The sequence below is a fragment of the Canis aureus genome, chromosome 26 (genome assembly GCF_053574225.1).
Source record: "Canis aureus isolate CA01 chromosome 26, VMU_Caureus_v.1.0, whole genome shotgun sequence".
NCBI lineage: Eukaryota > Metazoa > Chordata > Mammalia > Carnivora > Canidae > Canis > Canis aureus.
The window spans coordinates 160,928-233,016 of record NC_135636.1 but is presented as its reverse complement, the minus strand read 5'-3'; positions in this window follow the sequence as shown (position 1 = coordinate 233,016).

Here is a 72,089-nt window from a genome sequence, read left to right as displayed (position 1 = left end):
GTAAACTTTTGTTTTTTTTCCCGTAACTGAAGTAATGTAAATTTCAGCTCTTATTCACAGGGACCTGGGATGGCTGGACATGTGCTAACGCTGAACATAAAGTGGAATGGCCTTAATTTTCTTACCCTCCACATGTCCCATCCTATCTAGCTCCTTCCCCCTTCCCCAGAGCTCCTAAGAGAGCAATTGCAAATGACCTCTGGTGCTAGCATGTGTTGGGGGACAGGCCCAGGGATTTGGGATCAAGAAGACCTGGAGCTCGGGCCTCCTGGGTGGCTGTGCAGTGGGATTCCATGCTGCAGACTCTTATTCCCTAAGGCTATCTTGACAACTGACTTTGTACATAGAAAACCTCTCCTTTGTCTTTAAAAGATGAAGAGCCAGTCAAAGCATTTTTTCTCTGCCCATCTGATTGCTCAGATTCCAATGTGAGACGTATTTCCTGTTAATAAGGATAATTTACTATCCGTAGTACTATGGTTAAAATATTCTGACACAAGTAGTTCAGAGGGATGAGGGTTTCTCATCTCTTTCTTCACAGTTGAGTCACTCATAAGGAAATGCATCTTTATGGATTTGGAACGAACTGAGAGACATTATTACCACTGGTCCTATTACTATGTGAAGGATTCTTCCCTGAGATTCTTCCCCTGTTTTAACTGACACTGAAACACTGCGAACTCTTTGGAAGACAAATGTCCAGGAAATAAATGTTATGCATTGCTAATTTTAAATGCACTTGCAATATGGTGTCTAATATAAAAGAAGTATTTTTATCTGATATTTGCTATTTATTATCCTTTCCTGCTTTTCAGGTTGAGGAGGCATTATACGTGCTCATAAGTGTTTTTCTTTCCTTCTGATATAAAATTCTTACTTTGTTCCCATTGAAGGAACTCTTTAAGAATAAGGCAAAAATTAATTAAACTATTCTAAAATCTTCACACTTGGAGCCTGATTCATTTATGTCAATTTTCAAAATAAATCTTATTGATTAGAAAAAAAAAAGATTTATAGGGAAATTGAGAAGATAGTACAGAGAATTCTCATGCACTCGCACTCAATTTCTCCAATTATCGATATCTTATATTAGTACGGTACAAATATTAGCGAATGAATCAATATTAAAATATTCGCATTAACCAAAGACCATACAATATTCAGATTTCCTTTTTTTTTTTTTTTTGCTAAGTTACCATCCCTCATATCACATTAAACTTATCATGTTTTCTTAGGCTCCTCTGGATTTTGACAGTTTTTCAGCCTTTTCTTCTTGTTGTTGAACTGGAACACTTTGAGAAGTAGAGTATTTTGTAAAATTTCCCTTAGTTGGGACATGTCTGTTGTTTATCTCATGATTGAACTGTGATTGTGGATCATATACAGAGATATACTGCCATTTTTATTATATCATATAGGGGATAGATACTATCAACATGATTTATCAGTCTTGGGAGGCAGATGTCTGCTACCCACTCCTACATGGGAGTTAGAACCTAGCTGCACTCTAATTGAAGAAGGCCATTGGAAATCGCTGTATTCAACTCAGATACACGGGAGTATAGGCCTGACGCTTCCACATGCTTTTCTCACAACCTCTCCCAGCACCTACCATCAGGATGTTAGCAGCTAAGTCTACAGGCAGGCAGGATGTGGGTGGGTCCTGCCCTGAGCTCAGCTCTCAAAAGGAAGCATGCCTCGAAGCCAGCTTTCTACTAGCTGCGTTTTAATGGCCATGAGAACGTAGCAGCATTGTAAGTCAGGAGGTTCCATGTACACCGCTCTACTGCACCTGGAGACACAAGCATTGAAGCCTGAGCTAGGCCCTTGTGTCCTATGAGCTTCTGACAAACTTGTCTAGAGAGGAGGTTCGAATTTCCATCTGAAGGCTGTGAGGAACTGTGAGGGACTGGGGGTGAGCTCAAGTCTCAGAAGCAAGTACCCATTGGACACTGAGTTCAACTAGCTTCTCATGTAAGGAACTTAGTATGTAGCACCAAACTAAGAGAGCAGTTCCTCAAATATCTCTGGATTGGGATATGAGACACTAGTCGTGTGGGCCGGCACCTTCCACTAACCTCTCACAACCCTTCTGCACGCATCAAGGCTAGGCCTGATAGGAGCGAAGTGTATCTGCAGTCAGCATGTGGGAGGTACAGGGCATGAGTTCAACTCTCAGAAGTGTGTATGCTTTGCAGGCAGATGTCTGCTAGACACTTATTGATGGGAGCTAGAAGCCGAGCTACACTCTAATTGAACAAGGACGTTGGCAATCGCTGTATTGAACTGAGATACACGAGAGTACAAGCCTGTCACTTCCACGTGCTTTTCACACAACCTCTGTCAGCACCTAACATAAGGATGCCTGGACCTATGTCTACAGGCAGTTATGATGCGGGAGGGTCCTGTCCTGACCTCAGCTCTCACAACGAAACATGCCTAGAAGCCAGGTTTCAACTAGCTGCATTCTTATGGCAGTGAGAATGTAGCAGTATTCTCAGTCAGGAGGTTCCAAGATTACCACTCTACTGCACCTGGGGACACCTTCCAGGTCGGCATTGTTCCACTTGCGTCTCAGAATCCTCTGACAAACGTCTCTGGTGAAGACGTTCGAAACTCACTCTGCATGCAGTGTACAACTGTGAGGGACTGAGTGTGAGCTCAACTCTCAGAAGTAAGTTGCTTTTGGACAAGGCGTTCAGCTAGCTTCTCACCTATGGAACTTGGTATGTAGCACCAGTCTAAGACAGGAATTACTAGGAAATCGCTGGATTGAGCTTGGAGGCACTACTCTTCTGTGCCGGGACATTCCACTTACCTCTCACAACACTTCAGTCACGCATCGAGCCTAGGCCTTTTAGAAGCGACGTGTACCTGCAGGCAGGATGTGGGAGGTACAGGCCATAAGCTCAACTCTCAGAAGTGTGTATGCCTGGGAGGCAGATGTCTGCTACCCACTCGTACATGGTAGTTAAAACTTACCTACACTCTGAAGAAGGCCATTGAAAATCACTGTATTCAACTCAGATACACGTGAGTTCAGGTCCGACGCTTCCACATGCTTTTCTCACAACCTCTCCCAGCACCTAACATAAGGATGCTAGGACCTATGTCTACAGGCAGTCAGGATGCGGGAGGGTCCTGTCCTGACCTCAGCTCTCACAAGGAAGCATGCCTCGAAGCCAGCTTTCACTAGCTGCGTTGTTATGGCCGTGAGAACGTAGCAGCAATGTAAGTCAGGACTTTCCGTCAATACCGCTCTACCGCACCTGGAGACGCAACCATTGAAGCCTGCAGCTTGCCCCTTGCGTCCCATGAGCTTCTGACAAACCTGTCTAGTGAGGATGTTCGTAACTCCATGTGCAGGCAGTGTGGAACTGGGAAGGACCGTGTGTCAGCTCACCTCGCAGAAGGAAGTTCCCCAGAGTGACAGCTTTCAACTAGGTACTCAGGTTTGGAAGTTAGTATGTAGCTCCCTTCTGAGGGAGGAATTCCTCCGAAGTCGCTGGATTGAGCTAAGAGACACTTGCCTCTCACAAAACTTGCGTCCCGTATCGAACGAAATCCTTTGGAAGCGAAGCGTACAGGCGTTCAGCATGTGGGAGGTACAAGCCATAAGCTCAATCCAAAGGAGTGTGCATGCCTTGGAGGCAGCTGTCCCCTAGCGCGAAATTGACAAGGCAGACAGTTGGTTCTCACTTCGCTACTGTCCCGCATACAACGAAATGCTGTGGAAGTAGACCGTACAGGCAGTTAGGATGGGGGAGGTCCAGGGCATAAGCTCAACTCTCAGAAATGTGTATGCCTTGCAGGTGATGGCTGCTTGCCACTCGTTCATGGGAGTTAAAACGTAGCATGACTCTAATTGAACAAGGCTGTTGGAAATCCCTGTATTGAACTAAGATACACGTGAGTACAGGCCTGACACTTCCACATGCTTTTCACGCAACCTCTTCCAGCACCTCACTTAAGGATGATAGGAGCTATGTCTACAGGCAGTCAGGATGCGGGAGGGTCCTGCCCTGAGCTCAGCTCTCACAAGAAAGCATCCCTAGAAGCCAGGTTTCAACTAGCTGCATTTTTATGACTGTGGTGTCCTTCTAACCTAATCTATACTTGGTCACTCCAGTCCCCAACTGGGCCTCAGCTGGACCTGGTGCCTCCGGTACTTAGTTTGGTCTCACCTGGACCTGGTGACTGTGTTCCCACCTGGTCCTCAACTGGTCTTATGACTTTTGTCCCCACCTGGGCCTCACCCAGACCAGGTGACTGAGTTCCATCTGGGTCTTACCTGGACCTGGTGAATCTGGTCCCCTCCTGGGTATCACCAGGACCTGGTGACTCTGGTCCTCACGTGCGCCCCACCTGGACCTGGTGACTCTTGTACCCACCTGGGCATCATCGGGATATGTTTAGTCTGTTTCCCAAGTGAGACTCTGGAACATTTAACTTTGGTCCTCACCTGGGCCTCACCTGGACCTGGTGACTCTGTTTCCCACATGAACCTCACCTGTACCTGGTGTCTCTGCTGTTCTTCTAGCCTCACCTGTACCTGGTGACTCCAGTCCCACTCCCCCCGGGCCTCAGCTGGATTTGGTGACTCTGGTCCTCAGCTTGGTTTCATCTGGACCTGGTGACTGTGGTCCCCACCTTGGCCTCACCCAGACCTGCTGACTCTGGTTCCCACCTGCGCCTCACCTGTACCTGGTGATCTGGTTCTCACATGGACCACACCTAGACCTGGTGACCGTGCTGTCCTTCTAGACTCACCTTTAACTGGTAACTCTGGTCTCCACCTGGGCCTCACCTGGACCTGGTGAATCTGGTCCCCACTTGGTCCTCAAGAGGACCTGGTGACTCTGGTCCTGAGGTGGATATCATTGGGACATGGTTATTGTGTTCCCCACCTGGGACTCACCTCGACCTGGTAACTCTGGTCCTTACCTGGGCCTCACCTGGACCTGGTGATTCTGGTCGGCACCTGAGACTACCCTGGATCTGGTGACTGTGGTCCCCACCTGGGCCTCACTTGGACCTGGTGACTCTGATCCCCATCTGGGCCTCACCTGGCTCTGTTGACCATGGTCCTCAACTGGGCATAATTGGGACCCGGTGACTGTGTTCCACAACTGGACCTCACCTGGACCAGGTGACTCTGGTTCCCCTCTGGGTCTCACGCTGACCTGGTGACTGTGAACCCCACTTTGGCCTGACTTGGACCTGCTGACTCTGGTTGCCACCTGCGCCTCACCTCGAACTGTTGACTCTGGTTCTTTCAAGGGCCTCCCCTGTACCTGGTGCTTCTGGTCCCCACCTGGGCCTCACTGGGACCTGCTGAGTGTGGTTGCCACCTGCACCTCACCTGGACCTGGTGATTCTGGTCCCCACCGGAGCCTCACCCATACCTGGTGACTTAGGTCCCCATGTGGACCTCACTTGGACCTGGTGATTCTGGTCCTTGCCTGGTCCTCACCCAGACCTGGTGACTCTGTCCGGGTGTTGGGCTCCATTTCAGTGAGACGTTTCCGAAGCTCACAGGCCTCAGCTGGAGCCCGGAAGGAGGCAGGTGCGGCCCTAGGGACGGGGAGGCCGCCTCCTGCATGGCCTCCTGCAGTGCGTAAGTGTCCCGCAGATGGCGCCCGACTCCAGGCCCCGCCCAAGGAGCGTGCATGCGCAGTAAGCCTCCTCCGCCTGCACTAACAGGAACCCGCCTGTGCTTGCGAGGCCTGAGGAGGACGTGGGGTCGCGTCCACGCTGATGAGCCCCAGCCTCCTCAGGACCCGCGGTGAGGCTTCAGTAGGACATTGGGCCGTGTTCACGCTGTCAGGAGTCCCGGTCTCCTCAGGACCCGCGGTGAGGCTTCAGGAAGCTGTGGGCCGGGATCCCTGGGTGGCGCAGCGGTTTGGCGCCTGCCTTTGGCCCAGGGCGCGATCCTGGAGACCCGGGATCGAATCCCACGTCGGGCTCCCGGTGCATGGAGCCTGCTTCTCCTTCTGCCTGTGTCTCTGCCTCTCTCTCTCTCTCTCTCTCTCTCTCTGTGTGTGACTGTCATAAATAAATAAAAATTAAAAAAAAAAAAAAAGGAAGCTGTGGGCCCGCATCCACGTGACAGGAGCCCCTGGGCCTCCTCAGGACCCGCGGGGAGGCTTCAGGAAGATGTGGCGCCGCGTCCACTCTGGCAGGAGCTCCCGGGCTCCTCAGGACCCAAGTTGAGGCTTCTGGAAGATGGGGGCTACATCCATGTTGACAGGAGCCCCGGCCTCCTCAGAACCCACGGTGAGGCTTCGGGAGGATGTGGGGCCACGTCCACACTGACAGGACGCTGACCTCCTCAGGACCCCCGGTGTAGACTTCGGGAAATATGGGGATGTGTCCATGCCGACAGAAGACCCCAGCCTTGTCAGGGCCCGTGGTGAGGCCTAAGAAAGATGTGGGGACCGCATCCACACTGACAGGTCTCCGGCCTCCTCAGGACCCCCTCTGAAGTTTTGGGAAGCTTTGGGGCCACGTCCATGCTGACAGGAGCCCCCAACCTCCTCAGGTCTTATGGTGAGGCTTGAGGAAAATGTGGGGCCACATCAACACTGACAGGACCCCCGTTCTCCTCAGGACATGCACTTGGCTTCGGGACATATGGGGCTGCGTCTATGCTGCCAGGAGCCCACAGCCTCCTCAGGACCCGCAGTGAGTTTTCGGGGGTACGTGGGGCCATGTCCAGGGTGACAGGAGCCCCCGGCCTCCTGAGGACCTGCTGTGAGGCTTCCAGAGGATGTGAGGCATAGTCCACAGTGACAGGAGTCCCGTCGTCCTCAGGACCTGCTGACTATGACTCAGGAACACATGGGGCCGCGTCCGCACTCACAGGAGCCCGGCTTCCTCAGGACATCCTGGAGGACTCTGGAGGCGCCGTTGGGGGCCACGTCCACATCAGAAGGGACTACTCAGAACCACAGGGTAAGTGAATGGGTAGAATGAATGGTAGGGTCAGGGGAAGGGAGGCAGTTAGTGGTTAGGGTTAAGTTAGATGTTAGGGGTTAGTGATTAGGCTTATGGTTACAGATTAGAGGTTAGGGTGAGGGATAAGGGTAAGGGTCAGTGGTTAGGAGTTAGGATGGGGGTTAGGGATTAGGGAAAGGGGTTAGGGTTAGGACAGGATTTAGAGTTAGGGTTAGGGTTTAGGCTTTAGGGATTAGGGCAGGAGGTTAGGAGTTGGGGTTAGGGTTATGGTTAGAGTTAGGGTTGGGCTTAGGTTTGCAGTTAGGGTTAGGGGTAGAAGCAGGCTCCCCAAAGGGAGGGCAATGTGGGACTCGATCCTGGGATCCCAGGATCACACCCTGAGCCGAAGACAGATGCTCAACCACTGAGCCACCAGGTGTCCCCCAGGGTTTGGTTTCAAATCTAGTTTGTCTGATATAAGTACGGGTCCTCCAGCTTTCTTTTGCTGTCCATTAGCGTGATAGATGATTTTCCATCCCCTGGCTTTCAATCTGCTGGTGTCTATAGGTCTAAGGTGAGCATCTTGTAGGCAGCATACAGATGGATCTTGTTTTTTTAATAAAGATTTTATTTAAGAGAGAGAGAAGCAGAAAATTAGGCAGAGAGAGAAGCAGGCTCCCCACCAGGAGCCCAATATGGGACTCAATCCCAGACTCCAGGATCACACCCTGAGTCAAAGGCAGAGGCTCAACCCCTGAGCCACCCAGGCATCCCGGATCATGTTTTTTAAGCCACTCTGATACCCTATATCTTTTGATTGGAGCATTTAGTCTATCAACATTCAGAGTGATTATTGAAAGATATGAACTTAGTGCCTTTGTGTTACCTGTAGAGTTGGTGTTGCTGGTGATGTTCTCTGGTCCTTTCTAGTTTTTTGCTTTTCGTCTCTTTTTTTCCCCCACTAGAAGAGTCCCTCTTAAAATTCCTTACTGGACTGGTTTAGTGGTCATGAACTGCTTTATTTTTTGCCTGTCTGAGAAACTCTTTATCTCTCCTTCTATGCTGAATGACAGCCTTGCTGGAGAAAGAATTCTTACAAATTGAACTCCAATTTAAAAAAAATTAAAAACATTAAATAAATTTTTGCTATTATGATTGAGGAAAACGGCATTTTATGTTCAGAAATTTTTAATTTCTTCCTAGGGAGATTAAATAAATTTTGATGATTATTCTTAAAAGAAAACAAAAGAAAGGATTCTTGGCTGCATACTTTTCCTATTCAGCATATTGAATATTTCCTTCCACTTCCTTCTGGCTTGCCAAGTTTGTGGACAGATCTGCTGCAAACTGATTCATCTTCCCTTGTAGGTTAAGGACTACCTCCCCCAAGCCCCACCTCCACTGCTTTCAGGATTCTTTTCTTGTCTGTGTATTTTGTGACTTTGACTCTGAGGTGCCTGGGTGATGGTCAGCTTCTGTAGAATTTATTGGGAGTTCTCTGTCTCTCGATTTCAGTGTCTGTGTCCTTCCTCAGGTTATAGAAGTTTACATAATTCATTCAAATAAAACTTCTACCCCCTTTTCTCTCTCTTCATCTTCTGAGTCTCCTATGATATGAATGTTATTGTTTTAATAAGTGGCTGAGTTCCCTCAGTCGGCCTCTGTGGTCCATAACCTTTCTTGTTTTTAAGGCTTCCACTTGGGACTGCATCTCAGTTATAGCATTTTTAACGTTGGCCTGACTAGATTTTAGTTCTTTTAGTTCTACAGTAAGGGATTCTCTAGTTTTCTTCTATGCTCTTTTTCCAGCCCAGCTGCTATCTTTCTTTCTTTTTTTTTTTAAATTTTTATTTATTTATGATAGTCACAGAGAGAGAGGCAGAGACATAGGCAGAGGGAGAAGCAGGCTCCATGCACCGGAAGCCCGATGTGGGATTCGATCCCGGGTCTCCAGGATCCTGCCCTAGGCCAAGGGCAGGCCCCAAACAGCTGCGCCACCCAGGGATCCCTAGCTGCTATCTTTCTAATCATTGTTTTAAACTGTAGTTAGACATCATATATGTGTATTGATGAACTTCCTGGCTGTGAGTACTACCTCATGTTATTTTATGGAGGTGAATTTCTCCATCTCATTATTTTTTCCAGAAAAGAAAGAAGGAAGAAAAAGAAAAAACAAGAAAAAACAATAACAACTGCCCTCCCCCAAAAAACACCAGATTATTTTGGCCTGGTTGTTAAAAGATTCTAAATCCCAAAATAAGAAACACAATTAAAGTACCATGAAAGTAAAAATAAGAAATATATAAGGTACATAAATAAAAATTAAAATAAAGCAATTAATAAAAAAGAATCAAAGTAAATAAATGAAAATAAAGCACAAAGTGCAAAGGAAGCTAAACCCTACTTTCCAGGCAGAGCTGAAGCTCTGCAGCCTCTGTGGTCCGACAACTTGGTGGCAGCGAGTGGTCTGTGCGGGGTCTGGGGATGGGCCTTGGCACTGATTCTCAGGTGCACATCTGTGGGCTCAGAGGCGGGGTGGGCGTCAGCGCCTCTGACCTCCAGCGGGTGGCGCTGTGCTGCTCCCTGAGACTCGGCGCTGATGGGCGGGATGCGAGTGGGGACACTGGGTCCTCTGGCTCTGGGGCTGAGCATCCCGCCCCCCCAGTCTGCAGGGGCCTCCACAGAAGAGCCCCCAAGCCCCCGGGTCTCTGCCGCTTCTCTCAGAACCCTGCGTTCACTCTGCCTGCTTCCGAGCTTCTTTTGGTTTTGTTTTTTTTATCTCAGACTGTTGTGCCCAAGATTGCGAATCCAAGAAACCACTGAGAAGCCGACACCGATGCAAACGCACCAGGGTTTATTTACAAGCTCAAGCTTGCGTCCAAGTACACCCGACACAACGGAGCAGGGACTTGGACCCCGAAGTGGGTTTTAGCTGAGTTTTAAGGGCTGGTCTCAGGGACCTCCAGAAGGGCTGGAGCAATTCCTCAAGTTCTGTTTACATTTTGATATGGGGCCTTCAAGGGCATTGAGCTCTGTTCTCATTCTAATAGGGGCTTCCTGCCCTAGGCCTGGGCTCAGTTCTTATGCTAATGTGGGGCTTTCAAAGACATTAAGCTGTAAACTTTTGTTTTTTTGCTGTAACTGAAGTAATGGAAATTTCAGCTCTTCTTTGCAGGGGCGTGGGATGGCTGGACGTGTGCTAACACTGGACTTAAAGTGGAATGGCCTTAATTTTCTCGGCCTCCACGCATCCCGTCTTCCTATCTAGCTCCTTCCCCCTTCCCTGGAGCTCCTAAGAGAGCAATTGCAAATGACCTCTGGTGGCAGCCTGTGTTGGGGGACAGGCCCAGGGATTTGGGATCAGGAAGACCTGGAGCTCAGGCATCCAGGCTGTGCAGCCAGATTAGATGCTGCAGACTCTTATTCCCTAAGGCTATCTTGACAACTGACTTCGTACATAGAAAAGCTCTCCTTTGTCTTTAAAAGATGAAAAGCAAGTCAAAGCAGTTTTTCTCTGCCCATCTGATTGCTCAGATTCCAAACTGAGACATATTTCCTGTTAATAAGGATAATTTACTATCCATAGTATATGGTTAAAATATTCTGACACGGGTAATTCAGAGGGATGAGGGTTTCTCATCTCTTTCTTCACAGCTCAGTCACTCATCAGGAAATGCATCTTTATGGATTTGGAAAGAACCAAGAGACATTATTACCAATGGTCATATTATTAGATTAAGGATTCTTCCCTGAGATCCCAAGAAGGCAATTTTTCCTCGGGCTTGAGGAGGCCTCTTGGAGTGAGGTTAAAATCAGAAATTGTGAGTTTGGGTTTCAGATAATGAACTGGTTAGCTACATAAACACGGACAGGCACTTAGGTTCTTTTTGAATTTCAATTCTCTTAAAAGCTATAGAATAGGGATCCCTGGGTGGCGCAGTGGTTTAGCGCCTGCCTTTGGCCCAGGGCGCGATCCTGGAGACCCGGGATCCTGGAGACCCGGGATCGAATCCCACATCGGGCTCCCGGGCATGGAGCCTGCTTCTCCCTCTGTCTGTGTCTCTGCCTCTCTCTCTCTCTCTCTCTCTCTGTGACTATCATAAATAAATAAAAATTTTAAAAAAAGGAAAAAAAAAGCTATAGAATAATTTCTAAACACCTCATTAGACTGTTGTAGGATTTCTTTATTGCTAATATAGGTTAACATTCATATGGCACATATTATGTGCCAAGAATTGTGTCATGTTTCACATAAAAGAACTCATGGGATCCTCCAACAACCCTATGGGCAGATACTGTTGTCTTGATGGGCCAACTAAAGGATTCGAACTCAGGAAGCCTGGCTCCAGGCCGTTATGGCCACCAGAAAATATTTATTAAGTACTTACTAACGTCCTAGGTATTGTACAAATAAAGTCCAACTCTTTACTCATTAGAGCTCTATGGCACAGGCATTATTACTGTCACAGTTTTGCAGAGAAAGAAGTAGGTTCAGAGCCTAAGCTCAAGGGACTTGTCCAGAGCCCTACAATTCAGAGGCAGAAACCTTCCTTTTCCTCATAATATTCTCCTTCCACCACTTACCTTCTCCTTTCTCTAAGTCTTAATATAAATGTTGCTTCTTCTAGTCATCTTCTCTGAGGCCCCAGTTAGACTAAGCCTTCTTATATATGTACTTGTAGTAAGCTGTATATTTACCTTTATATTGGCTACTATAATCTTGTTTAGTTGTCTTTCGGTCACTTTTTGGTTAGTATCCGTCTCTCCCACCAGCATGGCCTGGAGGGAGCTAGGGACTGCATCTGTGTCTGGTTAACTTGGTATTCCTAGCACCTTGCACATAGTAGCTATGCACCAAATACTTAATAAATTAATGGATCCCTAACCTTCTTGAGTTGATGTTGATAAACATTAGAACATGAAATGGACAAAGATAAGAATGAAATTGCTGAATGAAATGGTAAAAAGCAATTTTATCCATTCACTCATTCAGTATTTTATCAGGTGCCTACCGTGTGCCATATCTGAGCGAAGGAAAACGATACGTGATTCCATTAGGGTATTATAATAGCAACTTAAAAATTGGCCTTCTAAGGCATTTGCTATAGTTGAAAGCTCTAACTAAAAGGCTCAGTGATTAGGAAGGAACTCAATAAAATCAAAATAAAGTATTATCTGGGCAGTAATTTCCCAGTCAATTTGGTTTAATAAAAATTTCACATGAATCATTTCTTAACTGACACTGAAGCACTATGAACTCTTTGGAAGACAAATGTCAAGAAAATAAATGTTATGCATTGCTAATTTTAAATGCACTTGCAATATGGTGTCTAATATAAAAGAAGTATTTTTATCTGATTTTTGCTATTTATTATCCTTTCCTGCTTTTCAGGTTGAGGAGGCATTATACGTGTTCATAAGTGTTTTTCTTTCCTTCTGATATAAAATTCTTACTTTGTTCTCATCTAAGGAACTCTTTAAGAATAAGGCAAAAATTAATTAAACTATTCTAAAAATGTTTTCACACTTGGAGCCTGATTCATTTAAGTCAATTTTCAAAATAAATCTTATTTATTAGAAAAAAAAACACAAAGATTTATAGGGAAATTGAGAAGATAGTACAGAGAATTCTCATGCACTCGCACTCAGTTTCTCCAATTATCAATATCTTATATTAGTATGGTACAAATATTAGCTAATGAATCAATATTAAAATATTCGCATTAACCAAAGACCATACTTTATTCAGATGTCCTTAGTTTTTGCTAAGTTACCATCCCTCACATCACATTACACTTGTCCTCATGTTTTCTTAGGCTCCTCTGGATTGTGACAGTTTTTCAGTCTTTCCTTATTGTTGTTGAACTGGAACACTTTGAGAAGTAGAGTATTTTGTAAAATTTCCCTCAGTTGGGACATGTCTGTTTATCTCATGATTGAACTGTGATTGTGAATCATATACAGAGTTATACTGCCATTTTTATTATATCATATAGGGGATAGATACTATCAACATGATTTATCAGTCTTGGGAGGCAGATGTCTGCTACCCACTCCTACATGGGAGTTAGAACCTAGCTGCACTCTAATTGAAGAAGGCCATTGGAAATCGCTGTATTCAACTCAGATACACGGGAGTATAGGCCTGACGCTTCCACATGCTTTTCTCACAACCTCTCCCAGCACCTACCATCAGGATGTTAGCAGCTAAGTCTACAGGCAGGCAGGATGCGGGTGGGTCCTGCCCTGAGCTCAGCTCTCAAAAGGAAGCATGCCTCGAAGCCAGCTTTCTACTAGCTGCGTTTTAATGGTCATGAGAACATAGCAGCATTGTAAGTCAGGAGGTTCCATGTACACCGCTCTACTGCACCTGGAGACACAAGCATTGAAGCCTGAGCTAGGCCCTTGTGTCCTATGAGCTTCTGACAAACTTGTCTAGTGAGGAGGTTCGAAATTCCATCTGAAGGCTGTGTGGAACTGTAGGGACTGGAGGTGAGCTCAAGTCTCAGAAGCAAGTACCCATTGGACACTGCGTTCAACTAGCTTCTCATGTAAGGAACTTAGTATGTAGCACCAAACTAAGAGAACAGTTCCTCAAATATCTCTGGATTGGGATATGAGACACTAGTCGTGTGGGCCGGCACCTTCCACTAACCTCTCACAACCCTTCTGTCACACATCTAGGCTAGGCCTGATAGGAGCGAAGTGTATCTGCAGTCAGCATGTGGGAGGTACAGGGCATGAGTTCAACTCTCAGAAGTGTGTATGCTTTGCAGGCAGATGTCTGCTAGACACTTATTGATGGGAGCTAGAAGCCGAGCTACACTCTAATTGAACAAGGACGTTGGCAATCGCTGTATTGAACTGAGATACACGAGAGTACAAACCCGTCACTTCCACATGCTTTTCACACAACCTCTGCCAGCACCTAACATAAGGATGCTAGGACCTATGTCTACAGGCAGTTATGATGCGGGAGGGTCATGCCCTGACCTCAGCTCTCACAACGAAGCATGTCTAGAAGCCAGGTTACAACTAGCTGCGTTCTTATGGCAGTGAGAAGATAGCAGCATTCTGAGTCAGGAGGTTCCAAGAATACCACTCTACTGCACCTGGAGACACTTTCCAGGCCTGCATTATTCCACTTGCGTCTCACCAGCTTCTGACAAACGTCTCTGGTCAAGATGTTCGAAACTCATTCTGCAGGCAGTGTGGAAATGTGGGACTGGGTGTGAGCTGAACTCTCAGAAGTAAGTTGCCTTTGGACACGGGGTTCAGATAGCTTCTGACGTATGGAACTTAGTATGTAGCACCAGTCTAAGACAGGAATTACTAGGAAATCGCTGGATTGAGCTTGGAGGCACTAGTCTTGTGGGCCGGCACCTTCCACTTAACCTCTCACAACACTTCAGTCATGCATCGAGCCTAGGCTTGTAAAGAGCGAAGTGTACCTGCAGGCAGGATGTGGGAGGTACAGGCCATAAGCCCAACTCTCATAAGTGTGTATGCCTGGGAGGCAGATGTCTGCTACCCACTCATACATGGGAGTTAGAACCTAGCTACAGGGATCCCTGGGTGGCGCAGTGGTTTAGCGCCTGCCTTTGGCCCAGGGTGGGATCCTGGAGACCCGGGATCAAATCCCACATCGGGCTCCCAGTGCATGGAGCCTGCTTCTCCCTCTGCCTATGTCTCTGCCTCTCTCTCTCTCTCTCTCTGTGTGTGTATTGTGTGTGTGTGTGACTATCATAAATTAATTAATTAAAAAAAAAGAACCTAGCTACACTCTGATTGAAGAAGGCCGTTGGACATCGCCGTATTCAACGCAGATACACGTGAGTACTGGCCTGTCGCTTCCACATGCTTTTCTCACAACCGCTCCCAGCACCTAACATTAGGAGGTTAGCAGCTACATCTACAGGCAGGCAGGATGCGGGAGGGTCCTGTCTTGAGCTCAGGTCTCAAAAGGAAGCATGGCTCAAAGCTGTAGTTCAGGAGGTTCAATGAATACTGCTCTACTGCACCTGGAGACACAACCACTGAAGCCTTCGACTTGCCCCCTGCGTACCATGAGCTTCTGGCATACATCTCTAGTGAGGATGTTCGAAACTGTATCTGCAGTCAGTGTAGAACTGTGAGTGACTGCGTGTGGTCTCACCTCTCAGAATCAAGTTCCCCTGGACACTGCTTTCAACTAGCTTCTCTTGTATAGAAGTTAGTATGTAGTGCCAATGTATGAGAGGAATTCCTCGGTAGTCGCTGGATTGAGCTTCAAGACACTTGTCCCCTGACCTGCACCTTCCAATTGCCTCTGACACCACTTCTGTCATGCAACGAACCTAGGCCTCTTAGAAGCGCAGTGTACATGCAGTGTGGGACCCAGGAAATTTCTTTTTATTTATGATAGTCACACTGCAAGAGAGATATAGAGAGGCAGAGACATAGGCAGAGGGAGAAGCAGGCTCCATGCACCGGGAGCCCGACATGGGATCGATCCCGGGTCTCCAGGATCACGCCCCTGGCCAAAGGCAGGCGCTAAACCGCTGCGCCACCCACGGATCCTGGGACCCAGGAAATTTAACGAAAATCCCCTACTCCTGGGGATTAGCAGAGGAGGACAGATGCCATTTTGTGCTACACCTGTCACCCCCTGTATGACCCCTACATAAACTGCTTATTGCTTAAGGTGCTGCCCCACCCTAGTCAAGCTTTTGGGCACACGCTACTCAGAAATCGGCCCATAACAACGTAACCCTGCTTTGTGCCCGCCAAAACTGCGCGCCAATTCTGACCAAAGTAATAGGCCAGCTCAAATGGATACTATAGGGTAAGATGTAATTCAATCGGCCACCTGCGTGTGGACCGACATGTCTGAGCAACTTTCTGTGTATCCCATGGGCCACTGGCCCCTATAAAGCTGCTATGCCTCTTAGTCTCAGGGTCCAAGTCCCTGCTCCGCTGTGTCAGGTATACTTAGACCCACGCTCCAGCTTGTGAATAAACCCTCTTGTGTTTGCATCGGTGTCGGCTTCTCGGTGGTTTCTAGGATTCACAATCTTGGCCACAACATTTGGGGGCTCGTCCGGGATCTGAGAGACCTCCAGGACCTTATCCGGAGGATTTCACGCGTGGTGAGTGCACTCAACTTTTTCCACCTTTTGCATGTATATTCTCTGAGAGCTCCAACCTGTAGGAATTCCAATCTGTATTAGGTCAGCATTGGCTTAGGCGGACGCGCTGGTGGGCCATCAACCGGGGGTCTTGAGGAGACGTCCCTTGCCCCTGCCTGGAGGATGGAGGTCCTATCTGTAAGGAGGACGGAGGTCCACATCTGTATGGAAGACGGGGGTCCTCATCTGTAAGGAGGACGGGGGTCCTCATCTGTATGGAGGATGGGGTCCTCATCTGTAAGGAGGACGGGGGTCCTCATCCATAAGGAGGATGTGGTCCTCATCCGTAATGACGACAGAAGTCCTCATCCATAAGGAGGTCTGGGGGTCCTCATCCGTAAGGAGGATGGGGGTCCTCGTCTGTATAGAGGACGGGGGTCCTCATCTGTAAGGAGGGCTGGCTGCCAGACCTTCGGATTACTTTCTGTCTTGTCTCCACAGCTGCACTAGAACGTTTGTCTGTTACTGTGCTCTTCTTACCTCTTTGCACGCTGGTCTGTGTTACCTGTTTGTGTGCTGGTCTGTGTTACTGTGTTCTTGTTAACTGTGTGTTTGACTGTGTTATTTGTGAACTGTCATAACTGTCTGTGCCTTGGTGTGGACGGGGGACATAATGGGACAGATGCAAACCATACCCTTGTCTCTTATGCTCTCCCACTTCTCGGATGTTAGGGAAAGAGCTCTTATTGTGAGCATAGACATACAGAGAGAGAGATTCCAAATTTATTGCATATCAGAATGGCCAACCTTTGACGTGGGATGGCCCCGAGAAGGAAATTTTCACCTACCTATTATCTTACAGGTTAAGGCTGTGAACTTCAGGGACAAACCAGATGGCCACCCTGACCAGATGCCCAACATCCTGGCCTGTCAGGACATGATCGAGAATTCCCCTCCTTGGCTAAAACCCGTTTTTACTCCCCAAAGCACACAACTCGCCTGAAGGTAAGGAGAGACTCCGGGTCCACCGCCAGACTCTAATGGCAGGTCTCCAGGCTGCCGCGTGCAAGACTACCAATCTGGCCAAGGTCTATGATGTGAGACAGGGTAAGGATGAGAGTCCAGCAGCCTTCTTAGAGGGAGCAATAGAGGCTTTTAGGCAGTACACCCCTATGAACCCAGAAGCCCCGGAAACAAAGGCCGCAATTATCATGGCTTTTGTTAACCAGGCCGTTCTGAACATTAAAAAGAAATTGCAAAGAGTAGAGAGACTGGGAGAGAAGAGCTTGCAGGACTTAGTGACAATAGCAGAACGAGTCTATAATAGAAAAAGTCCGGAAGAACTGCATGTTACCACCCCACACGCTATTAAAGGGGTACTCAAACAGCCCCCAGACAGCTGGATCAGCAATGCCCATCTGACCCATTATCAGAGCCTACTGCTAAACCCCACCAGAATTTTATTTAAGCCACCGACAACCCTGAATCTGGCAACGCTACTCCCTAACCCAGACTGGGACCCCCCTCTGCATGACTGTCAAGAAATTTTGGCACAGGTGTACGGAATCAGAGCTGATCTCCAGGACCAGCCACTGCCGAACGCCAATGCCACCTGGTACACGGACGACAGCAGTTTTGTCCGAGAAGGAGTCCGATTTGCGGGGGCAGCCATACCATAACCACGGAGACAGAGACCGTCTGGGCGGAGCCATTGACAGCCTAAATGTTGGCTCAATGGGCAGAACTGATCCCACTGGCCAAGGCACTGACCATGGAGGAAGGTAAACGAATAAACATCTACACCGACAGCAGGTACGCCTTTGCCACCGCTCACATTCGCGGAGCCCTTTAGAGAGAGAGAGAGAGCTTCTGACAGCAGAGGCAGACTGTTAAAAACAAAACGGAGGGATCCCTGGGTGGCGCAGCGGTTTGGCGCCTGTCTTTGGCCCAGGGCGCGATCCTGGAGACCCAGGATCGAATCCCACGTCAGGCTCCCGGTGCACGGAGCCTGCTTCTCCCTCTGCCTGTGTCTCTGCCTCTCTCTCTCTCTCTCTGTGACTATCATAAATAAATAAAAATTAAAAAAAAAAAAAAAAAAAAAAAAAAAAAAAAAACGGAGATTCTTGAACTCCTGAGGACCCTCTGGCTGCCCAAGGCCCTAGCCATCATCCACTGTCCGGGGCACCAAAAGGCAGACACACCAGTAGCCAGGGGAAACCGGCTAGCCGATTTAAAAGCAAAGGAGGTGTCCCTTTTGGTGACCCAGGTCTTAGCAACCACGCTACCTGATCCGGGGGAACGGAACCTGCCGGACACCCCCAACTATAGTGATGCTGACTTACACTGGATCAAACGCTTGCCTATGACCCAGTGATTGTGTGGCTGGTGGAGGGCCACAGACTCCAGCATCATCTTGCCAGAGGAACTGGGACGGCGAGTCCTATCCAAAACGCATCGGAGTACTCACACGGGAACAAGGAAGATGGAAGACCTCGTACGACATGCAAAGATCACTATTAAAGACTCTCGAACAAAGATCGAGCAGATCGTGGCAAGCTGCCACTCATGCCAGTTAACTAATGCCACCGCCCATGGATCTAACCCAGGCACCTGGCTCCGGGGGGACCGCCCAGGAGCCTACTGGGAAGTGGACTTCACTGAGGTAAAACCTGGAAAATATGGATACAGGTATTTATTAGTGTTTGTAGATACTTTTTCAGGATGCACAGAGGCATTTCCCACCAAACATGAAACGGCACAGACCGTGACCAAGAAACTACTGGAAAACATCTTACCGAGGTATGGCTTTCCTGTTAAGATTGGGTCAGACAAGGGCCCAGGATTCTTCTCTAAGGTAACACAGGGAGTGGCACTAGTACTTGGGGCAGATTGGAAATTAGATTGTGCATATAGGCCCCAGAGCTCAGGACAGGTAGAGAGGATGAACAGAACATTAAAGGAGACCTTAACTAAATTAGCCCTGGAGACTGGCGGGGACTGGGTGACTCTCCTCCCCTTCACCCTATATCGGGTGAGGAACTCCCCATATAAGATGGGACTGACTCCCTACGAGATCATGTTCGGTCTTCCTCCACCTGTTATCCCCATTTTAAAACTTGAGGTGCTTGCTGAATTTGATGATCACCAACTTCTTTTCTCCCTCCAAATGTCATGAACCCATGAGCAGGTGTGGCCTAAGCTGAGGGCCCTCTATGAGACTGGGCCACCCCCGGATCCCCATCGATATCAGCCAGGTGACTGGGTGTACATGTGTACGTGTGGAGATACCAACACCGGACACTTCAACCTCGCTGCAAGGGACCTACACCCTGATCCTGACCACTCCCAATGCTCTCAAGGTCGACGGGATTACTCCCTGGTCCACTACACCCACGTCCAGCCAGCTGACCCACATACCGTTCTCAAGAACTTTGTTCCAGAATGGAAAAGCCACCCGGACAAGGACAATCCCCTAAAGCTAAGAGTGCACCGTTCTCACTAATTTCACACCTCCAAGACTCCCTAGTCTGAGGTTGTCCTTCAAAATAGAAAGGGATTAGACTTAGTCTTCTTACAACAAAGGGTGTGTGTGTGGTGTGTGGGGGGGGTATGTGCTGCCTTAAACGTAGAATGCTGCTTCTTCACTGGAATATAAATGGCAGCGAGAACAGCAACAAGGTTGGTTAAAATCCTGGTTTAATCATTCCACCTGGCTCACCCTAAGAGCAACCTGGACCCTTGATTGGATCCTGCATAGGATCCTCTGAAAAAGGGGGGAATGTGGGACCCAGGAAATTTAACAAAAATCCCCTACCCCTGGACAAGCAGAGGAGGACTGATTCCATTTTGTGCTACACCTGCCACCTCCTGTATGACCCCCACATAACCTGCTTATTGCTTAAGGCGCTGCCCCACCCTAGTCGAGCCGCTGGGCACACCCTAATCGGAAATCGGCTCAGAACAATGTAACCCTGCTTTGTGCCCGCCAAAAATGCGTGCCAATTCTGACCAAAGTAATAGGCCAGCTAAAATGGATACTATAGGGTAAGATGTAATTCAATCGGCCACCTGCGTGTGGACCGACATGACTGTGCACCTTTCTGTTAATCCCATGGGCCACTGGCCCCTATAAAGCTGATACGCCGCCTCTTAGTCTCGGGGTCCAAGTCCCTGCTCCGCAGTGTCGGGTATATTTGGACCCATGCTGGAGCTTGTAAATAAACCCTCGTGTGTTTGCATCGGTGTCAGCTCCTTGGTGGTTTCTCGTATTTGCAATCTTGGGCACAAGACCAGGGCCTGCTGCCCTGACCTCCCTTCCAGGGCCACACTGACCGCCCCACAGGCCCTCTGTGCCCGAGGCACACAGGCACGGGGATGCGGGGAGGGGAGGAAGTGCCCCGGAACCCGGCCAGCCCGGGCCCCCAGGACAGAGGGAGCACAGACCTCCTAGGTCGCTTTGCACAGACCCTGGTGACCTGAGGCTCCCTGACTGTCACTCTGTCCCAGCCCCTCCTGGCCCGGGGGCACGGGCTGAGTCCCAGTAAAGTCCGTGGGGTCCTGACCCTGGTGTCTGGCCGCCCCTGGTACGCACGTGGGGACGTCAGCTGTGTGTATGCCTGGCGGCGCCCCTGCAGGGGCTGGTTGGGGCCTGGGTGGTGCCCCTCCTCCTCTCTGGGGGTCTCTCCACGCCCCGTGCACAGAGTTCCTGGAGACACAGAAATGGGCTGGCTGTGCATTTTCGCACCACAACACTTTCTTGACTTGCTACAGCAAACGGGCTCAGAGCCGAGGGTGCCCACCTTCCCCTGGGGAGGGAGCCCTTTCTGTCCTTCAGGCGAGGGCAAGAATCACACGGGGTGGGGGGGCGGGGGCTGGAGTCCCCCACCTGGAAGCATGTGTGGACTCCGTTTGGGGGCGTGTGTCCCCCAAACACAGGTTTCAGCCTGAGAGACGGTTCTGAGGACAGCAGAGCTGACCTGGACCTGCAGCTCATGGGCTCCTGCGCTGGGTCCCCGCAGGGCAGCTGGACCCCGGCCTTGGGCCCCCTGGGACCCCAACACCTGGAGGAGCCTGCCTCCTGCTGTGGGTGTTGGTGGGGCCAACCGGCCTACCCCTGTTCTCCCCACCCTGGGCTGTCCCGGGATCCCCAGGGCTGCCCTAGGTCAGCGACCTGGATCTGTGGGGCACGCCCAGGAGGTCACATCCAGCTGTGAGAGGGCTCCCTCAGCCCAGAGCCAGAATCCAGGCCCAGCCAGGGCCTGGGGGGCTGGATCCCATTAGTCTTTGTGTTGGGCCTGGGGGGGGCTCAAATCATCCCAGCCCTCACAGAGCCCGGGGCCAGGCCAGCCCAGGTCCCTCTGGGTTAGGGGCTGATGTCCTGTGCAGGGTGTGCCGCCCTCCAAGACGGACAGTGGGAGGAGGCAGGGCACAGTGCATCCTGTGCTCCACCCACCTGCACCCACCCTGTTGGGGGCTCCCGGCATTCCCTCCTCCTTGCAACCCCTCGGTACTCTATGGGACACCAGGGCTTCTGATGGGAGTAGGCTGTCCAGAGAACCCCGGGGAGGCTGAGCATGTCCCACAGGGGGCAGCTGCACTGGGTGCTTGCTGGGGGCCGATGGTGTTGGGCAGAGGTATGATGGTGGTGGAGTGTGGGGGATGTACACACCCATAGTGTGGGTGGGGATTGTGTGGGTGTGAGGGGGATGGTGTAGGGGGGATGGTATGGGGGCGATGCTATGGGGGATGATGATGTAGGGGGATGGTGTGGAGGTGGGGAATGAGGGGGATGGCGTGGGGGGCCTGCGGACACAGGGCATCCCCTTTCTCTAAGATGCACACGGAGACGTGTACAGATAAAGACGACCCCAGTCTGGGGTTTGCTGTGATACTTGCCCCTCGGGCCCCGCGTGGTCAGTGCAGGGCCCTGGCTGGACTGGGGGCATTATCTGGGGGTCATCATACTATGTATGTATACAAATTGCAAATTGTCTCAAATGAAATGCATAGACTTTAGAAATATATAAAGCATCGAGGGTGGGTGTCACCCTGAAACGTCTTGCCCTCATCGGATCGATGTGTGTCCTGCTCCAGCCACGGCCATGCTGCCTGGCCCCCAGGTCCCCTTACTGCCCCCCACGGACCCCACCCCAGCCCCTTGCCTTTCAGGCGGCTGTCCCTCAACCCTTTGGAGTTCAGCTCACATGGCAACCCTTGGAGGCCCCATCCTAGTGGCCTCCTCATCCCCGAACTCCGGGTGTGGGGGCACGGGGGTCATCCCCAGCACCTTACCCTGCGGCGGTGTGTTGTTGGCTGCTGTTGCTACCCCCGGCCTCAGAAGCCCAGTGTTTCCTACCCAGAAGCCCCCGGGCCTCCCCTCGGGCCCCAACCCCCCCCCCCCCCCGGCCCAGGAGCCTCACCCGACCCCATAGCGGTCCCAAAACATGTTGTGGCTGCCGAACGTCCTGTTGACGTCCAGACCTATCTGCGTGATGTCCCTGGAGGAGACCAGGGCCTCCTCATTCATTTCCTGCGCGAAAACTGGGGAGGAGGAGCCGGCATCAGGGAAACAGGCCCCGACCTGTCACCAGCTGCCGTCCTGGGCAGGAAGCCCTGGGGTCACCATGGGAGTGTGTCCTGCCAAAACCTCCTTCCTTCCCCTGGGAGGCCGGGGATGGCGGCAGTGCGCACCATGCCCAGAGGTCCCATGGGCCTCTGCCCAGCTGTTGTGGGCTGGGAGGTGACTGAGGGTCAGCCTGGGTGGGAGGGGACAGGAGGTCAGCCCAGGTGGGGAGGGGACATGGGGGTGTTGTGCTCAAGACTGTGAATCCGAGAAACCACTAAGGAACCGACACCGATTCAAACACAGGAGGGTTGATTTACCAACTCGAGCTTGCCTCCAAGTATACCCGACAGGGCAGAGCAGAGACTTAGACCCCGAGGTGGGTTTTAGCTTAGTTTTGTTTTTTGTTTTTTGTTTTTTGTTTTTAGCTTAGTTTTAAGGGCTGGTCTCAGGGAACTCCAGAAGGGCTGGAGCAATTCCTCAAGTTCTGTTTACATTTTGATATGGGGCCCTGGAGGGCATTGAGCTCTGTTCTTATTCTAATAGGGGCTTCCTGCCTTTGGCTTGGGCTCAGATTTTATTGTAATGTGGGGCTTTCTAGGACATTAAGCTGTAAACTTTTGTTTTTTTTCCTGTAACTGAAGTAATGTAAATTTCAGCTCTTATTCACAGGGGCCTGGGATGGCTGGACATGTGCTAACGCTGAACATAAAGTGAAATGGCCTTAATTTTCTTGGCCTCCACATGTCCCATCCTATCTAGCTCCTTCCCCCTTCCCCAGAGCTCCTAAGAGAGCAATTGCAAATGACCTCTGGTGCTAGCATATGTTGGGGGACAGGCCCAGGGATTTGGGATCAAGAAGACCTGGGTGGTTGTGCAGTGGGATTCCATGCTGCAGACTCTTATTCCCTAAGGCTATCTTGAAAACTGACTTTGTACATAGAACAGCTCTCCTTTGTATTTAAAAGATGAAGAGCCAGTCAAAGCGGTTTTTCTCTGCCCATCTGATTGCTCAGATTCCAATGTGAGATGTATTTCCTGTTAATAAGGATAATTTACTATCCGTAGTACTATGGTTAAAATATTCTGACACAAGTAATTCTGATGGATGAGGGTTTCTCATCTCTTTCTTCACAGCTCAGTCACTCATCAAGAAATGCATCTGTATGGATTTGGAAAGAACTGAGACACACTATTACCTATGATCATGTTATTATGTAAAGGATTCTTCGTTGAGATTCTTCCTCTGGTTTAACTGACCCTGAAACACTGTGAACTCTTTGGAAGACAAATGTCAGGAAATAAATGTTATGCATTGCTAATTTTAAATGCACTTGCAGTATGGTGTCTAATATAAAAGAAGTATTTTTATCTGATATTTGCTATTTATTATCCTTTCCTGCTTTTCAGGTTGAGGAGGCATTATACGTGTTCATAATCGCTGTATTGAAATGAGATACAGGAGACTACAAGCCTGTCACTTCCACATGCTTTTCACACATCCTCTGCCAACACCTAACATAAGGATGCTAGGACTTATGTCTACAGGCAGTTATGATGCAGGAGGGTCATGCCCTGACCTCAGTTCTCACAACGAAACATGCCTAGAAGCCAGGTATCAAATAGCTGCGTTCTTATGGCAGTGAGAACATAGCAGCATTCTGAGTCAGGAGGTTCCAAGATTACCACTCTACTGCACCGGGAGACACTTTCCATGCCTGCATTATTCCACTTGCGTCTCTCCAGTATCTGACAAACGTCTCTGGTCAAGATGTTTGAAACTCATTCTGCAGGCAGTGGGTGTGAGTTCAACTCTCAGAAGTAAGATGCCTTTGGACACGGGGTTCAGATAGCTTCTGACGTATGGAACTTATTATGTAAGCACCAGTCTAGGACAGGAATTACTAGGAAATCGCTGGATTGAGCTTGGAGGCACTAGTCTTGTGGGCCGGCACCTTCCACTTACCTCTCACAACTCTTCAGTAACGCATCGAGCCTAGGCTTGTTAAGAGCGAAGTGTACCTGCAGGCAGAATGTGGGAGATACAGGCCATAAGCTCAACGATCAGAAGTCTGTAAGCCTGGGAGGTAGATGTCTGCTATCCACACATATATGGGAGTTAGAACCTAGCTACAGGGATCCCTGGGTGATGCAGGGGTTTAGCGACTGACTTTGGCCCAGGGCGCACTCCTGGAGACCCGGGATCGAATCCCACATCGGGCTCCCGGTGCATGGAGCCTGCTTCTCCCTTTGCCTATGTCTCTGCCTCTCTCTCTCTCTCTCTCTCTCTCTCTCTCTCTCTCTCTCTCGGTGACTATCATAAATAAATAAAAAATTAAAAAAAAAAAAAAGAAGGCCATAGGACAACGCCATATTCAACACAGATAGACATGAGTACAGGCTTGTCACTTCCACATGCGTTTCTCACAACTTCTTCCAGCACCTAACATTAGGATATTAGCAGCTACGTCTACAGGCAGGCAGGATGCGGGAGAGTTCTGCCCTGTCCTCAGCTGTCACAGGGAATCATGCCTAGAAGCCAGCTTTCAACTAGCTGCGTTCTTATGGCAATGAGAAGGTAGCAGTATTCTGAGTCAGGAGGTTCCAAGATAACCACTCTACTGCACCTGGAGATACCGTCAGGTCTGCATTATTCCACTTGTGACTCAGAAGCCTCTGGCAAACGTCTCTGGTGAAGATGTGCGAAACTCACTCTGCAGGCAGTGTGGAACTGTGAGGGACTGAGGGTGAGCTCAACTCTCAGAAATATGTTGATTTTGGACAAGGCGTTCAGCTACTTTCTCACGTATGGAACATAGTATGTAGCACCAGTCTACCACAGGAATTACTAGGAAATCGCTGGATTGAGCTTGGACGCACTAGTCTTGTGTGCCGGGACATTCCACTTACCTCTCCCAACACTTCCGTCACACAGTGAGACTAGGCCTTTTAGAAGCAAAGGGTACCTGAAGGCAGGATGTGGGGATACAGGACATAAGTTCAACTCTCAGAAGTTGGTCCGCTTTGCAGGCAGATGTCTGCCAGACACTTACTCAGGGGAGCTAGAACCGAGCTACTCTCTGATTGAACAAGGATGTTAGCGATCGCTATATTGACCTAGGATGCACGTGAGAACGGGCCTGTCACTTCGACAGGCTTTTCACACAACCTCTTCCAGCACCTAACATAACGATGCCAGGACGAATGTCTACAGTCAGTATGCGGGAGGGTCCTGCCCTAACCTCAGCTCTCACAGGGAAGCATGCCTGGAAGCCAACTCTCAACTAGCTGCGCTCTTATGGCAGTGAGAAGGTAGCAGTATTCTGAGTCAGGAGATACCAAGATTACCACTCTACTGCACCTGGAGATACCGACCAGGTTTTCATTGTTCCACTTGCGTCTCAAAAAACTCTGGCAAAAGTCTCTGGTGAAGACGTGTGAAACTCACTCTGCAGGCAGTGTGGAACTGTGAGGGACTGAGGGTGGGCTCAACTCTCAGAAGTAAGGTGTTTATGGACCAGGCTTTGAACTACCTTCTCACATATGGAACTTAGTATGTAGCACCAGTCTACCACAGGAATTACTAGGAAATCGCTGGATTGAGCTTGGAGGCACTGGTCTTGTGTGCCCGGAGATTCCAATTACCTCTCCCAAAACTTCCGTCAAGCAGCGACCCTAGGCCTTTTAGAAGCGAAGGGTACCAACAGGCTGGATGTGGAGGAACAGGCCATAAGCACAACTCTCAGAACTGTGTATTCATTGGAGGCAGAAGTCTGCTACCCACTCGTACATGTGAGTTGGAACCTAGCTACACTATGATTGAAGAAGGTCTTTGGAAATCGCTGTATTCAACTCAGATACACGTAAGGTCAGGAACAACGATTCCACATGCTTTTCTCACAACTTCTCCGAGCCACTACCATGAGGATGTTAGCAGCTACTTCTACAGTCAGGCACGATGCGGGATGGTTCTGCCCTGAACTAACCTCTCACAGGGAAGCATGCCTGGAAGCCAGCTCTCAACTAGCTGCGTTCTAATGGCAGAGTAAAGGTAACAGTATTCTGAGTCAGGAGGTTCCAAGATTACCACTCTACTGCACCTGGAGATACAGTCCAGGTCTGCATTGTTAACTTGCGTCTCAGAAGCCTCTGGCAAACGTCTCTGGTGAAGACCTTCGAAACTCACTCTGCAGGCAGTGTGGAACTGTGAGGGACTGAGGGTGAGCACAACTCTGAGAAGTAAGATGTTTTTGGACAAGGCGTTCAACTACCTTCTCACGGATGGAACTTAGTATGTAGCACCAGTCTACCAGAGGAATTGCTAGGAAATCGCTGAATTGAGCTTGGAGGCACTAGTCTTGTGTGCCGGGAGATTCCAATTACCTCTCCCAACACTTCCATCAAGCAGCGAGCCTAGGCCTTTTAGAAGCGAAGTGTACCAGCAGGCTGGATGTGGAGGAACAGGCCATAAGCTCAACTCTCAGAACAGTGTATTCCTGGGAGGCAGATGTCCTGTACGCACTCGTACTTGTGAGTTGGAACCTAGCTACACTCTGATTGAAGAAGGTCTTTGGAAATCGCTGCATTCAACTCAGATACGTAAGGTCAGGAACAACTATTCCACATCCTATTCTCAAAACCTCTCCCAGCAACAACCATGAGGGTGTTATCAGCTACGTCTACAGTCAGGCAGGATGCGGGAGGGTTCTGCCCTGAACTCAGCTCTCAAAGGAAAGCATGCCTGGAAGCCAGCTCTCAACTAGCTGCGTTCTTATGGCAGAGAGAAGGTAGCAGTATTCTGAGTCAGGAGGTTTCAAGATTACCACTCTTCTGCACCTGGAGATACCGCCCAGGTCTGCATTGTTAACTTGCGTCTCAGAAGCCTCTGGCAAACGTCTGTTCTGAAGACGTTCGAAACTCACTCTGCAGGCACTGTGGAACTGTGAGGGACTGAGGGTGAGCTCAACTCTCAGAAGTAAAATGCTTTTGGACAAGGCGTTCAACGACTTTCTCACGTTTGGAACTTAGTATGTAGCACCAGTCTACCACAGGAATTACTAGGAAATCGCTGGATTGAGCTTGGAGGCACTAGTCTTTGTGCCGGGAGATTCCAATTACCTCTCCCAACACTTCCGTCAAGCAGGGAGCCTAGGTTTTTAGAAGCGAAGGGTACCAGCAGGCTGGATGTGGAGGAACAGGCCATAAGCTCAATTACCAGAACTGTGTATTCATGGGAGGCAGAAGTCTGCTACCCACTCGTACATGCGAGTTGGAACCTAGCTACAGTCTGAATGAAGAAGGTCTTTGGAAATCGCTGTATTCAACTCAGATATACGTAAGCTCAGGAACAACGATTCCACATGCTTTTCTCACAACCTCTCCCAGCCACTAATATGAGGATGTTAGCAGTTACGTCTACAGTCAGGCAGGATGCGGGAGGGTTATGCCCTGAACTCAGCTCTCACAGGGAAGCATGCCTGGAAGCCAGCTCTCAACTAGCTGCGATCTTATGGCAGAGAGAAGGTAGCAGTATTCTGAGTCAGGAGGTTCCCAGACTACCACTCTACTAGACCTGGAGATACCGTACAGGTCTCCATTGTTAACTTGCGCTCAGAAATCTCTGGCAAACGTCTCTGGTGAAGACCTTCGAAACTCAATCTGAAGGCATTGTGAAACTGTGAGGGTTGAGGGTGAGCTCTACTCTCAGAAGTAAGATGCTTTTGGACAAGGCGTTCAACTACCTTCTCACGTATGCAACTTAGTATGTAGCACCCGTCTACCACCGGATTTACTAGGAAATAGCTCGATTGAGCTTGGAGGCACTAGTCTTGTGTGCCGGGACATTCCAATTACCTCTCCCAACACTTCCGTCAAGCAGCGAGCCTAGGCCTTTTAGAATCGAAGGGTACCAGCAGGCTGGATGTGGAGGTACAGGCCATACGTCAACTCTCAGAAGTGTGTATTCATGGGAGGCAGAAGTCTTCTACCCACTCGTACAAGTGAGTTGGAACCTAGCTACACTCTGATTGAAGAAGGTACTTGGAAATCGCTGTATTCAACTCAGATACACGTAAGGTCAAAAACAATTATTCCACATGCTTTTCTCACAACCTCTCCCAGCCACTAACATGAGGGTGTTAGCTACGTCTACAGTCAGGCAGGATGCATGGGGTTCTTCCCTGAACACAGCTCTCACAGGGAAGCATGCCTAGAAGCCAGCTCTCAACTAGCTGCATTCTTATGGCAGAGAGAAGGTAGCAGTATTCTGAGTAAGGAGGTTCCCAGATTACCACTCTACTGCACCTGGAGATACCGTCCAGGTCTGCATTGTTAAGTTGCGTCTCACAAGCCTTTGACAAACGTCTCTGGTGAAGACGTGCGAAACTCACTCTGCAGGCAGTGTGGAACTGTGAGGGACTGAGGGTGAGCTCAACTCTCAGAAGTAAGATGTTTTTGGACAAGGCGTTCAACTACCTACTCACGTATGGAACTTAGTATGTAGCACCTGTCTACCCCAGGAATTACTAGGAAATCGCTTGATTGAGCTTGGAGGCACTCGTCTTGTGTGCCGGGAGATTCCAGGTACCTCTCCCAACACTTGCGTCAAGCAGCGAGCCTAGGCCTTTTGGAAGCGAAAGGTAGCGGCAGCCACGATGTAGGGTTACAGGCCATAAGCTCAACTCTCAGAAGTGTGTATGAATGGGAGGCAGATGTCTGCTACCCACTCGGACATGGGAGTTGGAACCTAGCTACACTCCTATTAAAGAAGGATGTTGGAAATCGCTGTATTCAACTCAGATACACGGGAGTTCAGGCCCAATGCTTACACATGCTTTTCCCACAACCCATCCCAGCCACTAACATAAGGAGGTTAGCAGGTACGTCTACAGTCAGGCAGGATGCGGGAGGGTTCTGCCCTGTCCTCAGCTCTCACAGGGAAGCATGCCTAGAAGCCAGCTCTCAACTAGCTGCATTCTTATGACAGTGTGAAGGTAGCAGTATTCTGAGTAAGGAGGTTCCCAGATTACCACTCTACTGCACCTGGAGATACCGTCCAGGTGTGCATTGTTAACTTGCGTCTCAGAAGCCTCTGGCAAAAGTCTCTGGTGAAGACGTGGGAAACTCACTCTGCAGGCAATGTGGAACTGTGAGGGACTGAGGGTGAGCTCAACTCTCAGCAGTAAGATGATTTTGGACAAGGCGTTCAGCTACCTTCTCACATATGGAACTTAGTATGTAGCACCAGTCTACCCCAGGAATTACTGGGAAATCGCTGGATTGAGCTTGGAGGCACTAGTCTTGTGTGCCGGGAGATTCCAGTTACCTCTCCCAACACTTCGGTGAAGCAGCGAGCCTAGGCCTTTTGGAAGCGAAAGGTAGCTGCAGGCAGGAGGTAGGGTTACAGGCCATAAGCTCAACTCTCAGAAGTGTGTATGCATGGGAGGCAGATGTCTGCTACCCACTCGGACATGCGAGTGGGAACCTAGCTACACTCTGATGAAGGACTTTGGAAATCGCTGTATTCAACTCAGATACACGTGGGTTCAGGCACAACGATTCCACATGCTTTTCTCACAACCTTTCCCTGCGACTAACATGAGGACGATAGCAGCTCCTTCTACAGTCAAGCAGGATGCGGGAGGGTTGTGCCCTGTCCTTAGCTCTCACAGGGAAGCATGCCTTGAAGCCAGCTGTCAACTAGCTGCATTCTTATGGCAGGGTGAAGGTAGCAGTATTCTGAGACAGGAGGTTCCCAGATTACCACTCTACTGCACCTGGAGATACCCTCCAGGTGTGCATTGTTAACTTGCATCTCAGAAGCCTCTGGGAAACGTCTCTGGTGAAGACGTGCGAAACTCACTCTGCAGGCAGTGTGGAACTGTGAGGGACTGAGGGTGAGCTCAACTCTCAGAAGTAAGATGTTTTTGGACAAGGCGTTCAACTACCTACTCACGTATGGAACTTAGTATGTAGCACCAGTCTACCCCAGGAATTACTAGGAAATCGCTTGATTGAGCTTGGAGGCACTCGTCTTGTGTGCTGGGAGATTCCAGTTACCTCTCCCAACACTTGCGTCAAGCAGCGAGCCTAGGCCTTTTGGAAGCGAAAGGTAACGGCAGGCACGATGTAGGGTTACAGGCCACAAGCTCAACTCTCAGAAGTGTGTATGCATGGGAGGCAGATGTCTGCTACCCACTCGGACATGGGAGTTGGAACCTAGCTACACACCTATTGAAGAAGGATGTTGGAAATCGCTGTATTCAACTCAGATACACGGGACTGCAGGCCCAATGCTTACACATGCTTTTCCCACAACCTATCCCAGCCACTAACATAAGGAGGTTAGCAGGTACGTCTACAGTCAGGCAGGATGCGGGAGGGTTCTGCCCTGTCCTCAGCTCTCACAGGGAAGCATGCCTAGAAGCCAGCTGTCAACTGCTGCATTCTTATGACAGTGTGAAGGTAGCAGTATTCTGAGTAAGGAGGTTCCCAGAGTACCACTCTACTGCACCTGGAGATACCGTCCAGGTCTGCATTGTTAACTTGCGTCTCAGAGGCCTCTGGCAGAAGTCTCTGGTGAAGACGTGTGAAACTCACTCTGCAGGCAGTGTGGAACTGTGAGGGACTGAGGGTGAGCTCAACTCTCAGCAGTAAGATGATTTTGGACTAGGCGTTCAGCTACCTTCTCACATATGGAACTTAGTATGTAGCACCAGTCTCCCCAGGAATTACTGGGAAATCGCTGGATTGAGCTTGGAGGCACTAGTCTTGTGTGCCGGGAGATTCCAATTACCTCTCCCAACACTTCGGTGAAGCAGCGAGCCTAGGCCTTTTGGAAGCGAAATGTAGCTGCAGGCAGGAGGTAGGGTTACAGGCCATAAGCTCAACTCTCAGAAGTGGGTATGCATGGGAGGCAGATGTCTGCTACCCACTCGGACATGCGAGTGGGAACCTAGCTACACTCTGATGAAGAAGGACTTTGGCAATCGCTGTATTCAACTCAGATACACGTGGGTTTAGGCACAACGATTCCACATGCTTTTCTCACAACCTTTCCCTGCCAGTAACATGAGGACGTTAGCAGCTCCTTCTACAGTCAAGCAGGATGCGGGAGGGTTGTGCCCTGTCCTTAGCTCTCACAGGGAAGCATGCCTTGAAGCCAGCTGTCAACTAGCTGCATTCTTATGGCAGGGTGAAGGTAGCAGTATTCTGAGACAGGAGGTTCCCAGATTACCACTCTACTGCACCTGGAGATACCCTCCAGGTCTGCATTGTTAACTTGCGTCTCAGAAGCCTCTGGCCAACGTCTCTGGTGAAGACGTGCGAAACTCACTCTGCAGGCAGTGTGGAACTGTGAGGGACTGAGGGTGAGCTCAACTCTCAGAAGTAAGATGTTTTTGGACAAGGCGTTCAACTACCTACTCACGTATGGAACTTAGTATGTAGCACCAGTCTACCCCAGGAATTACTAGGAAATCGCTTGATTGAGCTTGGAGGCACTCGTCTTGTGTGCCGGGAGATTCCAGTTACCTCTCCCAACACTTGCGTCAAGCAGCGAGCCTAGGCCTTTTGGAAGCGAAAGGTAGCGGCAGGCACGATGTAGGGTTACAGGCCACAAGCTCAACTCTCACAAGTGTGTATGCATGGGAGGCAGATGTCTGCTACCCACTCGGACATGGGAGTTGGAACCTAGCTACACTCCTATTGAAGAAGGATGTTGGAAATCGCTGTATTCAACTCAGATACACGGGAGTTCAGGCCCAATGCTTACACATGCTTTTCCCACAACCTATCCCAGCCACTAACATAAGGAGGTTAGCAGGTACGTCTACAGTGAGGCAGGATGCAGGAGAGGTCTGCCCTGTCCTCAGCTCTCACAGGGAAGCATGCCTAGTAGCCAGCTCTCAACTAGCTGCATTCTTATGACAGTGTGAAGCTAGCAGTATTCTGAGTAAGGAGGTTCCCAGATTACCACTCTACTGCACCTGGAGAGACCGTCCAGGTGTGCATTGTTAACTTGCGTCTCAGAAGCCTCTGGCAAAAGTCTCTGGTGAAGACGTGGGAAACTCACTCTGCAGGCAGTGTGGAACTGTGAGGGACTGAGGATGAGCTCAACTCTCAGCAGTAAGATGATTTTGGACAAGGCGTTCAGCTACCTTCTCACATATGGAACTTAGTATGTAGCACCAGTCTACCCCAGGAATTACTGGGAAATCGCTGGATTGAGCTTGGAGGCACTAGTCTTGTGTGCCGGGAGATTCCAGTTACCTCTCCCAACACTTCGGTGAAGCAGCGAGCCTAGGCCTTTTGGAAGCGAAAGGTAGCTGCAGGCAGGAGGTAGCGTTACAGGCCATAAGCTCAACTCTCAGAAGTGTGTATGCATGGGAGGCAGATGTCTGCTACCCACTCGGACATGCGAGTGGGAACCTAGCTACACTCTGATGATGAAAGACTTTGGAAATCGCTGTATTCAACTCAGATACACGTGGGTTCAGGCACAACGATTCCACATGCTTTTCTCACAACCTTTCCCTGCCACTAACATGAGGACCTTAGCAGCTCCTTCTACAGTCAAGCAGGATGCGGGAGGGTTGTGCCCTGTCCTTAGCTCTCACAGGGAAGCATGCCTTGAAGCCAGCTGTCAACTAGCTGCATTCTTATGGCAGGGTGAAGGTAGCAGTATTCTGAGACAGGAGGTTCCCAGATTACCACTCTACTGCACCTGGAGATACCCTCCAGGTGTGCATTGTTAACTTGCGTCTCAGAAGCCTCTGGCAAAAGTCTCTGGTGAAGACGTGCGAAACTCACTCTGCAGGCAGTGTGGAACTGTGAGGGACTGAGGGTGAGCTCAACTCTCAGAAGTAAGATGTTTTTGGACAAGGCGTTCAACTACCTATTCACGTATGGAACTTAGTATGTAGCACCAGTCTACCCCAGGAATTACTAGGAAATCGCTTGATTGAGCTTGGAGGCACTCGTCTTGTGTGCCGGGAGATTCCAGTTACCTCTCCCAACACTTGCGTCAAGCAGCGAGCCTAGGCCTTTTGGAAGCGAAAGGTAGCGGCAGGCAGGATGTAGGGTTACAGGCCATAAGCTCAACTCTCAGAAGTGTGTATGCATGGGAGGCAGATGTCTGCTACCCACTCGGACATGGGAGTTGGAACCTGGCTACACTCTGATTGATGAAAGCCGTTGGAAATCGCTGTATTCACTTCAGATACACGGGAGTTCAGGCCCAATGCTTACACATGCTTTTCCCACAACCCATCCCAGCCACTAACATAAGGAGGTGAGCAGGTACGTCTACAGTCAGGCAGGATGCGGGAGGGTTCTGCCCTGTCCTCAGCTCTCACAGGGAAGCATGCCTAGAAGCCAGCTCTCAACTAGCTGCATTCTTATGACAGTGTGAAGGTAGCAGTATTCTGAGTAAGGAGGTTCCCAGATTACCACTCTACTGCACCTGGAGATACCGTCCATGTCTGCATTGTTAACTTGCGTCTCAGAGGCCTCTGGCAGAAGTCTCTTGTGAAGACGTGTGAAACTCACTCTGCAGGCAGTGTGGAACTGTGAGGGACTGAGGGTGAGCTCAACTCTCAGCAGTAAGATGATTTAGGACAAGGCGTTCAGCTACATTCTCACATATGGAACTTAGTATGTAGCACCAGTCTACCCCAGGAATTACTGGGAAATCGCTGGATTGAGCTTGGAGGCACTCGTCTTGTGTGCCGGGAGATTCCAGTTACCTCTCCCAAAACTTCGGTGAAGCAGCGAGCCTAGGCCTTTTGGAAGCGAAAGGTAGCTGCAGGCAGGAGGTAGGGTTACAGGCCATAACCTCAACTCTCAGAAGTGGGTATGCATGGGAGGCAGATGTCTGCTACCCACTCGTACATGCGAGTGGGAACCTAGCTACACTCTGATGAAGAAGGACTTTGGAAATCGCTGTATTCAACTCAGATACACGTGGGTTCAGGCACAACGATTCCACATGCTTTTCTCACAACCTTTCCCTGCCACTAACATGAGGACGTTAGCAGCTCCTTCTACAGTCAAGCAGGATGCGGGAGGGTTGTGCCCTGTCCTTAGCTCTCACAGGGAAGCATGCCTTGAAGCCAGCTGTCAACTAGCTGCATTCTTATGGCAGGGTGAAGGTAGCAGTATTCTGAGACAGGAGGTTCCTAGATTACCACTCTACTGCACCTGGAGATACCCTCCAGGTCTGCATTGTTAACTTGCGTCTCAGAAGCCTCTGGCAAACGTCTCTGGTGAAGACGTGCGAAACTCACTCTGCAGGCAGTGTGGAACTGTGAGGGACTGAGGGTGAGCTCAACTCTCAGCAGTAAGATGTTTTTGGACAAGGCGTTCAACTACCTACTCACGTATGGAACTTAGTATGTAGCACCAGTCTACCCCAGGAATTACTAGGAAATCGCTTGATTGACCTTGGAGGCACTCGTCTTGTGTGCCGGGAGATTCCAGTTACCTCTCCCAACACTTGCGTCAAGGAGCGAGCCTAGGCCTTTTGGAAGCGAAAGGTAGCGGCAGGCACGATGTAGGGTTACAGGCCACAAGCTCAACTCTCACAAGTGTGTATGCATGGGAGGCAGATGTCTGCTACCCACTCGGACATGGGAGTTGGAACCTAGCTACACTCCTATTGAAGAAGGATGTTGGAAATCGCTGTATTCAACTCAGATACACGGGACTTCAGGCCCAATGCTTACACATGCTTTTCCCACAACCTATCCCAGCCACTAACATAAGGAGGTTAGCAAGTACGTCTACAGTCAGGCAGGATGTGGGAGGGTTCTGCCCTGTCCTCAGCTCTCACAGGGAAGCATGCCTAGAAGCCAGCTGTCAACTAGCTGCATTCTTATGACAGTGTGAAGCTAGCAGTATTCTGAGTAAGGAGGTTCCCAGATTACCACTCTACTGCACCTGGAGATACCGTCCAGGTCTGCATTGTTAACTTGCGTCTCAGAGGCCTCTGGCAGAAGTCTCTTGTGAAGACGTGTGAAACTCACTCTGCAGGCAGTGTGGAACTGTGAGGGACTGAGGGTGAGCTCAACTCTCAGCAGTAAGATGATTTTGGACAAGGCGTTCAGCTACCTTCTCACATATGGAACTTAGTATGTAGCACCAGTCTACCCCAGGAATTACTGGGAAATCGCTGGATTGAGCTTGGAGGCACTAGTCTTGTGTGCCGGGAGATTCCAGTTACCTCTCCCAACACTTCGGTGAAGCAGCGAGCCTAGGCCTTTTGGAAGCGAAAGGTAGCTGCAGGCAGGAGGTAGGGATACAGGCCATAAGCTCAACTCTCAGAAGTGTGTATGCATGGGAGGCAGATGTCTGCTACCCACTCGGACATGGGAGTTGGAACCTGGCTACACTCTGATTGATGAAAGCCGTTGGAAATCGCTGTATTTACCTCAGATACACGGGAGTTCAGGCCCAATGCTTACACATGCTTTTCCCACAACCCATCCCAGCCACTAACATAAGGAGGTTAGCAGGTACGTCTACAGTCAGGCAGGATGCGGGAGGGTTCTGCCCTGTCCTCAGCTCTCACAGGGAAGCATGCCTAGAAGCCAGCTCTCAACTAGCTGCATTCTTATGACAGTGTGAAGGTAGCAGTATTCTGAGTAAGGAGGTTCCCAGATTACCACTCTACTGCACCTGGAGATACCGTCCAGGTGTGCATTGTTAACTTGCGTCTCAGAAGCCTCTGGCAAAAGTCTCTGGTGAAGACGTGGGAAACTCACTCTGCAGGCAGTGTGGAACTGTGAGGGACTGAGGGTGAGCTCAACTCTCAGCAGTAAGATGATTTTGGACAAGGCGTTCAGCTACCTTCTCACATATGGAACTTAGTATGTAGCACCAGTCTACCCAAGGAATTACTGGGAAATCGCTGGATTGAGCTTGGAGGCACTAGTCTTGTGTGCCGGGAGATTCCAGTTACCTCTCCCAACACTTCGGTGAAGCAGCGAGCCTAGGCCTTTTGGAAGCGAAAGGTAGCTGCAGGCAGGAGGTAGGGTTACAGGCCATAAGCTCAACTCTCAGAAGTGTGTATGCATGGGAGGCAGATGTCTGCTACCCACTCGGACATGCGAGTGGGAACCTAGCTACACTCTGATGATGAAGGACTTTGGAAATCGCTGTATTCAACTCAGATACACGTGGGTTCAGGCACAACGATTCCACATGCTTTTCTCACAACCTTTCCCTGCCACTAACATGAGGACGTTAGCAGCTCCTTCTACAGTCAAGCAGGATGCGGGAGGGTTGTGCCCTGTCCTTAGCTCTCACAGGGAAGCATGCCTTGAAGCCAGCTGTCAACTAGCTGCATTCTTATGGCAGGGTGAAGGTAGCAGTATTCTGAGACAGGAGGTTCCCAGATTACCACTCTACTGCACCTGGAGATACCCTCCAGGTCTGCATTGTTAACTTGCGTCTCAGAAGCCTCTGGCAAACGTCTCTGGTGAAGACGTGCGAAAATCACTCTGCAGGCAGTGTGGAACTATGAGGGACTGAGGGTGAGCTCAACTCTCAGAAGTAAGATGTTTTTGGACAAGGCGTTCAACTACCTACTCACGTATGGAACTTAGTATGTAGCACCAGTCTACCCCAGGAATTACTAGGAAATCGCTTGATTGAGCTTGGAGGCACTCGTCTTGTGTGCCGGGAGATTCCAGTTACCTCTCCCAACACTTGCGTCAAGCAGCGAGCCTAGGCCTTTTGGAAGCGAAAGGTAACGGCAGGCACGATGTAGGGTTACAGGCCACAAGCTCAACTCTCAGAAGTGTGTATGCATGGGAGGCAGATGTCTGCTACCCACTCGGACATGGGAGTTGGAACCTAGCTACACACCTATTGAAGAAGGATGTTGGAAATCGCTGTATTCAACTCAGATACACGGGAGTTCAGGCCCAATGCTTACACATGCTTTTCCCACAACCTATCCCAGCCACTAACATAAGGAGGTTAGCAGGTACGTCTACAGTCAGGCAGGATGCGGGAGGGTTCTGCCCTGTCCTCAGCTCTCACAGGGAAGCATGCCTAGAAGCCAGCTGTCAACTAGCTGCATTCTTATGACAGTGTGAAGGTAGCAGCATTCTGAGTAAGGAGGTTCCCAGATTACCACTCTACTGCACCTGGAGATACCGTCCAGGTGTGCATTGTTAACTTGCGTCTCAGAAGCCTCTGGCAAAAGTCTCTGGTGAAGACGTGGGAAACTCACTCTGCAGGCAGTGTGGAACTGTGAGGGACTGAGGGTGAGCTCAACTCTCAGCAGTAAGATGATTTTGGACAAGGCGTTCAGCTACCTTCTCACATATGGAACTTAGTATGAAGCACCAGTCTACCCCAGGAATTACTGGGAAATCGCTGGATTGAGCTTGGAGGCACTAGTCTTGTGTGCCTGGAGATTCCAGTTACCTCTCCCAACACTTCGGTGAAGCAGTGAGTCTAGGCCTTTTGGAAGCGAAAGGTAGCTGCAGGCAGGAGGTAGGGTTACAGGCCATAAGCTCAACTCTTAGAACTGTGTATGCATGGGAGGCAGATGTCTGCTACCCACTCATACATGCGAGTGGGAACCTAGCTACACTCTGATGAAGAAGGAATTTGGCAATCGCTGTATTCAACTCAGATACACGTGGGTTCAGGCACAACGATTCCACATGCTTTTCTCACAACCTTTCCCTGCCAGTAACATGAGGACCTTAGCAGCTCCTTCTACAGTCAAGCAGGATGCGGGAGGGTTGTGCCCTGTCCTTAGCTCTCACAGGGAAGCATGCCTTGAAGCCAGCTGTCAACTAGCTGCATTCTTATGGCAGGGTGAAGGTAGCAGTATTCTGAGACAGGAGGTTCCCAGATTACCACTCTACTGCACCTGGAGATACCCTCCAGGTCTGCATTGTTAACTTGCGTCTCAGAAGCCTCTGGCAAACGTCTCTGGTGAAGACGTGCGAAACTCACTCTGCAGGCAGTGTGGAACTGTGGGGGACTGAGGGTGAGCTCAACTCTCAGAAGTAAGATGTTTTTGGACAAGGCGTTCAACTACCTACTCACGTATGGAACTTAGTATGTAGCACCAGTCTACCCCAGGAATTACTAGGAAATCGCTTGATTGAGCTTGGAGGCACTCGTCTTGTGTGCCGGGAGATTCCAGTTACCTCTCCCAACACTTGCGTCAAGCAGCGAGCGTAGGCCTTTTGGAAGCGAAAGGTAACGGCAGGCACGATGTAGGGTTACAGGCCACAAGCTCAACTCTCAGAAGTGTGTATGCATGGGAGGCAGATGTCTGCTACCCACTCGGACATGGGAGTTGGAACCTAGCTACACTCCTATTGAAGAAGGATGTTGGAAATCGCTGTATTCAACTCAGATACACGGGACTTCAGGCCCAATGCTTACACATGCTTTTCCCACAACCTATCCCAGCCACTAACATAAGGAGGTTAGCAGGTACGTCTACAGTTAGGCAGGATGTGGGAGGGTTCTGCCCTGTCCTCAGCTCTCACAGGGAAGCATGCCTAGAAGCCAGCTGTCAACTAGCTGCATTCTTATGACAGTGTGAAGCTAGCAGTATTCTGAGTAAGGAGGTTCCCAGATTACCACTCTACTGCACCTGGAGATACCGTCCAGGTCTGCATTGTTAACTTGCGTCTCAGAGGCCTCTGGCAGAAGTCTCTTGTGAAGACGTGTGAAACTCACTCTGCAGGCAGTGTGGAACTGTGAGGGACTGAGGGTGAGCTCAACTCTCAGCAGTAAGATGATTTTGGACAAGGCGTTCAGCTACCTTCTCACATATGGAACTTAGTATGTAGCAACAGTCTCCCCAGGAATTACTGGGAAATCGCTGGATTGAGCTTGGAGGCACTAGTCTTCTGTGCCGGGAGATTCCAGTTACCTCTCCCAACACTTCGGTGAAGCAGCGAGCCTAGGCCTTTTGGAAGCGAAAGGTAGCTGCAGGCAGGAGGTAGGGTTACAGGCCATAAGCTCAACTCTCAGAAGTGGGTATGCATGGGAGGCAGATGTCTGCTACCCACTCGGACATGGGAGTTGGAACCTGGCTACACTCTGATTGATGAAAGCCGTTGGAAATCGCTGTATTCAACTCAGATACACGTGGGTTCAGGCACAACGATTCCACATGCTTTTCTCACAACCTTTCCCTTCCACTAACATGAGGACCTTAGCAGCTCCTTCTACAGTCAAGCAGGATGCGGGAGGGTTGTGCCCTGTCCTTAGCTCTCACAGGGAAGCATGCCTTGAAGCCAGCTGTCAACTAGCTGCATTCTTATGGCAGGGTGAAGGTAGCAGTATTCTGAGACAGGAGGTTCCCAGATTATCACTCTACTGCACCTGGAGATACCCTCCAGGTCTGCATTGTTAACTTGCGTCTCAGAAGCCTCTGGCAAATGTCTCTGGTGAAGACGTGCGAAACTCACTCTGCAGGCAGTGTGGAACTGTGAGGGACTGAGGGTGAGCTCAACTCTCAGAAGTAAGATGTTTTTGGACAAGGCGTTCAACTACCTACTCACGTATGGAACTTAGTATGTAGCACCAGTCTACCCCAGGAATTACTAGGAAATCGCTTGATTGACCTTGGAGGCACTCGTCTTGTGTGCCGGGAGATTCCAGTTACCTCTCCCAACACTTGCGTCAAGCAGCGAGCCTAGGCCTTTTGGAAGTGAAAGGTAGCGGCAGGCACGATGTAGGGTTACAGGCCACAAGCTCAACTCTCAGAAGTGTGTATGCATGGGAGGCAGATGTCTGCTACCCACTCGGACATGGGAGTTGGAACCTAGCTACACTCCTATTGAAGAAGGATGTTGGAAATCGCTGTATTCAACTCAGATACACGGGAGTTCAGGCCCAATGCTTACACATGCTTTTCCCACAACCTATCCCAGCCACTAACATAAGGAGGTTAGCAGGTACGTCTACAGTCAGGCACGATGCGGGAGGGTTCTGCCCTGTCCTCAGCTCTCACAGGGAAGCATGCCTAGAAGCCAGCTCTCAACTAGCTGCATTCTTATGACAGTGTGAAGGTAGCAGTATTCTGAGTAAGGAGGTTCCCAGATTACCACTCTACTGCACCTGGAGATACCGTCCAGGTCTGCATTGTTAACTTGCGTCTCAGAGGCCTCTGGAAGAAGTCTCTGGTGAAGACGTGGGAAACTCACTCTGCAGGCAGTGTGGAACTGTGAGGGACTGAGGGTGAGCTCAACTCTCAGCAGTAAGATGATTTTGGACAAGGCGTTCAGCTACCTTCTCACATATGGAACTTAGTATGTAGCACCAGTCTACCCCATGAATTACTAGGAAATCGCTTGATTGAGCTTGCAGGCACTCGTCTTGTGTGCCGGGAGATTCCAGTTACCTCTCCCAACACTTGCGTCAAGCAGCGAGCCTAGGCCTTTTGGAAGCGAAAGGTAGCTGCAGGCAGGAGGTAGGGTTACAGGCCATAAGCTCAACTCTCATAAGTGGGTATGCATGGGAGGCAGATGTCTGCTACCCACTCATACATGCGAGTGGGAACCTAGCTACACTCTGATGAAGAAGGACTTTGGAAATCGCTGTATTCAACTCAGATACACGTGGGTTCAGGCACAACGATTCCACATGCTTTTCTCACAACCTTTCCCTGCCACTAACATGAGGACGTTAGCAGCTCCTTCTACAGTCAAGCAGGATGCGGGAGGGTTGTGCCCTGTCCTTAGCTCTCACAGGGAAGCATGCCTTGAAGCCAGCTGTCAACTAGCTGCATTCTTATGGCAGGGTGAAGGTAGCAGTGTTCTGAGACAGGAGGTTCCCAGATTACCACTCTACTGCACCTGGAGATACCCTCCAGGTCTGCATTGTTAACTTGCGTCTCAGAAGCCTCTGGCAAACGTCTCTGGTGAAGACGTGCGAAAGTCACTCTGCAGGCAGTGTGGAACTGTGAGGGACTGAGGGTGAGCTCAACTCTCAGAAGCAAGATGTTTTTGGACAAGGCGTTCAACTACCTACTCACGTATGGAACTTAGTATGTAGCACCAGTAACCCGAGGAATTACTAGGAAATCGCTTGATTGAGCTTGGAGGCACTCGTCTTGTGTGCCGGGAGATTCCAGTTACCTCTCCCAACACTTGCGTCAAGCAGCGAGCCTAGGCCTTTTGGAAGCGAAAGGTAGCGTCAGGGACGATGTAGGGTTACAGGTCACAAGCTCAACTCTCAGAAGTAAGATGTTTTTGGACAAGGCGTTCAACTACCTACTCACGTATGGAACTTAGTATGTAGCACCAGTCTACCCCAGGAATTACTAGGAAATCGCTTGATTGAGCTTGGAGGCACTCGTCTTGTGTGCCGGGAGATTCCAGTTACCTCTCCCAACACTTGCGTCAAGCAGCGAGCCTAGGCCTTTTGGAAGCGAAAGGTAACGGCAGGCACGATGTAGGGTTACAGGCCACAAGCTCAACTCTCAGAAGTGTGTATGCATGGGAGGCAGATGTCTGCTACCCACTCGGACATGGGAGTTGGAACCTAGCTACACACCTATTGAAGAAGGATGTTGGAAATCGCTGTATTCAACTCAGATACACGGGACTGCAGGCCCAATGCTTACACATGCTTTTCCCACAACCTATCCCAGCCACTAACATAAGGAGGTTAGCAGGTACGTCTACAGTCAGGCAGGATGCGGGAGGGTTCTGCCCTGTCCTCAGCTCTCACAGGGAAGCATGCCTAGAAGCCAGCTGTCAACTAGCTGCATTCTTATGACAGTGTGAAGGTAGCAGCATTCTGAGTAAGGAGGTTCCCAGATTACCACTCTACTGCACCTGGAGATACCGTCCAGGTGTGCATTGTTAACTTGCGTCTCAGAAGCCTCTGGCAAAAGTCTCTGGTGAAGACGTGGGAAACTCACTCTGCAGGCAGTGTGGAACTGTGAGGGACTGAGGGTGAGCTCAACTCTCAGCAGTAAGATGATTTTGGACAAGGCGTTCAGCTACCTTCTCACATATGGAACTTAGTATGTAGCACCAGTCTACCCCAGGAATTACTGGGAAATCGCTGGATTGAGCTTGGAGGCACTAGTCTTGTGTGCCGGGAGATTCCAGTTACCTCTCCCAACACTTCGGTGAAGCAGCGAGCCTAGGCCTTTTGGAAGCGAAAGGTAGCTGCAGGCAGGAGGTAGGGTTACAGGCCATAAGCTCAACTCTCAGAAGTGTGTATGCATGGGAGGCAGATGTCTGCTACCCACTCGGACATGCGAGTGGGAACCTAGCTACACTCTGATGATGAAGGACTTTGGAAATCGCTGTATTCAACTCAGATACACGTGGGTTCAGGCACAACGATTCCACATGCTTTTCTCACAACCTTTCCCTGCCAGTAACATGAGGACCTTAGCAGCTCCTTCTACAGTCAAGCAGGATGCGGGAGGGTTGTGCCCTGTCCTTAGCTCTCACAGGGAAGCATGCCTTGAAGCCAGCTGTCAACTAGCTGCATTCTTATGGCAGGGTGAAGGTAGCAGTATTCTGAGACAGGAGGTTCCCAGATTACCACTCTACTGCACCTGGAGATACCCTCCAGGTCTGCATTGTTAACTTGCGTCTCAGAAGCCTCTGGCAAACGTCTCTGGTGAAGACGTGCGAAACTCACTCTGCAGGCAGTGTGGAACTGTGAGGGACTGAGGGTGAGCTCAACTCTCAGAAGTAAGATGTTTTTGGACAAGGCGTTCAACTACCTACTCACGTATGGAACTTAGTATGTAGCACCAGTCTACCCCAGGAATTACTAGGAAATCGCTTGATTGACCTTGGAGGCACTCGTCTTGTGTGCCGGGAGATTCCAGTTACCTCTCCCAACACTTGCGTCAAGCAGCGAGCCTAGGCCTTTTGGAAGCGAAAGGTAGCGGCAGGCACGATGTAGGGTTACAGGCACAAGCTCAACTCTCAGAAGTGTGTATGCATGGGAGGCAGATGTCTGCTACCCACTCGGACATTGGAGTTGGAACCTAGCTACACTCCTATTGAAGAAGGATGTTGGAAATCGCTGTATTCTACTCAGATACACGGGAGTTCAGGCCCAATGCTTACACATGCTTTTCCCACAACCTATCCCAGCCACTAACATAAGGAGGTTAGCAGGTACGTCTACAGTCAGGCAGGATGCGGGAGGGTTCTGCCCTGTCCTCAGCTCTCACAGGGAAGCATGCCTAGAAGCCAGCTCTCAACTAGCTGCATTCTTATGACAGTGTGAAGCTAGCAGTATTCTGAGTAAGGAGGTTCCCAGATTACCACTCTACTGCACCTGGAGATACCGTCCAGGTGTGCATTGTTAACTTGCGTCTCAGAGGCCTCTGGAAGAAGTCTCTGGTGAAGACGTGGGAAACTCACTCTGCAGGCAGTGTGGAACTGTGAGGGACTGAGGGTGAGCTCAACTCTCAGCAGTAAGATGATTTTGGACAAGGCGTTCAGCTACCTTCTCACATATGGAACTTAGTATGTAGCACCAGTCTACCCCAGGAATTACTAGGAAATCGCTTGATTGAGCTTGCAGGCACTCGTCTTGTGTGCCGGGAGATTCCAGTTACCTCTCCCAACACTTGCGTCAAGCAGCGAGCCTAGGCCTTTTGGAAGCGAAAGGTAGCGGCAGGCACGATGTAGGGTTACAGGCCACAAGCTCAACACTCAGAAGTGTGTATGCATGGGAGGCAGATGTCTGCTACCCACTCGGACATGGGAGTTGGAACCTAGCTACACTCCTATTGAAGAAGGATGTTGGAAATCGCTGTATTCAACTCAGATACACGGGAGTTCAGGCCCAATGCTTACACATGCTTTTCCCACAACCTATCCCAGACACTAACATAAGGAGGTTAGCAGGTACGTCTACAGTCAGGCAGGATGCGGGAGGGTTCTGCCCTGTCCTCAGCTCTCACAGGGAAGCATGCCTAGAAGCCAGCTCTCAACTAGCTGCATTCTTATGACAGTGTGAAGGTAGCAGCATTCTGAGTAAGGAGGTTCCCACATTACCACTCTACTGCACCTGGAGAGACCGTCCAGGTGTGCATTGTTAACTTGCGTCTCAGAAGCCTCTGGCAAAAGTCTCTGGTGAAGACGTGGGAAACTCACTCTGCAGGCAGTGTGGAACTGTGAGGGACTGAGGGTGAGCTCAACTCTCAGCAGTAAGATGATTTTGGACAAGGCGTTCAGCTACCTTCTCACATATGGAACTTAGTATGTAGCACCAGTCTACCCCAGGAATTACTGGGAAATCGCTGGATTGAGCTTGGAGGCACTAGTCTTGTGTGCCGGGAGATTCCAGTTACCTCTCCCAACACTTCGGTGAAGCAGCGAGCCTAGGCCTTTTGGAAGCGAAAGGTAGCTGCAGGCAGGAGGTAGGGTTACAGGCCATAAGCTCAACTCTCAGAAGTGGGTATGCATGGGAGGCAGATGTCTGCTACCCACTCATACATGCGAGTGGGAACCTAGCTACACTCTGATGAAGAAGGACTTTGGAAATCGCTGTATTCAACTCAGATACACGTGGGTTCAGGCACAACGATTCCACATGCTTTTCTCACAACCTTTCCCTGCCACTAACATGAGGACGTTAGCAGCTCCTTCTACAGTCAAGCAGGATGCGGGAGGGTTGTGCCCTGTCCTTAGCTCTCACAGGGAAGCATGCCTTGAAGCCAGCTGTCAACTAGCTGCATTCTTATGGCAGGGTGAAGGTAGCAGTATTCTGAGACAGGAGGTTCCCAGATTACCACTCTACTGCACCTGGAGATACCGTCCAGGTGTGCATTGTTAACTTGCGTCTCAGAAGCCTCTGGCAAAAGTCTCTGGTGAAGACGTGGGAAACTCACTCTGCAGGCAGTGTGGAACTGTGAGGGACTGAGGGTGATCTCAACTCTCAGCAGTAAGATGATTTTGGACAAGGCGTTCAGCTACCTTCTCACATATGGAACTTAGTATGTAGCACCAGTCTACCCCAGGAATTACTGGGAAATCACTGGATTGAGCTTGGAGGCACTAGTCTTGTGTGCCGGGAGATTCCAGTTACCTCTCCCAACACTTCGGTGAAGCAGCGAGTCTAGGCCTTTTGGAAGCGAAAGGTAGCTGCAGGCAGGAGGTAGGGTTACAGGCCATAAGCTCAACTCTTAGAACTGTGTATGCATGGGAGGCAGATGTCTGCTACCCACTCATACATGCGAGTGGGAACCTAGCTACACTCTGATGAAGAAGGACTTTGGCAATCGCTGTATTCAACTCAGATACACGTGGGTTCAGGCACAACGATTCCACATGCTTTTCTCACAACCTTTCCCTGCCAGTAACATGAGGACCTTAGCAGCTCCTTCTACAGTCAAGCAGGATGCGGGAGGGTTGTACCCTGTCCTTAGCTCTCACAGGGAAGCATGCCTTGAAGCCAGCTGTCAACTAGCTGCATTCTTATGGCAGGGTGAAGGTAGCAGTATTCTGAGACAGGAGGTTCCCAGATTACCACTCTACTGCACCTGGAGATACCCTCCAGGTCTGCATTGTTAACTTGCGTCTCAGAAGCCTCTGGCAAACGTCTCTGGTGAAGACGTGCGAAAGTCACTCTGCAGGCAGTGTGGAACTGTGAGGGACTGAGGGTGAGCTCAACTCTCAGAAGCAAGATGTTTTTGGACAAGGCGTTCAACTACCTACTCACGTATGGAACTTAGTATGTAGCACCAGTCTACCCCAGGAATTACTAGGAAATCGCTTGATTGAGCTTGGAGGCACTCGTCTTGTGTGCCGGGAGATTCCAGTTACCTCTCCCAACACTTGCGTCAAGCAGCGAGCCTAGGCCTTTTGGAAGCGAAAGGTAGCGGCAGGCACGATGTAGGGTTACAGGCCATAAGCTCAACTCTCAGAAGTGTGTATGCATGGGAGGCAGATGTCTGCTACCCACTCGGACATGGGAGTTGGAACCTGGCTACACTCTGATTGATGAAAGCCGTGGGAAATCGCTGTATTCACCTCAGATACACGGGAGTTCAGGCCCAATGCTTACACATGCTTTTCCCACAACCCATCCCAGCCACTAACATAAGGAGGTTAGCAGGTACGTCTACAGTCAGGCAGGATGCGGGAGGGTTCTGCCCTGTCCTCAGCTCTCACAGGGAAGCATGCCTAGAAGCCAGCTCTCAACTAGCTGCATTCTTATGACAGTGTGAAGGTAGCAGTATTCTGAGTAAGGAGGTTCCCAGATTACCACTCTACTGCACCTGGAGATACCGTCCAGGTGTGCATTGTTAACTTGCGTCTCAGAAGCCTCTGGCAAAAGTCTCTGGTGAAGACGTGGGAAACTCACTCTGCAGGCAGTGTGGAACTGTGAGGGACTGAGGGTGAGCTCAACTCTCAGCAGTAAGATGATTTTGGACAAGGCGTTCAGCTACCTTCTCACATATGGAACTTAGTATGTAGCACCAGTCTACCCCAGGAATTACTGGGAAATCGCTGGATTGAGCTTGGAGGCACTAGTCTTGTGTGCCGGGAGATTCCAGTTACCTCTCCCAACACTTCGGTGAAGCAGCGAGTCTAGGCCTTTTGGAAGCGAAAGGTAGCTGCAGGCAGGAGGTAGGGTTACAGGCCATAAGCTCAACTCTTAGAACTGTGTATGCATGGGAGGCAGATGTCTGCTACCCACTCATACATGCGAGTGGGAACCTAGCTACACTCTGATGAAGAAGGACTTTGGCAATCGCTGTATTCAACTCAGATACACGTGGGTTCAGGCACAACGATTCCACATGCTTTTCTCACAACCTTTCCCTGCCAGTAACATGAGGACCTTAGCAGCTCCTTCTACAGTCAAGCAGGATGCGGGAGGGTTGTACCCTGTCCTTAGCTCTCACAGGGAAGCATGCCTTGAAGCCAGCTGTCAACTAGCTGCATTCTTATGGCAGGGTGAAGGTAGCAGTATTCTGAGACAGGAGGTTCCCAGATTACCACTCTACTGCACCTGGAGATACCCTCCAGGTCTGCATTGTTAACTTGCGTCTCAGAAGCCTCTGGCAAACGTCTCTGGTGAAGACGTGCGAAACTCACTCTGCAGGCAGTGTGGAACTGTGAGGGACTGAGGGTGAGCTCAACTCTCAGAAGCAAGATGTTTTTGGACAAGGCGTTCAACTACCTACTCACGTATGGAACTTAGTATGTAGCACCAGTCTACCCCAGGAATTACTAGGAAATCGCTTGATTGAGCTTGGAGGCACTCGTCTTGTGTGCCGGGAGATTCCAGTTACCTCTCCCAACACTTGCGTCAAGCAGCGAGCCTAGGCCTTTTGGAAGCGAAAGGTAGCGGCAGGCACGATGTAGGGTTACAGGCCATAAGCTCAACTCTCAGAAGTGTGTATGCATGGGAGGCAGATGTCTGCTACCCACTCGGACATGGGAGTTGGAACCTGGCTACACTCTGATTGATGAAAGCCGTGGGAAATCGCTGTATTCACCTCAGATACACGGGAGTTCAGGCCCAATGCTTACACATGCTTTTCCCACAACCCATCCCAGCCACTAACATAAGGAGGTTAGCAGGTACGTCTACAGTCAGGCAGGATGCGGGAGGGTTCTGCCCTGTCCTCAGCTCTCACAGGGAAGCATGCCTAGAAGCCAGCTCTCAACTAGCTGCATTCTTATGACAGTGTGAAGGTAGCAGTATTCTGAGTAAGGAGGTTCCCAGATTACCACTCTACTGCACCTGGAGATACCGTCCAGGTGTGCATTGTTAACTTGCGTCTCAGAAGCCTCTGGCAAAAGTCTCTGGTGAAGACGTGGGAAACTCACTCTGCAGGCAGTGTGGAACTGTGAGGGACTGAGGGTGAGCTCAACTCTCAGCAGTAAGATGATTTTGGACAAGGCGTTCAGCTACCTTCTCACATATGGAACTTAGTATGTAGCACCAGTCTACCCCAGGAATTACTGGGAAATCGCTGGATTGAGCTTGGAGGCACTAGTCTTGAGTGCCGGGAGATTCCAGTTACCTCTCCCAACACTTCGGTGAAGCAGCGAGTCTAGGCCTTTTGGAAGCGAAAGGTAGCTGCAGGCAGGAGGTAGGGTTACAGGCCATAAGCTCAACTCTCAGAAGTGTGTATGCAGGGGAGGCAGATGTCTGCTACCCACTCGGACATGCGAGTGGGAACCTAGCTACACTCTGATGATGAAGGACTTTGGAAATCGCTGTATTCAACTCAGATACACGTGGGTTCAGGCACAACGATTCCACATGCTTTTCTCACAACCTTTCCCTGCCTCTAACATGAGGACGTTAGCAGCTCCTTCTACAGTCAAGCAGGATGCGGGAGGGTTGTGCCCTGTCCTTAGCTCTCACAGGGAAGCATGCCTTGAAGCCAGCTGTCAACTAGCTGCATTCTTATGGCAGGGTGAAGGTAGCAGTATTCTGAGACAGGAGGTTCCCAGATTACCACTCTACTGCACCTGGAGATACCCTCCAGGTCTGCATTGTTAACTTGCGTCTCAGAAGCCTCTGGCAAACGTCTCTGGTGAAGACGTGCGAAACTCACTCTGCAGGCAGTGTGGAACTGTGAGGGACTGAGGGTGAGCTCAACTCTCAGAAGTAAGATGTTTTTGGACAAGGCGTTCAACTACCTACTCACGTATGGAACTTAGTATGTAGCACCAGTCTACCCCAGGAATTACTAGGAAATCGCTTGATTGACCTTGGAGGCACTCGTCTTGTGTGCCGGGAGATTCCAGTTACCTCTCCCAACACTTGCGTCAAGCAGCGAGCCTAGGCCTTTTGGAAGCGAAAGGTAGCGGCAGGCAGGATGTAGGGTTACAGGCCATAAGCTCAACTCTCAGAAGTGTGTATGCATGGGAGGCAGATGTCTGCTACCCACTCGGACATGGGAGTTGGAACCTAGCTACACTCCTATTGAAGAAGGATGTTGGAAATCGCTGTATTCAACTCAGATACACGGGAGTTCAGGCCCAATGCTTACATATGCTTTTCCCACAACCTATCCCATCCACTAACATAAGGAGGTTAGCAGGTACGTCTACAGTCAGGCAGGATGCGGGAGGGTTCTGCCCTGTCCTCAGCTCTCACAGGGAAGCATGCCTAGAAGCCAGCTCTCAACTAGCTGCATTCTTATGACAGTGTGAAGGTAGCAGTATTCTGAGTAAGGAGGTTCCCAGATTACCACTCTACTGCACCTGGAGAGACCGTCCAGGTGTGCATTGTTAACTTGCGTCTCAGAAGCCTCTGGCAAAAGTCTCTGGTGAAGACGTGGGAAACTCACTCTGCGGGCAGTGTGGAACTGTGAGGGACTGAGGGTGAGCTCAACTCTCACCAGTAAGATGATTTTGGACAAGGCGTTCAGCTACCTTCTCACATATGGAACTTAGTATGTAGCACCAGTCTACCCCAGGAATTACTGGGAAATCGCTGGATTGAGCTTGGAGGCACTAGTCTTGTGTGCCGGGAGATTCCAGTTACCTCTCCCAACACTTCGGTGAAGCAGCGAGCCTAGGCCTTTTGGAAGCGAAAGGTAGCTGCAGGCAGGAGGTAGGGTTACAGGCCATAAGCTCAACTCCCAGAAGTGGGTATGCATGGGAGGCAGATGTCTGCTACCCACTCGGACATGCGAGTGGGAACCTAGCTACACTCTGATGAAGAAGGACTTTGGAAATCGCTGTATTCAACTCAGATACACGTGGGCTCAGGCACAACGATTCCACATGCTTTTCTCACAACCTTTCCCTGCCACTAACATGAGGACGTTAGCAGCTCCTTCTACAGTCAAGCAGGATGCTGGAGGGTTGTGCCCTGTCCTTAGCTCTCACAGGGAAGCATGCCTTGAAGCCAGCTGTCAACTAGCTGCATTCTTTTGGCAGGGTGAAGGTAGCAGTATTCTGAGACAGGAGGTTCCCAGATTACCACTCTCCTGCACCTGGAGATACCCTCCAGGTCTGCATTGTTAACTTGCGTCTCAGAAGCCTCTGGCAAACGTCTCTGGTGAAGACGTGCGAAACTCACTCTGCAGGCAGTGTGGAACTGTGAGGGACTGAGGGTGAGCTCAACTCTCAGAAGTAAGATGTTTTTGGACAAGGCGTTCAACTACCTACTTACATATGGAACTTAGTATGTAGCACCAGTCTACCCCAGGAATTACTAGGAAATCGCTTGATTGAGCTTGGAGGCACTCGTCTTGTGTGCCGGGAGATTCCAGGTACCTCTCCCAACACTTGCGTCAAGCAGCGAGCCTAGGCCTTTTGGAAGCGAAAGGTAACGGCAGGCACGATGTAGGGTTACAGGCCACAAGCTCAACTCTCAGAAGTGTGTATGCATGGGAGGCAGATGTCTGCTACCCACTCGGACATGGGAGTTGGAACCTAGCTACACTCCTATTGAAGAAGGGTGTTGGAAATCGCTGTATTCAACTCAGATACACGGGACTTCAGGCCCAATGCTTACACACGCTTTTCCCACAACCTATCCCAGCCACTAACATAAGGAGGTTAGCAGGTACGTCTACAGTCAGGCAGGATACAGGAGAGGTCTGCCCTGTCCTCAGCTCTCACAGGGAAGCATGCCTAGAAGCCAGCTCTCAACTAGCTGCATTCTTATGACAGTGTGAAGCTAGCAGTATTCTGAGTAAGGAGGTTCCCAGATTACCACTCTACTGCACCTGGAGATACCGTCCAGGTCTGCATTGTTAACTTGCATCTCAGAAGCCTCTGGCAAAAGTCTCTGGTGAAGACGTGGGAAACTCACTCTGCAGGCAGTGCGGAACTGTGAGGGACTGAGGGTGAGCTCAACTCTCAGCAGTAAGATGATTTTGGACAAGGCGTTCAGCTACCTTCTCACATATGGAACTTAGTATGTAGCACCAGTCTACCCCAGGAATTACTGGGAAATCGCTGGATTGAGCTTGGTGGCACTAGTCTTGTGTGCCGGGTGATTCCAGTTACCTCTCCCAACACTTGCGTCAAGCAGCGAGCCTAGGCCTTTTGGAAGCGAAAGGTAGCTGCAGGCAGGAGGTAGGCTTACAGGCCATAAGCTCAACTCTCAGAAGTGTGTATACATGGGAGGCAGATGTCTGCTACCCACTCGGACATGCGAGTGGGAACCTAGCTACACTCTGATGAAGAAGGACTTTGGAAATCGCTGTATTCAACTCAGATACACGTGGGTTCAGGCACAACGATTCCACATGCTTTTCTCACAACGTTTCCCTGCCACTAACATGAGGACGTTAGCAGCTCCTTCTACAGTCAAGCAGGATGCGGGAGGGTTGTGCCCTGTCCTTAGCTCTCACAGGGAAGCAGGCCTTGAAGCCAGCTGTCAACTAGCTGCATTCTTATGGCAGGGTGAAGGTAGCAGTATTCTGAGACAGGAGGTTCCCAGGTTACCACTCTACTGGACCTGGAGATACCCTCCAGGTCTGCATTGTTAACTTGCGTCTCAGAAGCCTCTGGCAAACGTCTCTGGTGAAGACGTGCGAAACTCACTCTGCAGGCAGTGTGGAACTGTGAGGGACTGAGGGTGAGCTCAACTCTGAGAAGTAAGATGTTTTTGGACAAGGCGTTCAACTACATACTCACGTATGGAACTTAGTATGTAGCACCAGTCTACCCCAGGAATTACTAGGAAATCGCTGGATTGAGCTTGGAGGCACTCGTCTTGTGTGCCGGGAGATTCCAGTTACCTCTCCCAACACTTGCGTCAAGCAGCGAGCCTAGGCCTTTTGGAAGCGAAAGGTAGCGGCAGGCAGGATGTAGGGTTACAGGCCATAAGCTCAACTCTCAGAAGTGTGTATGCATGGGAGGCAGATGTCTGCTACCCACTCGGACATGGGAGTTGGAACCTAGCTACACTCCTATTGAAGAAGGATGTTGGAAATCGCTGTATTCAACTCAGATACACGGGAGTTCAGGCCCAATGCTTACACATGCTTTTCCCGCAACCCATCCCAGCCACTAACATAAGGAGGTTAGCAGGTACGTCTACATTCAGGCAGGATGCGGGAGGGTTCTGCCCTGTCCTCAGATCTCACAGGGAAGCATGCCTAGAAGCCAGCTCTCAACTAGCTGCATTCTTATGACAGTGTGAAGGTAGCAGTATTCTGAGTAAGGAGGTTCCCAGATTACCACTCTACTGCACCTGGAGATACCGTCCAGGTGTGCATTGTTAACTTGCGTCTCAGAAGCCTCTGGCAAAAGTCTCTGGTGAAGACGTGGGAAACTCACTCTGCAGACAGTGCGGAACTGTGAGGGACTGAGGGTGAGCTCAACTCTCAGCAGTAAGATGATTTTGGACAAGGCGTTCAGCTACCTTCTCACATATGGAACTTAGTATGTAGCACCAGTCTACCCAAGGAATTACTGGGAAATCGCTGGATTGAGCTTGGTGGCACTAGTCTTGTGTGCTGGGAGATTCCAGTTACCTCTCCCAACACTTGCGTCAAGCAGCGAGCCTAGGCCTTTTGGAAGAGAAAGGTAGCTGCAGGCAGGAGGTAGGCTTACAGGCCATAAGCTCAACTCCCAGAAGTGTGTATATATGGGAGGCAGATGTCTGCTACCCACTCGGACATGTGAGTGGGAACCTAGCTACACTCTGATGAAGAAGGACTTTGGAAATCGCTGTATTCAACTCAGATACACGTGGGTTCAGGCACAACGATTCCACATGCTTTTCTCACAACGTTTCCCTGCCACTAACATGAGGACGTTAGCAGCTCCTTCTACAGTCAAGCAGGATGCGGGAGGGTTGTGCCCTGTCCTTAGCTCTCACAGGGAAGCAGGCCTTGAAGCCAGCTGTCAACTAGCTGCATTCTTAGGGCAGGGTGAAGGTAGCAGTATTCTGAGACAGGAGGTTCCCAGGTTACCACTCTACTGGACCTGGAGATACCCTCCAGGTCTGCATTGTTAACTTGCGTCTCAGAAGCCTCTGGCAAACGTCTCTGGTGAAGACGTGCGAAACTCACTCTGCAGGCAGTGTGGAACTGTGAGGGACTGAGGGTGAGCTCAACTCTGAGAAGTAAGATATTTTTGGACAAGGCGTTCAACTACATACTCACGTATGGAACTTAGTATGTAGCACCAGTCTACCCCAGGAATTACTAGGAAATCGCTGGATTGAGCTTGGAGGCACTCGTCTTGTGTGCCGGGAGATTCCAGTTACCTCTCCCAACACTTGCGTCAAGCAGCGAGCCTAGGCCTTTTGGAAGCGAAAGGTAGCGGCAGGCAGGATGTAGGGTTACAGGCCATAAGCTCAACTCTCAGAAGTGTGTATGCATGGGAGGCAGATGTCTGCTACCCACTCGGACATGGGAGTTGGAACCTAGCTACACTCCTATTGAAGAAGGATGTTGGAAATCGCTGTATTCAACTCAGATACACGGGAGTTCAGGCCCAATGCTTACACATGCTTTTCCCGCAACCCATCCCAGCCACTAACATAAGGAGGTTAGCAGGTACGTCTAGAGTCAGGCAGGATGCGGGAGGGTTCTGCCCTGTCCTCAGCTCTCACAGGGAAGCTTGCCTAGAAGCCAGCTCTCAACTAGCTGCATTCTTATGACAGTGTGAAGGTAGCAGTATTCTGAGTAAGGAGGTTCCCAGATTACCACTCTACTGCACCTGGAGATACCGTCCAGGTGTGCATTGTTAACTTGCGTCTCAGAAGCCTCTGGCAAAAGTCTCTGGTGAAGACGTGGGAAACTCACTCTGCAGGCAGTGCGGAACTGTGAGGGACTGAGGGTGAGCTCAACTCTCAGCAGTAAGATGATTTTGGACAAGGCGTTCAGCTACCTTCTCACATATGGAACTTAGTATGTAGCACCAGTCTACCCCAGGAATTACTGGGAAATCGCTGGATTGAGCTTGGTGGCACTAGTCTTGTGTGCCGGGAGATTCCAGTTACCTCTCCCAACACTTGCGTCAAGCAGCGAGCCTAGGCCTTTTGGAAGCGAAAGGTAGCTGCAGGGAGGAGGTAGGCTTACAGGCCATAAGCTCAACTCTCAGAAGTGTGTATACATGGGAGGCAGATGTCTGCTACCCACTCGGACAAGCGAGTGAGAACCTAGCTACACTCTGATGAAGAAGGACTTTGGAAATCGCTGTATTCAACTCAGATACACGTGGGTTCAGGCACAACGATTCCACATGCTTTTCTCACAACGTTTCCCTGCCACTAACATGAGGACGTTAGCAGCTCCTTCTACAGTCAAGCAGGATGCGGGAGGGTTGTGCCCTGTCCTTAGCTCTCACAGGGAAGCAGGCCTTGAAGCCAGCTGTCAACTAGCTGCATTCTTATGGCAGGGTGAAGGTAGCAGTATTCTGAGACAGGAGGTTCCCAGGTTACCACTCTACTGGACCTGGAGATACCCTCCAGGTCTGCATTGTTAACTTGCGTCTCAGAAGCCTCTGGCAAACGTCTCTGGTGAAGACGTGCGAAACTCACTCTGCAGGCAGTGTGGAACTGTGAGGGACTGAGGGTGAGCTCAACTCTCAGAAGTAAGATGTTTTTGGGCAAGGCGTTCAACTACATACTCACGTATGGAACTTAGTATGTAGCACCAGTCTACCCCAGGAATTACTAGGAAATCGCTGGATTGAGCTTGGAGGCACTCGTCTTGTGTGCCGGGAGATTCCAGTTACCTCTCCCAACACTTGCGTCAAGCAGCGAGCCTAGGCCTTTTGGAAGCGAAAGGTAGCGGCAGGCAGGATGTAGGGTTACAGGCCATAAGCTCAACTCTCAGAAGTGTGTATGCATGGGAGGCAGATGTCTGCTACCCACTCGGACATGGGAGTTGGAACCTAGCTACACTCCTATTGAAGAAGGATGTTGGAAATCGCTGTATTCAACTCAGATACACGGGAGTTCAGGCCCAATGCTTACACATGCTTTTCCCGCAACCCATCCCAGCCACTAACCTAAGGAGGTTAGCAGGTACGTCTACAGTCAGGCAGGATGCGGGAGGGTTCTGCCCTGTCCTCAGCTCTCACAGGGAAGCTTGCCTAGAAGCCAGCTCTCAACTAGCTGCATTCTTATGACAGTGTGAAGGTAGCAGTATTCTGAGTAAGGAGGTTCCCAGATTACCACTCTACTGCACCTGGAGATACCGTCCAGGTGTGCATTGTTAACTTGCGTCTCAGAAGCCTCTGGCAAAAGTCTCTGGTGAAGACGTGGGAAACTCACTCTGCAGGCAGTGTGGAACTGTGAGGGACTGAGGGTGAGCTCAACTCTCAGCAGTAAGATGATTTTGGACAAGGCGTTCAGCTACCTTCTCACATATGGAACTTAGTATGTAGCACCATCTACCCCAGGAATTACTGGGAAATCGCTGGATTGAGCTTGGTGGCACTAGTCTTGTGTGCCGGGAGATTCCAGTTACCTCTCCCAACACTTCGATGAAGCAGCGAGCCTAGGCCTTTTGGAAGCGAAAGGTAGCTGCAGGCAGGAGGTAGGCTTACAGGCCATAAGCTCAACTCTCAGAAGTGTGTATACATGGGAGGCAGATGTCTGCTACCCACTCGGACATGCGAGTGGGAACCTAGCTACACTCTGATGAAGAAGGACTTTGGAAATCGCTGTATTCAACTCAGATACACGTGGGTTCAGGCACAACGATTCCACATGCTTTTCTCACAACGTTTCCCTGCCACTAACATGAGGACGTTAGCAGCTCCTTCTACAGTCAAGCAGGATGCGGGAGGGTTGTGCCCTGTCCTTAGCTCTCACAGGGAAGCAGGCCTTGAAGCCAGCTGTCAACTAGCTGCATTCTTATGGCAGGGTGAAGGTAGCAGTATTCTGAGACAGGAGGTTCCCAGGTTACCACTCTACTGGACCTGGAGATACCCTCCAGGTCTGCATTGTTAACTTGCGTCTCAGAAGCCTCTGGCAAACGTCTCTGGTGAAGACGTGCGAAACTCACTCTGCAGGCAGTGTGGAACTGTGAGGGACTGAGTGTGAGCTCAACTCTGAGAAGTAAGATTTTTTTGGGCAAGGCGTTCAACTACATACTCACGTATGGAACTTAGTATGTAGCACCAGTCTACCCCAGGAATTACTAGGAAATCGCTGGATTGAGCTTGGAGGCACTCGTCTTGTGTGCCGGGAGATTCCAGTTACCTCTCCCAACACTTGCGTCAAGCAGCGAGCCTAGGCCTTTTGGAAGCGAAAGGTAGCGGCAGGCAGGATGTAGGGTTACAGGCCATAAGCTCAACTCTCAGAAGTGTGTATGCATGGGAGGCAGATGTCTGCTACCCACTCGGACATGGGAGTTGGAACCTAGCTACACTCCTATTGAAGAAGGATGTTGGAAATCGCTGTATTCAACTCAGATACACGGGAGTTCAGGCCCAATGCTTACACATGCTTTTCCCGCAACCCATCCCAGCCACTAACATAAGGAGGTTAGCAGGTACGTCTACAGTCAGGCAGGATGCGGGAGGGTTCTGCCCTGTCCTCAGCTCTCACAGGGAAGCTTGCCTAGAAGCCAGCTCTCAACTAGCTGCATTCTTATGACAGTGTGAAGGTAGCAGTATTCTGAGTAAGGAGGTTCCCAGATTACCACTCTACTGCACCTGGAGATACCGTCCAGGTGTGCATTGTTAACTTGCGTCTCAGAAGCCTCTGGCAAAAGTCTCTGGTGAAGACGTGGGAAACTCACTCTGCAGGCAGTGCGGAACTGTGAGGGACTGAGGGTGAGCTCAACTCTCAGCAGTAAGATGATTTTGGACAAGGCGTTCAGCTACCTTCTCACATATGGAACTTAGTATGTAGCACCAGTCTACCCCAGGAATTACTGGGAAATCGCTGGATTGAGCTTGGTGGCACTAGTCTTGTGTGCCGGGAGATTCCAGTTACCTCTCCCAACACTTCGGTGAAGCAGCGAGCCTAGGCCTTTTGGAAGCGAAAGGTAGCTGCAGGCAGGAGGTAGGCTTACAGGCCATAAGCTCAACTCTCAGAAGTGTGTATACATCGGAGGCAGATGTCTGCTACCCACTCGGACATGCGAGTGGGAACCTAGCTACACTCTGATGAAGAAGGACTTTGGAAATCGCTGTATTCAACTCAGATACACGTGGGTTCAGGCACAACGATTCCACATGCTTTTCTCACAACGTTTCCCTGCCACTAACATGAGGACGTTAGCAGCTCCTTCTACAGTCAAGCAGGATGCGGGAGGGTGGTGCCCTGTCCTTAGCTCTAACAGGGAAGCAGGCCTTGAAGCCAGCTGTCAACTAGCTGCATTCTTATGGCAGGGTGAAGGTAGCAGTATTCTGAGACAGGAGGTTCCCAGGATACCACTCTACTGGACCTGGAGATACCCTTCAGGTCTGCATTGTTAACTTGCGTCTCAGAAGCCTCTGGCAAACGTCTCTGGTGAAGACGTGCGAAACTCACTCTGCAGGCAGTGTGGAACTGTGAGGGACTGAGGGTGAGCTCAACTCTGAGAAGTAAGATGTTTTTGGACAAGGCGTTCAACTACATACTCACGTATGGAACTTAGTATGTAGCACCAGTCTACCCCAGGAATTACTAGGAAATCGCTGGATTGAGCTTGGAGGCACTCGTCTTGTGTGCCGGGAGATTCCAGTTACCTCTCCCAACACTTGCGTCAAGCAGCGAGCCTAGGCCTTTTGGAAGCGAAAGGTAGCGGCAGGCAGGATGTAGGGTTACAGGCCATAAGCTCAACTCTCAGAAGTGTGTATGCATGGGAGGCAGATGTCTGCTACCCACTCGGACATGGGAGTTGGAACCTAGCTACACTCCTATTGAAGAAGGATGTTGGAAATCGCTGTATTCAACTCAGATACACGGGAGTTCAGGCCCAATGCTTACACATGCTTTTCCCGCAACCCATCCCAGCCACTAACATAAGGAGGTTAGCAGGTACGTCTAGAGTCAGGCAGGATGCGGGAGGGTTCTGCCCTGTCCTCAGCTCTCACAGGGAAGCTTGCCTAGAAGCCAGCTCTCAACTAGCTGCATTCTTATGACAGTGTGAAGGTAGCAGTATTCTGAGTAAGGAGGTTCCCAGATTACCACTCTACTGCACCTGGAGATACCGTCCAGGTGTGCATTGTTAACTTGCGTCTCAGAAGCCTCTGGCAAAAGTCTCTGGTGAAGACGTGGGAAACTCACTCTGCAGGCAGTGCGGAACTGTGAGGGACTGAGGGTGAGCTCAACTCTCAGCAGTAAGATGATTTTGGACAAGGCGTTCAGCTACCTTCTCACATATGGAACTTAGTATGTAGCACCAGTCTACCCCAGGAATTACTGGGAAATCGCTGGATTGAGCTTGGTGGCACTAGTCTTGTGTGCCGGGAGATTCCAGTTACCTCTCCCAACACTTGCGTCAAGCAGCGAGCCTAGGCCTTTTGGAAGCGAAAGGTAGCTGCAGGCAGGAGGTAGACTTACAGGCCATAAGCTCAACACTCAGAAGTGTGTATACATCGGAGGCAGATGTCTGCTACCCACTCGGACATGCGAGTGGGAACCTAGCTACACTCTGATGAAGAAGGACTTTGGAAATCGCTGTATTCAACTCAGATACACGTGGGTTCAGGCACAACGATTCCACATGCTTTTCTCACAACGTTTCCCTGCCACTAACATGAGGACGTTAGCAGCTCCTTCTACAGTCAAGCAGGATGCGGGAGGGTTGTGCCCTGTCCTTAGCTCTAACAGGGAAGCAGGCCTTGAAGCCAGCTGTCAACTAGCTGCATTCTTATGGCAGGGTGAAGGTAGCAGTATTCTGAGACAGGAGGTTCCCAGGTTACCACTCTACTGGACCTGGAGATACCCTTCAGGTCTGCATTGTTAACTTGCGTCTCAGAAGCCTCTGGCAAACGTCCCTGGTGAAGACGTGCGAAACTCACTCTGCAGGCAGTGTGGAACTGTGAGGGACTGAGGGTGAGCTCAACTCTGAGAAGTAAGATGTTTTTGGACAAGGCGTTCAACTACATACTCACGTATGGAACTTAGTATGTAGCACCAGTCTACCCCAGGAATTACTAGGAAATCGCGTGATTGAGCTTGGAGGCACTCGTCTTGTGTGCCGGGAGATTCCAGTTACCTCTCCCAACACTTGCGTCAAGCAGCGAGCCTAGGCCTTTTGGAAGCGAAAGGTAGCGGCAGGCAGGATGTAGGGTTACAGGCCATAAGCTCAACTCTCAGAAGTGTGTATGCATGGGAGGCAGATGTCTGCTACCCACTCGGACATGGGAGTTGGAACCTAGCTACACTCCTATTGAAGAAGGATGTTGGAAATCGCTGTATTCAACTCAGATACACGGGAGTTCAGGCCCAATGCTTACACATGCTTTTCCCGCAACCCATCCCAGCCACTAACATAAGGAGGTTAGCAGGTACGTCTACAGTCAGGCAGGATGCGGGAGGGTTCTGCCCTGTCCTCAGCTCTCACAGGGAAGCTTGCCTAGAAGCCAGCTCTCAACTAGCTGCATTCTTATGACAGTGTGAAGGTAGCAGTATTCTGAGTAAGGAGGTTCCCAGATTACCACTCTACTGCACCTGGAGATACCGTCCAGGTGTGCATTGTTAACTTGCGTCTCAGAAGCCTCTGGCAAAAGTCTCTGGTGAAGACGTGGGAAACTCACTCTGCAGGCAGTGCGGAACTGTGAGGGACTGAGGGTGAGCTCAACTCTCAGCAGTAAGATGATTTTGGACAAGGCGTTCAGCTACCTTCTCACATATGGAACTTAGTATGTAGCACCAGTCTACCCCAGGAATTACTGGGAAATCGCTGGATTGAGCTTGGTGGCACTAGTCTTGTGTGCCGGGAGATTCCAGTTACCTCTCCCAACACTTGCGTCAAGCAGCGAGCCTAGGCCTTTTGGAAGCGAAAGGTAGCTGCAGGCAGGAGGTAGGCTTACAGGCCATAAGCTCAACTCTCAGAAGTGTGTATACATGGGAGGCAGATGTCTGCTACCCACTCGGACATGCGAGTGGGAACCTAGCTACACTCTGATGAAGAAGGACTTTGGAAATCGCTGTATTCAACTCAGATACACGTGGGTTCAGGCACAACGATTCCACATGCTTTTCTCACAACGTTTCCCTGCCACTAACATGAGGACGTTAGCAGCTCCTTCTACAGTCAAGCAGGATGCGGGAGGGTTGTGCCCTGTCCTTAGCTCTCACAGGGAAGCAGGCCTTGAAGCCAGCTGTCAACTAGCTGCATTCTTATGGCAGGGTGAAGGTAGCAGTATTCTGAGACAGGAGGTTCCCAGGTTACCACTCTACTGGACCTGGAGATACCCTCCAGGTCTGCACTGTTAACTTGCGTCTCAGAAGCCTCTGGCAAACGTCTCTGGTGAAGACGTGCGAAACTCACTCTGCAGGCAGTGTGGAACTGTGAGGGACTGAGGGTGAGCTCAACTCTGAGAAGTAAGATGTTTTTGGACAAGGCGTTCAACTACATGCTCACGTATGGAACTTAGTATGTAGCACCAGTCTACCCCAGGAATTACTAGGAAATCGCGTGATTGAGCTTGGAGGCACTCGTCTTGTGTGCCGGGAGATTCCAGTTACCTCTCCCAACACTTGTTTCAAGCAGCGAGCCTAGGCCTTTTGGAAGCGAAAGGTAGCGGCAGGCAGGATGTAGGGTTACAGGCCATAAGCTCAACTCTCAGAAGTGTGTATGCATGGGAGGCAGATGTCTGCTACCCACTCGGACATGGGAGTTGGAACCTAGCTACACTCCTATTGAAGAAGGATGTTGGAAATCGCTGTATTCAACTCAGATACACGGGAGTTCAGGCCCAATGCTTACACATGCTTTTCCCGCAACACATCCCAGCCACTAACATAAGGAGGTTAGCAGGTACGTCTACAGTCAGGCAGGATGCGGGAGGGTTCTGCCCTGTCCTCAGCTCTCACAGGGAAGCTTGCCTAGAAGCCAGCTCTCAACTAGCTGCATTCTTATGACAGTGTGAAGGTAGCAGTATTCTGAGTAAGGAGGTTCCCAGATTACCACTCTACTGCACCTGGAGATACCGTCCAGGTGTGCATTGTTAACTTGCGTCTCAGAAGCCTCTGGCAAAAGTCTCTGGTGAAGACGTGGGAAACTCACTCTGCAGGCAGTGTGGAACTGTGAGGGACTGAGGGTGAGCTGAACTCTCAGCAGTAAGATGATTTTGGACAAGGCGTTCAGCTACCTTCTCACATATGGAACTTAGTATGTAACACCAGTCTACCCCAGGAATTACTGGGAAATCGCTGGATTGAGCTTGGTGGCACTAGTCTTGTGTGCCGGGAGATTCCAGTTACCTCTCCCAACACTTGCGTCAAGCAGCGAGCCTAGGCCTTTTGGAAGCGAAAGGTAGCTGCAGGCAGGAGGTAGGCTTACAGGCCATAAGCTCAACTCTCAGAAGTGTGTATACATGGGAGGCAGATGTCTGCTACCCACTCGGACATGCGAGTGGGAACCTAGCTACACTCTGATGAAGAAGGACTTTGGAAATCGCTGTATTCAACTCAGATACACGTGGGTTCAGGCACAACGATTCCACATGCTTTTCTCACAACGTTTCCCTGCCACTAACATGAGGACGTTAGCAGCTCCTTCTACAGTCAAGCAGGATGCGGGAGGGTTGTGCCCTGTCCTTAGCTCTCACAGGGAAGCAGGCCTTGAAGCCAGCTGTCAACTAGCTGCATTCTTATGGCAGGGTGAAGGTAGCAGTATTCTGAGACAGGAGGTTCCCAGGTTACCACTCTACTGGACCTGGAGATACCCTCCAGGTCTGCATTGTTAACTTGCGTCTCAGAAGCCTCTGGCAAACGTCTCTGGTGAAGACGTGCGAAACTCACTCTGCAGGCAGTGTGGAACTGTGAGGGACTGAGGGTGAGCTCAACTCTGAGAAGTAAGATGTTTTTGGACAAGGCGTTCAACTACATACTCACGTATGGAACTTAGTATGTCTCACCAGTCTACCCCAGGAATTACTAGGAAATCGAGTGATTGAGCTTGGAGGCACTCGTCTTGTGTGCCGGGAGATTCCAGTTACCTCTCCCAACACTTGCGTCAAGCAGCGAGCCTAGGCCTTTTGGAAGCGAAAGGTAGCGGCAGGCAGGATGTAGGGTTACAGGCCATAAGCTCAACTCTCAGAAGTGTGTATGCATGGGAGGCAGATGTCTGCTACCCACTCGGACATGGGAGTTGGAACCTAGCTACACTCCTATTGAAGAAGGATGTTGGAAATCGCTGTATTCAACTCAGATACACGGGAGTTCAGGCCCAATGCTTACACATGCTTTTCCCGCAACCCATCCCAGCCACTAACATAAGGAGGTTAGCAGGTACGTCTACAGTCAGGCAGGATGCGGGAGGGTTCTGCCCTGTCCTCAGCTCTCACAGGGAAGCTTGCCTAGAAGCCAGCTCTCAACTAGCTGCATTCTTATGACAGTGTGAAGGTAGCAGTATTCTGAGTAAGGAGGTTCCCAGATTACCACTCTACTGCACCTGGAGATACCGTCCAGGTGTGCATTGTTAACTTGCGTCTCAGAAGCCTCTGGCAAAAGTCTCTGGTGAAGACGTGGGAAACTCACTCTGCAGGCAGTGCGGAACTGTGAGGGACTGAGGGTGAGCTCAACTCTCAGCAGTAAGATGATTTTGGACAAGGCGTTCAGCTACCTTCTCACATATGGAACTTAGTATGTAGCACCAGTCTACCCCAGGAATTACTGGGAAATCGCTGGATTGAGCTTGCTGGCACTAGTCTTGTGTGCCGGGAGATTCCAGTTACCTCTCCCAACACTTCGGTGAAGCAGCGAGCCTAGGCCTTTTGGAAGCGAAAGGTAGCTGCAGGCAGGAGGTAGGCTTACAGGCCATAAGCTCAACTCTCAGAAGTGTGTATACATGGGAGGCAGATGTCTGCTACCCACTCGGACATGCGAGTGGGAACCTAGCTACACTCTGATGAAGAAGGACTTTGGAAATCGCTGTATTCAACTCAGATACACGTGGGTTCAGGCACAACGATTCCACATGCTTTTCTCACAACGTTTCCCTGCCACTAACATGAGGACGTTAGCAGCTCCTTCTACAGTCAAGCAGGATGCGGGAGGGTTGTGCCCTGTCCTTAGCTCTCACAGGGAAGCAGGCCTTGAAGCCAGCTGTCAACTAGCTGCATTCTTATGGCAGGGTGAAGGTAGCAGTATTCTGAGACAGGAGGTTCCCAGGTTACCACTCTACTGGACCTGGAGATACCCTCCAGGTCTGCATTGTTAACTTGCGTCTCAGAAGCCTCTGGCAAACGTCTCTGGTGAAGACGTGCGAAACTCACTCTGCAGGCAGTGTGGAACTGTGAGGGACTGAGGGTGAGCTCAACTCTGAGAAGTAAGATGTTTTTGGACAAGGCGTTCAACTACATACTCACGTATGGAACTTAGTATGTAGCACCAGTCTACCCCAGGAATTACTAGGAAATCGCTGGATTGAGCTTGGAGGCACTCGTCTTGTGTGCCGGGAGATTCCAGTTACCTCTCCCAACACTTGTTTCAAGCAGCGAGCCTAGGCCTTTTGGAAGCGAAAGGTAGCGGCAGGCAGGATGTAGGGTTACAGGCCATAAGCTCAACTCTCAGAAGTGTGTATGCATGGGAGGCAGATGTCTGCTACCCACTCGGACATGGGAGTTGGAACCTAGCTACACTCCTATTGAAGAAGGATGTTGGAAATCGCTGTATTCAACTCAGATACACGGGAGTTCAGGCCCAATGCTTACACATGCTTTTCCCGCAACCCATCCCAGCCACTAACATAAGGAGGTTAGCAGGTACGTCTACAGTCAGGCAGGATGCGGGAGGGTTCTGCCCTGTCCTCAGCTCTCACAGGGAAGCTTGCCTAGAAGCCAGCTCTCAACTAGCTGCATTCTTATGACAGTGTGAAGGTAGCAGTATTCTGAGTAAGGAGGTTCCCAGATTACCACTCTACTGCACCTGGAGATACCGTCCAGGTGTGCATTGTTAACGCGTCTCAGAAGCCTCTGGCAAAAGTCTCTGGTGAAGACGTGGGAAACTCACTCTGCAGGCAGTGCGGAACTGTGAGGGACTGAGGGTGAGCTCAACTCTCAGCAGTAAGATGATTTTGGACAAGGCGTTCAGCTACCTTCTCACATATGGAACTTAGTATGTAGCACCAGTCTACCCCAGGAATTACTGGGAAATCGCTGGATTGAGCTTGCTGGCACTAGTCTTGTGTGCCGGGAGATTCCAGTTATCTCTCCCAACACTTGCGTCAAGCAGCGAGCCTAGGCCTTTTGGAAGCGAAAGGTAGCTGCAGGCAGGAGGTAGGCTTACAGGCCATAAGCTCAACTCTCAGAAGTGTGTATACCTCGGAGGCAGATGTCTGCTACCCACTCGGACATGCGAGTTGGAACCTAGCTACACTCTGATGAAGAAGGACTTTGGAAATCGCTGTATTCAACTCAGATACACGTGGGTTCAGGCACAACGATTCCACATGCTTTTCTCACAACGTTTCCCTGCCACTAACATGAGGACGTTAGCAGCTCCTTCTACAGTCAAGCAGGATGCGGGAGGGTTGTGCCCTGTCCTTAGCTCTCACAGGGAAGCAGGCCTTGAAGCCAGCTGTCAACTAGCTGCATTCTTATGGCAGGGTGAAGGTAGCAGTATTCTGAGACAGGAGGTTCCCAGGTTACCACTCTACTGGACCTGGAGATACCCTTCAGGTCTGCATTGTTAACTTGCGTCTCAGAAGCCTCTGGCAAACGTCTCTGGTGAAGACGTGCGAAACTCACTCTGCAGGCAGTGTGGAACTGTGAGGGACTGAGGGTGAGCTCAACTCTGAGAAGTAAGATGTTTTTGGACAAGGCGTTCAACTACATACTCACGTATGGAACTTAGTATGTCTCACCAGTCTACCCCAGGAATTACTAGGAAATCGAGTGATTGAGCTTGGAGGCACTCGTCTTGTGTGCCGGGAGATTCCAGTTACCTCTCCCAACACTTGCGTCAAGCAGCGAGCCTAGGCCTTTTGGAAGCGAAAGGTAGCGGCAGGCAGGATGTAGGGTTACAGGCCATAAGCTCAACTCTCAGAAGTGTGTATGCATGGGAGGCAGATGTCTGCTACCCACTCGGACATGGGAGTTGGAACCTAGCTACACTCCTATTGAAGAAGGATGTTGGAAATCGCTGTATTCAACTCAGATACACGGGAGTTCAGGCCCAATGCTTACACATGCTTTTCCCGCAACCCATCCCAGCCACTAACATAAGGAGGTTAGCAGGTACGTCTACAGTCAGGCAGGATGCGGGAGGGTTCTGCCCTGTCCTCAGCTCTCACAGGGAAGCTTGCCTAGAAGCCAGCTCTCAACTAGCTGCATTCTTATGACAGTGTGAAGGTAGCAGTATTCTGAGTAAGGAGGTTCCCAGATTACCACTCTACTGCACCTGGAGATACCGTCCAGGTGTGCATTGTTAACTTGCGTCTCAGAAGCCTCTGGCAAAAGTCTCTGGTGAAGACGTGGGAAACTCACTCTGCAGGCAGTGCGGAACTGTGAGGGACTGAGGGTGAGCTCAACTCTCAGCAGTAAGATGATTTTGGACAAGGCGTTCAGCTACCTTCTCACATATGGAACTTAGTATGTAGCACCAGTCTACCCCAGGAATTACTGGGAAATCGCTGGATTGAGCTTGCTGGCACTAGTCTTGTGTGCCGGGAGATTCCAGTTACCTCTCCCAACACTTCGGTGAAGCAGCGAGCCTAGGCCTTTTGGAAGCGAAAGGTAGCTGCAGGCAGGAGGTAGGCTTACAGGCCATAAGCTCAACTCTCAGAAGTGTGTATACATGGGAGGCAGATGTCTGCTACCCACTCGGACATGCGAGTGGGAACCTAGCTACACTCTGATGAAGAAGGACTTTGGAAATCGCTGTATTCAACTCAGATACACGTGGGTTCAGGCACAACGATTCCACATGCTTTTCTCACAACGTTTCCCTGCCACTAACATGAGGACGTTAGCAGCTCCTTCTACAGTCAAGCAGGATGCGGGAGGGTTGTGCCCTGTCCTTAGCTCTCACAGGGAAGCAGGCCTTGAAGCCAGCTGTCAACTAGCTGCATTCTTATGGCAGGGTGAAGGTAGCAGTATTCTGAGACAGGAGGTTCCCAGGTTACCACTCTACTGGACCTGGAGATACCCTCCAGGTCTGCATTGTTAACTTGCGTCTCAGAAGCCTCTGGCAAACGTCTCTGGTGAAGACGTGCGAAACTCACTCTGCAGGCAGTGTGGAACTGTAGGGACTGAGGGTGAGCTCAACTCTGAGAAGTAAGATGTTTTTGGACAAGGCGTTCAACTACATACTCACGTATGGAACTTAGTATGTAGCACCAGTCTACCCCAGGAATTACTAGGAAATCGCTGGATTGAGCTTGGAGGCACTCGTCTTGTGTGCCGGGAGATTCCAGTTACCTCTCCCAACACTTGCGTCAAGCAGCGAGCCTAGGCCTTTTGGAAGCGAAAGGTAGCGGCAGGCAGGATGTAGGGTTACAGGCCATAAGCTCAACTCTCAGAAGTGTGTATGCATGGGAGGCAGATGTCTGCTACCCACTCGGACATGGGAGTTGGAACCTAGCTACACTCCTATTGAAGAAGGATGTTGGAAATCGCTGTATTCAACTCAGATACACGGGAGTTCAGGCCCAATGCTTACACATGCTTTTCCCGCAACCCATCCCAGCCACTAACATAAGGAGGTTAGCAGGTACGTCTACAGTCAGGCAGGATGCGGGAGGGTTCTGCCCTGTCCTCAGCTCTCACAGGGAAGCTTGCCTAGAAGCCAGCTCTCAACTAGCTGCATTCTTATGACAGTGTGAAGGTAGCAGTATTCTGAGTAAGGAGGTTCCCAGATTACCACTCTACTGCACCTGGAGATACCGTCCAGGTGTGCATTGTTAACTTGCGTCTCAGAAGCCTCTGGCAAAAGTCTCTGGTGAAGACGTGGGAAACTCACACTGCAGGCAGTGTGGAACTGTGAGGGACTGAGGGTGAGCTCAACTCTCAGCAGTAAGATGATTTTGGACAAGGCGTTCAGCTACCTTCTCACATATGGAACTTAGTATGTAGCACCAGTCTACCCCAGGAATTACTGGGAAATCGCTGGATTGAGCTTGGTGGCACTAGTCTTGTGTGCCGGGAGATTCCAGTTACCTCTCCCAACACTTCGGTGAAGCAGCGAGCCTAGGCCTTTTGGAAGCGAAAGGTAGCTGCAGGCAGGAGGTAGGCTTACAGGCCATAAGCTCAACTCTCAGAAGTGTGTATACATGGGAGGCAGATGTCTGCTACCCACTCGGACATGCGAGTGGGAACCTAGCTACACTCTGATGAAGAAGGACTTTGGAAATCGCTGTATTCAACTCAGATACACGTGGGTTCAGGCACAACGATTCCACATGCTTTTCTCACAACGTTTCCCTGCCACTAACATGAGGACGTTAGCAGCTCCTTCTACAGTCAAGCAGGATGCGGGAGGGTTGTGCCCTGTCCTTAGCTCTCACAGGGAAGCAGGCCTTGAAGCCAGCTGTCAACTAGCTGCATTCTTATGGCAGGGTGAAGGTAGCAGTATTCTGAGACAGGAGGTTCCCAGGTTACCACTCTACTGGACCTGGAGATACCCTCCAGGTCTGCATTGTTAACTTGCGTCTCAGAAGCCTCTGGCAAACGTCTCTGGTGAAGACGTGCGAAACTCACTGTGCAGGCAGTGTGGAACTGTGAGGGACTGAGGGTGAGCTCAACTCTGAGAAGTAAGATGTTTTTGGACAAGGCGTTCAACTACATACTCACGTATGGAACTTAGTATGTAGCACCAGTCTACCCCAGGAATTACTAGGAAATCGCTGGATTGAGCTTGGAGGCACTCGTCTTGTGTGCCGGGAGATTCCAGTTACCTCTCCCAACACTTGTTTCAAGCAGCGAGCCTAGGCCTTTTGGAAGCGAAAGGTAGCGGCAGGCAGGATGTAGGGTTACAGGCCATAAGCTCAACTCTCAGAAGTGTGTATGCATGGGAGGCAGATGTCTGCTACCCACTCGGACATGGGAGTTGGAACCTAGCTACACTCCTATTGAAGAAGGATGTTGGAAATCGCTGTATTCAACTCAGATACACGGGAGTTCAGGCCCAATGCTTACACATGCTTTTCCCGCAACCCATCCCAGCCACTAACATAAGGAGGTTAGCAGGTACGTCTACAGTCAGGCAGGATGCGGGAGGGTTCTGCCCTGTCCTCAGCTCTCACAGGGAAGCTTGCCTAGAAGCCAGCTCTCAACTAGCTGCATTCTTATGACAGTGTGAAGGTAGCAGTATTCTGAGTAAGGAGGTTCCCAGATTACCACTCTACTGCACCTGGAGATACCGTCCAGGTGTGCATTGTTAACTTGCGTCTCAGAAGCCTCTGGCAAAAGTCTCTGGTGAAGACGTGGGAAACTCACTCTGCAGGCAGTGCGGAACTGTGAGGGACTGAGGGTGAGCTCAACTCTCAGCAGTAAGATGATTTTGGACAAGGCGTTCAGCTACCTTCTCACATATGGAACTTAGTATGTAGCACCAGTCTACCCCAGGAATTACTGGGAAATCGCTGGATTGAGCTTGGTGGCACTAGTCTTGTGTGCCGGGAGATTCCAGTTACCTCTCCCAACACTTGCGTCAAGCAGCGAGCCTAGGCCTTTTGGAAGCGAAAGGTAGCTGCAGGCAGGAGGTAGGCTTACAGGCCATAAGCTCAACTCTCAGAAGTGTGTATACATGGGAGGCAGATGTCTGCTACCCACTCGGACATGCGAGTGGGAACCTAGCTACACTCTGATGAAGAAGGACTTTGGAAATCGCTGTATTCAACTCAGATACACGTGGGTTCAGGCACAACGATTCCACATGCTTTTCTCACAACGTTTCCCTGCCACTAACATGAGGACGTTAGCAGCTCCTTCTACAGTCAAGCAGGATGCGGGAGGGTTGTGCCCTGTCCTTAGCTCTCACAGGGAAGCAGGCCTTGAAGCCAGCTGTCAACTAGCTGCATTCTTATGGCAGGGTGAAGGTAGCAGTATTCTGAGACAGGAGGTTCCCAGGTTACCACTCTACTGGACCTGGAGATACCCTCCAGGTCTGCATTGTTAACTTGCGTCTCAGAAGCCTCTGGCAAACGTCTCTGGTGAAGACGTGCGAAACTCACTCTGCAGGCAGTGTGGAACTGTGAGGGACTGAGGGTGAGCTCAACTCTGAGAAGTAAGATGTTTTTGGACAAGGCGTTCAACTACATACTCACGTATGGAACTTAGTATGTAGCACCAGTCTACCCCAGGAATTACTAGGAAATCGCTGGATTGAGCTTGGAGGCACTCGTCTTGTGTGCCGGGAGATTCCAGTTACCTCTCCCAACACTTGTTTCAAGCAGCGAGCCTAGGCCTTTTGGAAGCGAAAGGTAGCGGCAGGCAGGATGTAGGGTTACAGGCCATAAGCTCAACTCTCAGAAGTGTGTATGCATGGGAGGCAGATGTCTGCTACCCACTCGGACATGGGAGTTGGAACCTAGCTACACTCCTATTGAAGAAGGATGTTGGAAATCGCTGTATTCAACTCAGATACACGGGAGTTCAGGCCCAATGCTTACACATGCTTTTCCCGCAACCCATCCCAGCCACTAACATAAGGAGGTTAGCAGGTACGTCTACAGTCAGGCAGGATGCGGGAGGGTTCTGCCCTGTCCTCAGCTCTCACAGGGAAGCTTGCCTAGAAGCCAGCTCTCAACTAGCTGCATTCTTATGACAGTGTGAAGGTAGCAGTATTCTGAGTAAGGAGGTTCCCAGATTACCACTCTACTGCACCTGGAGATACCGTCCAGGTGTGCATTGTTAACTTGCGTCTCAGAAGCCTCTGGCAAAAGTCTCTGGTGAAGACGTGGGAAACTCACTCTGCAGGCAGTGTGGAACTGTGAGGGACTGAGGGTGAGCTCAACTCTCAGCAGTAAGATGATTTTGGACAAGGCGTTCAGCTACCTTCTCACATATGGAACTTAGTATGTAGCACCAGTCTACCCCAGGAATTACTGGGAAATCGCTGGATTGAGCTTGGTGGCACTAGTCTTGTGTGCCGGGAGATTCCAGTTACCTCTCCCAACACTTCGGTGAAGCAGCGAGCCTAGGCCTTTTGGAAGCGAAAGGTAGCTGCAGGCAGGAGGTAGGCTTACAGGCCATAAGCTCAACTCTCAGAAGTGTGTATACATGGGAGGCAGATGTCTGCTACCCACTCGGACATGCGAGTGGGAACCTAGCTACACTCTGATGAAGAAGGACTTTGGAAATCGCTGTATTCAACTCAGATACACGTGGGTTCAGGCACAACGATTCCACATGCTTTTCTCACAACGTTTCCCTGCCACTAACATGAGGACGTTAGCAGCTCCTTCTACAGTCAAGCAGGATGCGGGAGGGTTGTGCCCTGTCCTTAGCTCTCACAGGGAAGCAGGCCTTGAAGCCAGCTGTCAACTAGCTGCATTCTTATGGCAGGGTGAAGGTAGCAGTATTCTGAGACAGGAGGTTCCCAGGTTACCACTCTACTGGACCTGGAGATACCCTCCAGGTCTGCATTGTTAACTTGCGTCTCAGAAGCCTCTGGCAAACGTCTCTGGTGAAGACGTGCGAAACTCACTGTGCAGGCAGTGTGGAACTGTGAGGGACTGAGGGTGAGCTCAACTCTGAGAAGTAAGATGTTTTTGGACAAGGCGTTCAACTACATACTCACGTATGGAACTTAGTATGTAGCACCAGTCTACCCCAGGAATTACTAGGAAATCGCTGGATTGAGCTTGGAGGCACTCGTCTTGTGTGCCGGGAGATTCCAGTTACCTCTCCCAACACTTGTTTCAAGCAGCGAGCCTAGGCCTTTTGGAAGCGAAAGGTAGCGGCAGGCAGGATGTAGGGTTACAGGCCATAAGCTCAACTCTCAGAAGTGTGTATGCATGGGAGGCAGATGTCTGCTACCCACTCGGACATGGGAGTTGGAACCTAGCTACACTCCTATTGAAGAAGGATGTTGGAAATCGCTGTATTCAACTCAGATACACGGGAGTTCAGGCCCAATGCTTACACATGCTTTTCCCGCAACCCATCCCAGCCACTAACATAAGGAGGTTAGCAGGTACGTCTACAGTCAGGCAGGATGCGGGAGGGTTCTGCCCTGTCCTCAGCTCTCACAGGGAAGCTTGCCTAGAAGCCAGCTCTCAACTAGCTGCATTCTTATGACAGTGTGAAGGTAGCAGTATTCTGAGTAAGGAGGTTCCCAGATTACCACTCTACTGCACCTGGAGATACCGTCCAGGTGTGCATTGTTAACTTGCGTCTCAGAAGCCTCTGGCAAAAGTCTCTGGTGAAGACGTGGGAAACTCACTCTGCAGGCAGTGCGGAACTGTGAGGGACTGAGGGTGAGCTCAACTCTCAGCAGTAAGATGATTTTGGACAAGGCGTTCAGCT